Raw genomic sequence first — 71558 nt, forward strand, 5'->3', positions numbered from 1 at the left:
CACTGCGCCACCAGGGAAGCCCCTGGAGTATTCTTTGTAAGAAGATTTTTAATTATGAAATTAATTCCTTTCGAAAATCTAGAACTATGTAGATTTCCTAAATATTCTCATTTAGTTTTGGTAAGTTGTTCTTCAAGGAATTTGTCTAATTTGTTAAAATTTTTGGACAAAGTTTCATAACATTAGTATATTATCTTTACAAAAATCTACAGCATCTGTACTGAATTCCTTTTTCATTTCGTATATTGGTAATTTGTGTTCCTGCTTTTTTTTATTATGGTAAGATACACATAAAACTTATCTTAACCATTTATAAGTGTACAGTTCAGTGATATTAAATAGCTCACATTGCTGTGCAACAATCGCCAGCATTCATCCCCGTTAATTCTCATCATCCTGTGAAACTGAAACCCTACACCCATTCACATCGTCTCCCTATTTTCCGCTCTCGCAGGCCCTGGCACCCGCCACCCTACTTTCTCTAGGATTTTGACCACCTCCTACCTTTCCGGCTCCAGCCACCACCTGCCCCACCCCCATTAGGCCACCACGTAGCAGTGGCCAATAAATAACGTTATTGTTTTTCTTTAAAGCCCAAACTTCCTCTCCGAAGTTTATAACTAAAAAATCACTCTGCTTCCATTTGTCAACTGGAAAGAACGACACAAGGTTCACACTTCACAGTGTGGTTGGGAAGGTTAACTTAATTACTACAAGAAAAGCACAAGAAAGCGGGTCCTGCTCCGGAAATCAGCCGCTTCTGTCATTCATAGCGGGTTTCTGACCCCCAGACCAGGATGGCTCCCGCTCCCCCTCGCCTGCGCCGCCACCCCGCCCCCTCCCCGGGCTGCCCCCAGCGCCCGGGGACGCAAGCCCGAGCCCGCACGCTTGGAGCACAGCGCCCGGGCTCGCGCAACGGCCGAAGGCGGGATCCGCGAGGCGCGCCTGCGCTGGGCACTCGGTCCAGGACCGGGTCTTCGCCGGGATGCCCCCGAGCGCACTGCGCCTGCGCAGTCCAGGGCGTTGGCTCCCCTCTCCGGACAGCGGGGCGTGTACGGCGGCGCATGCGCGCGAAGCCGGTTCCAGGGCGGGGCTTTCTACGCGGGCAGCCTGCGTACATTGCGCCTGCGCGGGCTGAGGGCGGCGGCTCGGGCTCTTGGTGGGTGCTGGCTGCCCCTCCGTGTCGGAGGTGTGGACGCCAACCTCAGCGGAGAAGCGCGGCTGAGGTAGGTTTCCCGTGGGCAGCTCGGGCGGCTGGACCGCGCGTAGGGCAGGACATGCCAGGTGAGGGGTCCTCGCCCGAAGTGTGCGTCAGCGGACGGTCCGAGGCCGCCGCCCCCTATCGAGATTTCTCCGCGCCTTCCCGCCTCTGTGCTGACCTCGAGCTTGGGGCCCCGCCCCCGCCAGGGCCACGCCCTCCTTCCGAGCACGCCTACGGCGCCACACCCATCGCCCCGCTGCCCCGCTATCTCCCCAACCACGCCCACAGTGCCCCGCCCTTCCCCTAGCCCCGCCCAAGTGCCACGCCCACATCCAGTCGGCCTTTGGCTTCCGGGCCGATCTCCCACCCTCTCAGAGAGCAGGTCACATTCCGTTCCCTCACTACCCATTCTGCTCACGCGTCACGCCCTGCCCCTCCCTTCATCCTCTCTTCCCCTGTTTCTCTCCCCACCCCGTTGGCCACCTGCCCTTCAGGATCCTTGGCCCTCTCCCCCAACCCTGCCCCGCCCCTCAACCGAGCTCCGCCCCATCCAGGCCCCGCCCCATTATCCCGCTCCGCCCACCCTGGCCCCATCCGTCAACCCGGCCCCGCCCTCCCACCGGCCCAGCCCCATTCTGGCCCCAGTGCAGTGTTTCCAGCGAAAATGCAATGCATGTGTATTAGTATTTATAATTACAAACGTCACCCAAAGAAGTATTGGGTCTTGATTGATAAAGTGAAGCCCTCATTTTAAACAAAGAATTGCTGTATAATTGAAAAAAGCACACATCCATCTCAGAGCGTAGTATGGGTTACACTGTCACCGGAAAAATAAGATTGAGAATGAGAAGAAAAGCCTCTGAGAGATGCAGACCTTGGTTCCTGTTAGTGGAAACACTTTAAAGCCCCAGATAGGAAATTCTAATTGGAGTTAAAGTAGTCAGGGCCCCAAGGAAGGAATTGACATCAATTTATTGTTTTAATTCAACCCAGTGATCTAACAGAAACTAACAGTCTTTGGCCAATGAAAAAGTTAACACCTTGCAGGCTAGTGATGAAAATATACACTGTTTGGAGTTCATAAATTTTAAATGCTTTCAATTGATTTTGTAAGAATTGTGTTTATAAATTTCATTTCTGTTCATTCTTTACATTCTTTACATTTATTTCCATTTGGTAGAGGACCTTTTTCATGGACTTTAGAAGTTATGTGGACTTAATTATTATGCAACATAACAAGCATTTTCTCATTCTCTTTTTAAAATAGAAACGGAGGGGAAAATGAAACATTAAAGCAGCAGCTATGTGCAGATCCCAAAGGAATTATGGCAACACCAGGTGACTGCCCCAGAAGTGAGTTGCAGGTAATTTCAGTTCTGCTGTGTGAGAACTTGTATTTAAAGACCAGGACCATTACAGAGAGTGGAGCTCAGCCCAGAGTGATGGCATTTTCCTTGGACCTTAGAGGGTGGCCACTAACCAGGGGATGCTTAAATAAAGGAAATGCACAGTGTAAAGGTCACACATGACATTCTGAAATGGGCACTGTAAACACTTCCCAGGAATCTAGGGTCCCATTTTTGGCACCTGAGCTGGTGAAGAAAGCACATTTTTTTTTTCGTTGTTTAAAAACATCCCAGACATAATATGTTAGAGACAGGTTGGACATTAGAAAAGATTTATATATTCATACTGTTTATCTGCCTGGGACACACATATAATTTCATTCAAGTTAACAGTAAAAAAAAAAGTCACCTTAAATTTAAAGGAATGTCAATTATGTAAAATTAAGAACCAGAATACTCTAATAAATGATGTTTTTTAAAAAACATTTTCATGTCTGTGATGTCAATTTTAACATTTTTTTGCTCTTTACGTTCTAATTATTGTTCTAAATTCATTTGGGTTTTTATATATAGAAATTTTATTTATAGTTGGATCATTTCATTAATCTGTTTCTTAAAATTATGAAAATATGATTCTTAAAATATGATTAAAATTAATCATAAAAGTTTTAATTTCATGGATCTCTTAATTTTCTTTTGAGAAATTTAAAAACTACTGGAACATTTACAGAATAACATTGCAGACATCAAGTATCAATACATATTACACAGAAGTGGAAACTTGCTAACACTTTGTTATATTTACTTCAGAATATAAGTATATATATGAATAAAAAAACATAAATAAAGTTTGTTCCCCAACCCCAGTCCCATTCTTCTTCCTCTGTCTCAAGTGCAAACACTACTATGAATTGATATTTGTGCTTCTGCACCATCTTTTTTTTTTTTTTTTTTTTTTTTTTTTTTGCGCAGTACGCGGGCCTCTCACTGTTGTGGCCTCTCCCGTTGCGGAGCACAGGCTCCGGACGCGCAGGCTCAGCGGCCATGGCTCACGGGCCCAGCCGCTCCGCGGCTTGTGGGATCTTCCCGGACCAGGGCACGAACCCGTGTCCCCCGCATCGGCAGGCGGACTATCAACCACTGAGCCACCAGGGAAGCCCTGCACCATCTTTTATACTTTTATACCTTAAGTAGGCATCTTTGAGCAGCATATGATATTGTTTTTGTGTGCTTTTTAGAATTTACCTAAGTGGTGTCATAGTCTGTGTGTGCTCTGCAGCCTGCCTTTTCCACCTACGTTACTTTTGAGGGATTTGTCTTTAATGTATGGGTACAGCTGGTTTAGTCGTGAAGGATGGTCCCTGTAGTGTGTTCCTTATATGAAATGTATCACATTCACAGGTAGGTATGTAGGTCGGTTCAGTCTTACTGTTGTACGTTAGGTGTATACTACGTTTTATCTCTTTCCCTTTTGTTGGACACTTACATTGCTTCCAGTTTTTCTCATTTCAAACAGTGCTGCAGTGAACATCCTTCAATGTGTCTCTTTGTGCACATGTGCTCCAGGGTATTTACCCAATAATGGCATTGTAGGATGGAAGGGATTGCATATTTTCAGTTTTACTAGATAATGAGCAATTGTTCTCCCAGGTGGTTTACCAAGTTCACAGGTCTGCCAGGAGCCCAAAGTGCTTGCTAACACTTGAGAACATCAGGCTTTTTAATTTTGGTCAGTCTGTGGGTTAGAAATGGTATCTTGTCATTTTAGTTTTCCTGGTTATTTATGAGTCATGGTAGTATTTCAATAATATTTGTGTTCATCCTGGTGATAACATTCTTCATCACAGAAGAGATGCCTGATAGTCACAGTTTGCATTTTATCTTTTTAGGATTTTATCAATTTTATGTTTTCAAAGAAACCTTTGTTAATTTTCTCTTTGTCCATCTGTGTTCTAGTTCACTGATTTCTGCTTTTATTTCCTTTATTCTATTCTATTTGGGTTTAATTTTCTCTTTTCATAGCATCCTGAGATGGAAGCTTGGATCACTGATTTTAAACCTCTCTTTTCATATATATTTGTGTGTGTGTGTGTGTGTGTGTGTATATATATATATATATATATCTATCTTTAAAGCTGTAACTTTTCCTCTATTCACTGCTTTAGCTGCACCTCACACATTTAAATGCATTGTATTTTCATTATTGTTCACTTAAAATACTTTCTAATATATCACAATGGAAATTAGAAATTTTCCGGGCTATTCAGAAGTGTGTTGCTTAATTTCCAAACGTGGGAAATTTTATATTTTTGTTATTTAATTTTGGTTTGATTATGTTTGGTCAGAAAATATAACATTTCAATCTTTGGAAATTTATTCAGGCCTGCTTCATGGTCTCATCGTAAGGGTTATTTGGTGGATGTTCCATGTGTACTTGCAGAGGCTAAGTTATCCTGCAGTTGTTGGGTGTAGAGTTCAATGTCTTCACTGTCAAATGGGTTATTAGTATTGCTCAAATCTATATCCTGTTTGATGTTTTGTCCATTTGTTCTATCAATTACTGAGAGAGATGAGTTTCAAAAATCTCCACAGTGACTGTGGATTTGTCTGTTTTTTTTGTTATTTCCTTTTGGATCTATCTCTTTTTGCTTCATATATTTTGAATCTCTGTTATTTGGTGCATATGTTTAGGTTAGTTTTTGTTTTCTAGATTAGTTGACCCTTTTATTTTTATGAAGTCTCTTTTTACCTATTAATACTTCTTGCCTTGCATCTACTTTGTCTTAGTGTTTGCATGGCACACAGACACATATATACCTATATTTTCAGCCAAACTAACTCCATATATTTAAAGTGTTCCTCTTGTAAAGAGCTTATAGTTATGTCTTTTATTTTCCTGTCGGATAATATTTGCCATTTAATCAGAGTATTCAGTCCATTAACATGTAACATAAGTCTAACATGAGCCTAACATCTTACTGTTTATTTTCTGTTTGTCACAATTCTTCCTTTCTACCTTTCTCCATTCTTGCCTTCGTTTAGATTAATAAAACATTCTCTGTAATTCCATGTTATTTCCTCTGTTGACTTTTTAGCTGTACCTTTTTGGGCTGGCCAGAAAGTTCGCTTGCGTTTTTCTGAAGATGTTATGGAAAAACCTGAACAAGCTTCTTGGCCACTCCAATATTATTCTGATGGTTACCCGAGAAATTACGATATGCATCCTTAACCTAGTCTTTTTTTTTTTGACCACTTCACAAGAATCCTCTAAATTAGTTCCATTTACCAGCCGCTATTTTTGTGCTGTTGTTGTAACATATTTTACTTCTATATATGCTATAAACCCCACAATAAATTATTATTGTTTCTCTATACTATCAAAAGTCTTTTTTATAAAGTATAAGTAATAGTGTTTCCCCACATGTTTACCTTTTCTGGAGTCTTTACACCTATTCCTCTGGCAAAAATTAAAGACGGTTACTCCATGCACTGCTGCTGAAGTGTGAAGTGCCGCATCCTTTATGGAAAGAATCTGACAAATGTTTGAGTGAAAACTATGTTTATGTTTCAGCCCTGTCACTCTATCTCATAGAGATAAAATGTCATCATGTCAGGATAAATGTGCACAGACGTTGTGGCGGTAGAAGACTGGACATCCAGAGCAAGTCCATCAGTCGAAGATGACTTAAAGCTCAGGCAGAATCCCTGCTGCGGAATGTTATGTAGCCATATGTTATGTATGTACATGTGTACGTACGTAACATATATACGTATGTTATGTAGAGTTCTGCAGGTGGGGAGTTTGCCACAAGTTATTGTGTGAGTGAAAAAGAAAAAAATTTTTAAACTGTCTGGTATCTTACAAAAAGCCATGTCAGGGCTTCCCTGGTGGCACAGTGGTTGAGAGTCCGCCTGCCGATGCAGGGGACACGGGTTCGTGCCCCGGTCTGGGAAGATCCCACGTGCCGCGGAGCGGCTGGGCCCGTGAGCCATGGCCGCTGGACCTGGGTGTCCGGAGCCTGTGCTCCGCAACGGGAGAGGCCACAACAGTGAGAGGCCCGTGTACCGCAAAAAAAAAAATCGATGTCAAAAGAAAAAAGTTGCGCGCACGTGTGACACGAGCACGGGAGGTGTGGGGACCCTCCTCCCTCTCCGTGTACACCAGGCAACCATGAGGGTCGGGGGTGTGGGGGGCCGGTGACAGCGTGGGTGGAGCCGCACAGGACGAGGGTGAGCAGAAACGAATCGCGTTACTGTGATAGGAAAATGTGCAAAGGATACAAACAGGTGATTATTAAAAAAGACGACCAGTGTATAGGTAAAATCATGTTTGATCACTAATAATCAAAGGAAGGCAAATGGAGGTAACCAAGAGGTAATTTCTCGCCTTCAGACTGGCAGAGGCTGCAGTGATGAGCATCCTCTATTGGTCAGGAGCGGGGAACTCACGAGGCTGTGTCCTCGCGTGCAGGAGCTCGAGCGGCCGCCCCACGGAAGGCATCAGGTGGTGGTGTCAAAGCCGTAAAAGACCTTGACCCTCAGTGTCATATTCAGGAATTTGTCCTAAGAAAACTATCAGGGACAGACCGATTCATATTAAAGTTCACCTTGACATACTTTATACTAGTCAAAACTGAAAACCGTTTAAATGTTTATAGGCGATTTGATAAGTTACAATAATTCATGGAATAGAATACTATGAGATACTGAAAATGTGCTTAGAAGTGTATTTAATGATGGGGGAAAATGTTCAGAATTTAATAAGTGCAAAATATGTCATGAGGCAGAACTTTATGATCCCGGTAAATACCATATAAGGAGGTATTGCGTGTGCACGTGAAGAAAGCCTGAAGCGCTGTAATGGTTGCATGTTACCGTCATTGATCTCTGACCAGTGAGCAAAGCTCACACTTAGTTTTAATTTTCCTCTTTGTGCTCTTGTTCTTCCACACATTTTCTAAAATGAACATGAATGGTGGTTACGTTTAGGAAAATCTGTTTAAACGTATGTCCGGGCGGGGTTGCTGCAGTGAACTGGATCGCGAGCTGGGGCCCTGCCGCCTCTGGGGTGGCCTCCAGGGAGACCCGTTTGGACACAAAAGGAGGCGGGCCACGTGCAGCGAAGACCCGAGACCCAGGGCGCGCTCTCCGAGTCCTGAGCAGCAGTGCGCCCCGAGGGCTGCACCCTGCCGCCTGTCCGCCCTCAGCACGGCCGCCCAGCTCTGCCCTTGGGTCTGACACCCAGACAGGGCTGCTTTCTCCTGGGCCGGTCACCACCTTAAGAGCGTCGCTGCTGATGGGGTCAGTCACTAAGTGGTCACTCACGGTGCCTCCTGTTCTTTCTCTGACGTTCACTTACGGATGCGAGTCATTTTGTACTAGAGACTAAAGTCAAGGTGGAGGAAGGGTGAGATCCTTTCATTCTGCTGGTGGAGACGACCCCAAGTGTTTGTAGGATGAAAACGTGGTCATGTGAATCTTGATTTGAAACCATCCTAATAACCTGGAGCCAAGAGAGACAGACAGAGACAGAGAGGCAGAGGTGGAGAGAGACAGAAACAGAGATGGAGACAGAGATGGAGAGGGACAGAGATGGAGCTGGAGATGGAGACAGAGAGAGAGGCAGAGACAGAGACAGAGACGGAGAGGGACAGAGGCGGAGAAAGAGGCAGAAACAGAGGCAGAGACAGAGATACAGAGAGGCAGAGACAGACAGAGACGGAGACGGAGAGGGACAGAGACAGAGACAGAGATGGAGATGGAGACAGAGAGTCAGAGACAGCAGAGACAGACAGACGGAGAGGGACAGAGACAAACAGACGGAGACAGAGAGACAGATGGAGAGGACAGAGGCGGAGAGAGAGACAGAAACAGAGGTGGAGTGAGACAGATGGAGAGACAGGCAGAGAGAAGGGAGGAGAGGAAGGGCAGCCCCACAGTCACCTCCCTTTCTCCCTTGCTTTGAACAGGAGGGAGAGGACCCCGCCGTGCAGGGCGAGGAGGGGAACCTCCAGGGTGGTGTGCACCCCGAGGAGTTCGTGGCCATCGCAGACTATTCTGCCACCGATGAGACGCAGGTAGCCATGTGGGTTATGCTTTGTGGATTCAGCATGTTCAGGGGCAGGATTAGATGTAAAATTTGCAGAAGCCATGGCAGATTTAAATAAAGAAGTATTCAGATACTTCACTGCCACAGGAGACCTGTGGGTGACCCTCCCAGCCTAACAAATTCGGGTCCCAAGCCTGATGTGAAGGATTCCCGGGTGAGGAACTGGGGGTGGAGGTACCTGCTTCAGTTTCTGCTTTGAAACCCTTACTTAGAACCTATTCTAATTAATGAAAAATTGGGTGTAAATAAAAATATCTACTTGAATGTAGCATTGTTTACTTTGTAATAGGAATTTCTTAGCATAAGCCTCCAGTAACCGAATCAGCTACCACCTAGCTGAGTTACGGTGAAGAGGCTGTTAGAAATTTTGTTCTAAGAAATTTACACTGTTTGAAAATGTTTAATCTTTTTTTTAAAAAAAATATCAATTAAGGTGTGCTTTTGTTTCGTGTAGATATTCCACAAAAATCTTAAAATCCTGGTATCATTTTCATATCTTGTCAGTTGATGCATTTACCCATTGACTCCTTTTCGAAATTGCTGTGATTTGGGCCCCAGTGATGGGGGATTTATCACGGAAATACGAACTGCAGGTTTTTCTTTAATTTTCATTTCTCTGTATGTTTTTATAGCTCAGCTTTTCGAGAGGAGAAAAAATTCTCATCCTGAGACAAACCACCGCCGACTGGTGGTGGGGTGAGCGTGCCGGCTGCTGCGGATACATCCCTGCGAACCACCTGGGGAAGCACCTGGAGGACTGGGGCCCCGAGGACTCGTGGCAGGACGAGGAGTACTTCGGCAGCTACGGGACCCTGGTACTGCCTCCCTTGCCCGCCCAGCCAGCTGGCGCTAGCTTCTCGCTAGTTTCAGGTTCTAAGTTTAAGAATAATTTCTGGGCTTCTACTCATCATTCAGAGCAGGGCGCACAGATGTTTTCTTCACCTTAGCTGCACAGCCCTGCCGTCCACATGCTGAGGCAGCTGTACAGAATTTCAAGTGAGCAGGGCTGCGTTCCAATAAAACTTTATCCATAGACACTGAAATTTGACTTCCATATGATTTTCATGTGCCATATTCTTCTTTTGATTTTTAAAAACCGTTTAAAAATGTAAAAGCCATTCTTAGCTTGTAGGCCATATAAAAGCAGGTGGAGGGCTGGACTGGCCCACGGGCTGTAATGTGCAGACCACTGGTTTAGAGATATTGTTTGAGCAGTGGAGTTATGAACCTTTCTCAGTATTTAAAAAATAAAGTAATAACGTTTACATTAAAAATGAAATACAAAAAAATTATATAAATCAACAGTAATACCTATAAATAACTAGCTTATTAGTTTGTTTTTTTTCCAATGTGAATAAAGACCCAAAGTCCTGTGGTCCAGACAACCCTGTTTATATTTTAAACTAAATAAAACTAAATGCATGATGAACGTTGCAAATACAACGTTGAGTGAAAGAAGGAAGACATCAAAGAATACCTTATGTTTGATTCAGTTATATAAGTTATAAGGCAGCGTTAAAAGGCGTTGCCTATGAATGTATATATAAGTTATGGAGCTCTAGAGATCAGGGACCTGATTCCCCTGAGAATCTGGGTGGGGTTTACTGGTACGGGGGTGTTCTATGGCAAGGCCGGGTGAGATGCTCAGGGGTACTGGCAGGGTTCTGGTGTGGGTACAAGAGTGTTTGGAATGTAACTATGTTAAGTAAACTCTAAAGTACTTTTTTGTAGGTATGTCATATTTGACAATTAAAAATGTTAAAGGAGATGAAAAACCACTGATGTGTGTACATATTTAGAGGTTTCCATCTACTAAGAAAGACATAGTGATAATCTGAAGTCTGTCTCTTCACTCTGCTCCTTGAGATTTCTTTCAGCAACAGTGCTTATGCTTCTTCCAAATCTAAGCTGCATCTGTTTTATTCTTTTAAATTTATAGAAGAGGAATAGTTTCACACACACTGTTTTTCACCTTGCTCTTCTCACGCAGCTGTACTGTTTTGAACGTCTGTTCTTTACTACAGTTGTGGAGTATTGTGTTGATTTGAAAAGGATCATATTTAGTTTTCATCACAGCAAGCAATGCTGTAATGGATGTCCTCCTACATAAATCCTGCTAAACCTTTGCTGGAATTTCCACTGGGTAAATTTGAAGGGTGTATGTATGTGTTTTTTACTTGGGTGGATCTTGCCAAGTTGACGGCCAGAAAGATACCAACAGCATAGAAGGGGTATTTCACCACCACAAGTCTTCAGAGTGAAAAAAGATTTCCAGTCTTAAAGGTGAAATATGTATCTCGGTTTTGATTTCCATTTTTTAAAGTGAGATTGATCTTCTTTCATATCTTATTGGCCTTTTGTATTTCTTATTTTTTGATAAACTTTCATATAATTTGCCCATTTTTCGTTTGATTTCTGTCAATTTATATGTTAAATAGGCAGTTTAGCTTGTATTTATATCTATCACACTGACCATTTGCTGCTGTTTTTCCCCCATGGAACTTTTTATCTTTATATGGTCTAATTTGTCCTTTTCTTTGTAGCTTCTGCGTTTGTGTCCTATTTTCAAGGCCTTCACTCCGAGATTATAAATATCCATGCTTTCTTTTAGAACTTTTGTGATTGCATTTTTTTAACAATGAAATATTTAATCAATCCGGAATTTACTTGTAAAGAATAAGGTAAAATTCCGACTTAATTTCCCCACAAATATACAGCTGTTCCAGCTTTTGGTTAATCTTCCTTTTCTGCATAATGTGAAACGCTCATTTATCATATGTCAAATTGTTAGGGTCTGTTTTGGGAATCTCTGTTCTGTGTCATTTATCTGGTTATTTCTTCTGCAGGTCCAGATGCTTTTCAATGATTGGAAGAGCTAGGCCTCTAGCAGTTCTCCTAATTTTTAGCATTTTCATGGCCTCGTCTGTTTATTTTTTTGAAACTGTTGCCAGCAAATTTTGGCTCCCTGTGCACCGATGCCGAATAGAAATAAAGAGACAGAGATTTGGAGGATAAGAAATATTTTCTTTGCCAGGCAAAGGGAAGACCCAGCAGGCTAGCGCCTGAAGAACTGTGCCCCCCTGTTCTGGGGAATTACAGGGGGTCTGGTAGGTAGAACTCACAGTCCAGGAGAAGTGATAGGATCAAAGTGGTGTAGGTCTTGCATTCTTCTTCTTCTTGCAGTATTTTAAAACAGTCACTGCTGGCGTCAGGCAGCCTGGTAATTGGGTCCATTCATCTCTGGGTTATCGGCCTGCGACCTTCTTTCTGAAATGTAAACAGCTACGAGGAGTGATTTGCTACAAGTGAATGCATCGAGTAAATGCCAGGTGCAGGGTACGATTCATGTGGAATCAGAGTAATTAACTTTGTTTAGCTTTGTGAAGGACAAGTCTAGCTACCAGTGTTTGTTAGTAGTAACAGCTAAAGAATAACCAAGATGGCTTAACTCTTTCAGGCCTGTTTATGCTGTTTCCCCAGCCTGTTCATTGTTGCTTGTTGTTCTTGTTTATCAGAAAAGTCTCATTTCTATTTTTGCTGCAACGAAACTAGTTTTATTATCGTTTTGTTGTGCTCCTAACTCCACGCCATCCAGTTGTCTGGCATTCTAATGTGTTACATGGAAAACGTGCATTAATTTACGGAGAAGTGACATCTCTGTGATGACTTTTCTCATTTCTTAAGCCTTGTGTGATGTGTCAGAGTTTTAAGGTTTTGATCATACAGGGTTGTGTACCTTTCTAGGTAAATCTGTTCCTAGATATTTTTGTGTATTATTGTAAATGGCTGGGTGAAGTGTTCTATCAGTTGGATTAAGTTGGCTGAAAGTGTTGTTCACGTCTCTGTCTTTTTTGATTTTCTGCTTCTGTCAGTTGCTGAGAGAAGGGTGTCGAAGGCTCTGACTATAACTGGGAATTTGTCTGTTTCTTGTTGCAGTTTTACTGGCTTTTGCTGTGTGTACTTCGAAGCTCTGTTATTAGGTACAAGAATATTTAGAATTATTATGTCCTCTTGCTGAAGTGATCCCTGTCGTGTGATGACCTGATGCTCTTCGCTCTGAAGTGTATCGTGTCTGAGGCGAATGCAGCCATGCCGGCCTCCTCCCCTGGGGCCTCCGCATCCTGCTTCTGACTCCGCGTCAGGTGGCCCCGCAAGGCAGGACAGCTGGGTGTCAACTCCGTCCACCCCGGTGGCCTCCCTTTGTCCGTCTCCAAGGAGCCATGGGGCCCGCGAGGCCCGTGCAGGCCTCCTGTTAGTGCTGACCTGGTCTGGGGGACCGGGCCGCCTGTCCCCCTGTGCGTGGTGCCGCTTGAGCTGGGTCTCCATGGTGTGGGGCGTGGGAACGGGTGCTGGGGGTGCCGCCTCGCTGGCAGCCGGGGCTCCAGCAGCCTCTGTGGCCCCAGACTGTCTGGAGGAGCCTTGCTCTGCCTCCCTGGGGACCGGCCGATTCCCGTGGAGTGTGTCCTCAGGTTGGAAGTCCCGCCCGCAGTGCAGCTGGGGACTTGCGCTCAGGCCCGAGCGCCGGCGGGGTCGCTCCTCCCTCCAGCGCTGAGGCTCCTGCTGTCCCCAGGCAGCGAGGGGGGGTCACGTGAAGGGCCTTGGAGGGCCCCGCTCGGAGAGGACGCGGCGGGGGCGTGCGCCTCCCGCAGCCTCCCCCAGTCTTGGCCGTCCGCTCTGGGCGGATCGTGGCCACGTTGCGTCTGGACGGCAACGTGGCCGTTCCTCCGCCGCCGTCTCCGTGGTCCACACCTGCCCCTCCGCTCGCCTGGCTGTTGGGGCGGTGCAGCGCGCTGAGCGGGGAGGGTTCCGGAAGCTTCCCTGTCATTCCTTCACTGTCTACTCTGACTTGTGTCTGCTGCATATTTTGGACTTTTATTTTTTAAACGCTGTCACTCGTAGTTTAGGTGTGGGGTGGTGGGGCCGAGCGGGTAGGTCAGGCTCTAACCCTCAGCCTTAAGCCAGAGCTCCAGCTGCAGGCAGTGACCCTCCCTTCATGTGTATTTCCTCTAGAAACTTCACTTGGAGATGTTGGCAGACCAGCCACGAACGACTAAGTACCACAACGTTATCCTGCAGAATAAAGAATCCCTGAAAGATAAAGTGATTCTGGATGTCGGCTGTGGAACTGGGATCATCAGCCTCTTCTGTGCACATTATGCTCAGCCGAGAGCAGTGAGTAGGAGGCAGCAGCTCTTTCACAACTTCGAAGCCGGGTCTTGGTGAAGCGCCCGCCTCGTAGGTGAAACCGGCGGCGCGTTCTTGTAGGCTGAGCCCGCCAGAGGCCGCGACGTGGGTTTAATGAGTCGCAGACAGCACGGTGAATAGGACAGAATAGAAAATATCCCAGTGAGTTGCAGCTGGTGGGCTGTGTTTGTGAAACTTATTTCAGTCACGCAAGGAGACACGTGCGTCCACGTGTCTGGGCTGGGCTGCTTGTGTAGACCACCGTCCCGTGTCCTCCCCCGCCGAAAGTGACCCTTGGCAGGGACAGGGTGGACCACTCTCTGGGACTCCTGCTGGGCTCCTGTCCTCCTCCTGTTAAAGTCTGTCCGGGCCAAGGAGAGGTGCCGCCTCTCGACGGCCCCAGCACAGGTGGATGAGGTTCCTAGCTCACAGGTGCAACTGCAGGGCAGTGACCGTCTGAGTCCAGACCCTGCCAGGACCAGGAGGTAGCATGCAGGACCTCCTGAGAATCTGGATTTGTAATTAGCCGCTGCTACCCTAAAAGTCTGACTGTTCACTTGAGTGCCAAGAATCTCCTGTGTCGGTTACCGAGTGTGTCGCTGCGTGTGTTGGAACCTGGGGCTCTGGGGTGGGCGGCCCACGTGGGTGCAGAGGCTTCTGTCCACCTGCAGCCCTGTGTCTGCGTTTAGGCAGAAAGTGGAGTTACGAGTAGAGGCAGGTCCTCCCAGGGCTCCGTCAGGTGGAGGTGGCACAGCATGGCCGTCCGCCGTCCAGCACGCTGCCTGCCTTCTGTTGCTGGCTCTGACTCAGCTGAGGAGACTCAGGCTTGGGGGAATGGACGGCGGGCTGCGGTCTGGGGCTGGGACGGGCTGCGGTCTGGGGCTGGGGCGCGCACGGATGGTGCTTCTGTCACGTGCAGGTGTACGCGGTGGAGGCCAGTGAGATGGCCCAGCACACAGGGCAGCTGGTCATGCAGAACGGCTTCGCTGACATCATCACCGTGTTCCAGCAGAAGGTGGAGGACGTGCTGCTGCCGGAGAAGGTGGACGTGCTGGTGTCCGAGTGGATGGGGACCTGCCTGCTGGTAAGGGGCAGCGGGCACTGCTGGGGCGGCTGCTCTGGGCTCTGGAATCTTCATAAATCATGATTCATTTTGACCTTTTTCCTAAGGTGATGTGTAGTTGATTTCTTGAGTGAACATTGGCTCAATGTCTTGAATATTTAACTGATTAAAAAAATGCCTTTATGAGAAATCTAAATCAAAGTTAATGTGACTTTCTCGTGAGTGATTTACATAAACTCTGTTCTCTTTGGGAACCTGCGAATAGCCAGTGCTTGATGTGTGGCTTTTTAATGCCAGCAGAATCTTTTTCTGCAGCGCCTGATTTGCATCCGTGACCAGCTCGAGGCCCAGGCTCTCCCACATTCTCTCCCCAGTCTCACGTGGGTCGGGGTGGAGTGTTTTCTGGTTCTGCCCACCCACCCTGCTTACGAACTCTCTGTGCTCCGAGGGTAAGTGAGAGGTGGGTGGAAGCCGGGCCTGCGGGTCTCCTCAGACCCTCAGCCCACCCCTCTTTCTGGCTCAGCAGTCTGAAGTTTAGTCTCTGTCAAAACCCAGAAAAATGACATCTGGGGGAAGGGGAGGAGAGCACCACCAGGGTTTCCAGCAAGAAATCCATTCAAATAGTAAGTGAGTAACTTGTATGAATGACAAGAATGCCGGCCCTAACTTCTTACAGATCGCAAAGATGAGGAAAATGATAGTAAATGACATTGGGCCTTTAGCCTCGTTGAAATTGTGTTGTCTGGAGATAGAGTGTAAGTAGACTCAACATCCACTATAGAATTTTGTTAATAACAGCTGTGGATTCCCAAGATGATGCACGGGAAAAAGGGACTTGCTACACCTTTAATCCATGAAGTGGGCATTAGCCTTTGCCCCCAGAACGCTAGCGTTCTTTCGGTAAATGTTATTGAGCACCTTGGGGTGGTGGGGACACAGAGAGCCCGGCTGCGGTGATGTGTCCTTTGGCGCGGTGCGGGTCGGGGAAGCCTGGCTGCCTAGGGTCCCGCTCTGCCCCTGGGAGGGGTTATGTGGAGACAGAGAGGAGGGGTGGGGGGCAGGGAGGGGGAAGAGGGAGGAGGGGAGGGGTGAGGGGGTCGGAGAGGGGGCGGGGCGCAGAAACCTGGGTTTCGGTGTCCTTGCCCCTATATGCCTGAAGCCCAGTGGTGTGGGCTGGGGTAGGGACTGCATGTGTCCAGCGGACTCGGGCTCTGTGCCTCCCCTGATGTGCGTGTGTCAGGTAGCCAGCCAGCGGCGTCCAGGACTTGGAAGGAGTGGGGTAGGGGTCATGATGCGGAGGCCCCAGGACTGCAGGGCACAGTGAGGCCTGCGGAGCAGAGGGGGGACGGTGCAGGGACCCCTGGGACGTGCGGGGGAGGGGCCTTGCACGCACAGCAGAGGCCACTGGGGGCGGCTGAGGAAAGGGCTGGAGCGGGGCGGAGGGGTGGGCCAGCGGGGTTGGGGAGGCCTGTTCACCGGCAGGTGCCGGGTCCGCGGAGGGGGCGTGGCTGGGCCGGTAGGGGGCGTGGTCTCGGGGGGCAGCCGGGGCGGAGCACGTGCAACGAAGGGGTGGAGAAAGCCTGCGGCAGTCTGGTCCCCGCCTGTCCATTGCAGAAGGTATGGTCAGAGGGGCAGTGACGACTGTGGCGACAGGACAGTGAGGACAGCCTGGGGTACCGAGTGGCTCAGGGCGAAGTGCCTGACCACGTGGAACTGGAGGGCCTGGTGGTTTTGTGCAGACCGGGAGGGGCCGTGTGGCGGTCGTGGCCGTTGTGGGCCAAGTGGCAGACGTGGAGACGGGGCTGTGAGTCCGGCAGTATCACAAATCCATCAGCTGGACCATACCGTGTCCCGCACAGAACCCTCCGTCCCCTGTGGCTGCCCCTCTTCTGTGCTTTTTTGCCTCCCTGGCATCTCCCCTCCTGTCCACTGCCTGTTCTCAGACCTCAGGTCCCCAGTCTCCCTCCCATCTTCCTACTCTGCTGCTGACATGTAGAAAGTTGGGGAAAACCCCCAAATATACGTGTATTTAGTTTATAATAATAAGAGGTTTCTAATCAGTGAGGTACAGCTATATAATCATTCAAAGATGGGTCTGAAGCAATTGATTATTTTGGAGAAAATGATTAGATTCCTCCTCATACCATATGCTGAAATAAATTCCAGATGGGTTATAGAGTTAAGCTTTTTTTTTAAGGAAAGAAACATGAAACAATCACTAAAAATATATCTGATGTTGGAATGGGAATATCTTTCTAAGAACAAAGCACATAGAGAAACTATAAAATATTTGATTAATTTTATGAGACCAGCATTACACTAATACCAAAACCAAAGTTAGTACAAAAAATGAAAACTACAGACCAGTAGCACTCAGGAACATTGATGTAAAAATCCTTGAAAATCATAGCAAATTGAATTGAGCAATACATAAGATGAATACCACACTGCAATAGAGGAGAGATTATCTTCAGAATTCAAGGCTGGTTCAGTATATTAAAGTCATTCAATGTAATTGACTATTAATAATCTAAAGAAGAAAAATCACATGACTACCAATTAATGCACAAAAATTTGACAAAATTCAAAATACTTGAACAATTTCTGTTATGATTTCTTTTTTGACCCCTTGTTATCTAGAAGTGTGTTTAATTTCCAAGTATTTTGAATTTTACAGTTATCTTTCTGTTACTGATTTCTAGGTTACTTCCACTGTGGTCTGAGAGAAGACACTGTATGATTTCTATTCTTTTAAATTTGTTAAGGTTTGTTCTTGTCCCGGAATGTGGTCTCCCTTGGCGAATGTTCCGTGTGAGCTTGAAAAGAATGTGTATCCTGCTGTTGTTAGATGAAATAGTCTATAAATGTCAATTATATCCTGATGATTGATGGTGGTGGTCAGTTCAACTATGTCCTTACTGGTTCTCTGCCTGCTGGCTCTGTCCCTTTCTGGGAAAGGGTTGTCAAAGTCTCCAACTATGACAGTGGATTGATCTGTTGGTCTTTGCAGTTCTATCACTTTTCTGCTCATGCAGTTTGATGCTCTGTTGTTAGGTGCGTACACATTAAAGATTGCTATGTCTTCTTGGAGAGCTGTCCCTTTATCATTGTGTAATGCCCCTCACTATCCCTGATCACTTTCCTTACTTTGAAGTCTGCTCTGTCTGAAATTAACATAGCTACTTCTGCTTTCTTTTGATTAGTGTTTACATGGTAAATCTTTCTCCATCCATTTACTTTTTTGTTTGTTTCTTTTGAGCTGCGCCACACAGTATGTGGGATTTTAGTTCCCTAACCAGGGATGGAACCTGTGCCCCCTGCAGTGGAAGTGCAGAGTCCTAACCACTGGACCACATCCCCCATCCATTTACTTTTAATCTATAACTGTATATTTAAAGTGGGTTCTTATAGACCATGTATAATTGTTTCTTATTGTTTGATCCACTGTGACAGTCTCTCTTTTAATTGGTGTATTTAGACTATTGGTATTCAAAGTGATTATTGATATAGTTGGATTGATATCTACAGTATTTATTACCATTTTCTATTTGTTGCCCTTGTTCTTTGTTGTTTTCTTCTTCTCTTTTTCTGCTTTTTTGTTTCTGTTTGTGTGTGTGTGTGTGTGTGTGTTTGTGTGTGTGTTTTAAGCAGCTAAAGGTAGGGAGTTTAATCAGCATGAATTAAGGGTGAATTAATTCAGTGCTTACACATATGTTGGTTTAGAGCCTGACATGAACATGCTTTGATAAAAGTAAACTTAAGATACATATTTTCACAGGGTATATGTCCAGTAGTGGGATGGCTGGGTTGTATGGTAGTTCTATGTTTAGTTTTTTAAGGAACCTCCATACTGTTCTCCATAGTGGCTGTATCAATTTACATTCCCACTAACAGTGCAAGAGGGTTCCCTGTTCACTGCAGCACTATTTACAATAGCCGGGACATGGAAGTGACCTACATGTCCATCGACAGATGAATGGATAAAGAAGATGTGGTACATATATAGAATAGAATATTATTCAGCCATAGAAAGGAACCAAATTGGGTCATTTATAGATACGTGGATGGACCTACAGACTGTCATACAGAGTGAAGTAAGTCAGAAAGAGAAAAATAAACATCATATATTAATGCATATATGTGGAATCTAGAAAAATGGTACAGATGAACTTATTTGCAAAGCAGAAATAGAGACACAGACATAGAGAACAAACATATGGAGACCAAGGGGGGACGTGGGGGGTGGTATCAATTGGGAGATTGGGACTGACATATATATACTACTATGTATAAAATAGATAACTAATGAGAACCCGCTGTATAGCACAGGGAACTCTGCTCGGTGCTCTGTGGTGAGCTAAATGGGAAAGAAATCCCAAAAGGAGAGGATATGTGTGTACATATGGCTGGTTTGCTTTGCAGAAACCGTCACAACGTGGTGAAGCAACTATACCCCAATTAAAAAATATATATGTTTTCATAAATTGATGGGATATTCACTTAATAGCCCATTTCCAAGTTTTAAAAATTCTCAGTTTTTAAATTCCTCTCTCCTGAAGCTCACTTCTTTTATCTATTTTCACTTTTATTAAGGTATAACTGACAAAATTGTAAGGTATTTAAGTGTACAGAATGATGATTTGATATCTGTATACATTGTCAATGAATTGCCCCCATTGAGCTAATTAATACATCTGTCACCTCTCATATTTACCTTTATTTTTAAAGTGAGAATACTTAAGTTCTACTCTCTTAGCAAATTTCAGTTACATAGCACAGTGTTATCAACTGTGGCCACTATGGTATACAGCAGATCCTCAGACCTTGTTCACCTCGTTACTGAAAGCTTGTGCCCGATTACCAGACTCTCCCTATTTCCTTCACCCCCTCAGCCCCTGGCAACCACTTTCCTACTGTTTCTCTGAGTTCAGATTATTTTTAGATTCCACATATGAGTGATACCATGAAGTATTTGTCCAGCTTCTTTCACTTAGCAGAATGCCTTCTAGGTTCATCCATGTTGTTGCAAATGGCAAGATTTCTTTCTTTTTCATGGCTGAATAATACTCCATTGTGTGTGTGAATATATAAAATCACATTTTCCTCATCTATTCCTCTGTCAATGGATAGGTTCTTTCCATATCTTGGTTATTGTGATAATGCTGCAGTGAACATGGGAGTATAGGTATCTCTTTGAGACAATGGTTTCATTTCCTTTAGATATAAACCCAGATGTGGAATTGCTGGATCATATGGTAGTTCTATCTTTAATTTTTTGAGGAGCTCCACTGTGTCTGTCCCACTAACTGTGTACAGAGTTTCCCTTTTCTCCACATCCTCGCCAGCTTTTGTTACTGCTTATCTTTTTGATAATACATATCCTAACAGGTGTGAGGTGATATCTCATTGTGGTTTTGATTAGCATTTCCCTGATGATTAGTGATATTGAGCACTTTTTCATGTACTTATTGGCCAGTTATATGTCTTCTTTGGAAAAATATCTATTCAGGGTCTTTGCCCAGTTTAAATTGGGTTGTTTTTGTTATTATTTTTGCTATTGAGTTGTATGAGTTCTTTATATATTTTGCATATTAATCCCTTATTAGATAGGTGGTTTACAGACATTTTATCCAATTCTATAGTATATCTTTTCACTTTGTTGATGGTTTCCTTTGCTGTGTGGAAGCTTTTTAGTTCAATGTAGTCCTTCTTACTTATTTTTGCTTTTGTTGCCTTTGCTTTTGGTGTCTAATCCGTAAAATTATTGGCAAGACCAGTGTCTCAGGGAGCTTTCATTCTTATGCAAGTGGCTATCGAGTTTTCCCAGCACTGTTTTGAAGAGATTATCTTTTCCCCATTGTGTGTTCTTGGCTTATTTGTTGAAAATTAGTTGACCTCATATGTATGGGTTAATTTCTAGGCTCTCCATTCTGTTCCATTGATCTATGTGTCTGTTTTTATGCCAATTCCATACAGTTTTGATTACTCTAGTTTGAAATCAGGAAGTGTGATGCCTCTAGCTTTGTTCTTCATTATCAAGATTGCTGTGGTTATTTGGGGTCTTTTGTGGTTCCATACAAATTTTAGGATTGTTTTTTCTATTTCTGTGAAAAATGCCATTGAAATTTTGATAGTGATTGCATTGTATCTGTAGCTTTCTTCAGGTAGTATGAACATTTAAACAATACTGATTCTTCCTATCCGTGAACACGGGATATCTTTCCATTTGTTTGTGTCTCCTTCAATTTCTTTCATTAGTATCTTTTAGTTTTCAATGTACAGATCTTTCACCTCCTTGGTTAAATTTATTCCTAGGTTTTTTTTTTTTGATATAATTATAAATGGGATTGTTTTCTTAATTTCTCTTTCTGATAGTTCATTGTTGGTGTATAGAAATGCAACTGATTTTTGTTGATTTTGTATCCTGCAACTTTACTAATTTTGTTTATTAGTTCTAACAGTTTTTTGGTGGAGTCTTTAGGGTTTTCTATATATAGTGTCATGTCATCTTCAAATGGAGACATTTTTGCTTCTTCCTGTCCAATTTGGATGCCTTTTCTTTCTTTTTCTTTCCAAATAGCTGTGCTGGGACTTTTAGGACTGTGTTGAATAAAAGTGGTAAGAGGGGCATCCTTTTCTTGTTCCTGATCTTAGAGGAAAAGCTTTTAGCTTTTCACCATTGAGTATGATATTAGATGTGGGCTTGTCATATATGGCCTTTATTATGTTGTGGTATGTCCCACCTATACCCAGTTTTTTGAGAGGTTTTATAATGGTAGGTAGTTGAATTTTATCAAATGCTTTTTCTGCATATATTGAGATGATCATATGATTTTTATCCTTCATTTTGTTAATGTGGCATATTACATTTATGGATTTGCTAAGTTGAATCATCCCTGCATCCCAGGAATAAATCCCACTTGATTATGGTGTGTGATCCTTTTAATGTATTGTTTTTAATTTTTAATTTTATATTAGAGTATAGTTAATTCACAATGTTGTGTTAGTTTCAGGTGTACAGCAAAGTGACTTAGTTATACATACTCATATATCTATTCTTTTTCAAATTCTTTCCCATGTAGGTTATTACAGAGTATTGAGTAGAGTTCCCTGTGCTGTACAGTAGGTTCTTGTTGATTGTCTGTTTTACATTTAGTAGCGAGCATATGCCAATCCCAACCTCCCAATTCATACCCTCCCCCGACCTTTCCCCCTAATGTATTGTTGAATTGATTTGCTAATATTGTATTGAGGATTTTCCAACTATGTTCATTAGGGATATTGGCCTGTGATTTTCTTTTCTTGTAGTGTTCTTGTCTGGCTTAGGTATCAGGGTAATGCTGGCCTCTTGTAGAATGAGAAATGAGTTTGGAAGAGTTCCCTCCTCTTGTTTTTGGAAGAATTTGAGAAGGTTAGGTATGAATTCTTTAAATTTTTGGTGGAATTTGTCAGTGAAGCAGTTTGGTCCTGGACTTTTGTTTGTTGGGAGGTTTTTGATTACTGATTCAATCTCCTAATAGTAATTGGTCTGTTCAGATTTCTTGTATCTTCATGATTTATTCTTGGTAGGCTCTGTGTTTCTAGGGATTTATCAATTTCTTCTAGGTTATCCAATTTGTTGGCATATAATTATTCATACTGTCTCTTATGATCCGTTGTGTGATATCAGTTATAATAGCTCCTCTTTCATTTAAAATTTTATGTATTTCAGTCCTCTTCTTGGTAAGTCTAGCTAAAGATTTGTCTATTTTGTTTATCTTTTAAAAAAGGAAACTCGTTGATCTTTTCTGTTGTCTTGTTAGTATCTATCTCATTTATTTCCTTCCTTCTACTAAGTTTGGGCTAATTTGTTCTTCTTTTTCTAGTTCCTTGAGGTGCAAAGTTAGATTTGCTTATTTGAGATATTCGTTTTTTCTTAATGTAGGCAGTATTACCGTAAACTTCCCTCTTAGAACTGCTTTTGCTGCATCCCATAAGTTTTGGTGTGTTGTATTTCCATTTTTGTGTGTCTCAAGATAGTTTTTGATTTCCCTTTTGAATTCTTCTTTGACCCACTGGTTGTTTGGGAGCATGTTGTTTAATCTCCACATATTTGTGAATTTTCCAGTTTTCTTCTTGTGATTGATTTCTAGTTTCATACCATTGCTATGAGAAAAGATGTTTGATATGATTTCAGTCTTCTTAAATTTATTAAGACTTGTTTTGTGGTTTAACATATGACCTATCCTGGAGAATGTTCCTTGAGTTCTTGAGAAAATGTATATACTCTGCTGCTGTTGCCTGAAATGTTGTACAGGTCTGTTAATCCATCTGGTCTAATGTGTAGTTTAAGTCAAGTGTCGCCTTATGATTTTCTGCCTGGATGACTTATCCATTGTTGAAAATTGGCTATTAAAGTCCCCTACAGTTATTGGATTGCTGTCCATTTCTCTCTTCAGCTCTCTTAATATTTTTGATAATATTTAGGTGCTCTGTCTTTTGAGGTTTTAATTGAGCATGTTATATGACTCCATTTTCTCAGCATAGCAGTTATACTTGCTCTTTTTTGCTTTTTTAATTGGTTTCCGTACAGTTTTCAATGTGTATTTACAGCTGTTCCGAGTCTGTTTTCATCTAACACTCTTAGGCTTCATGGTTAGTGTGAGCACTTTAGGATAACAGGGTAATCCTGATTTCTCCCTCCTGTCCCTTGTATCATCATTTTCATTCATTTTATTATATATAAGTATAGATATACATACGTACATAAGCATACATGCTTAAATACTGTGTTGCTATTATTTTGGACAAGATGTTAAATTGATTAAGAATAGGAAAAATAAAAGTTTTAGTTTTATCTTCATTTATTTCTGTTTCAGTGATTTTCTTTCTTTATGCAGATCCGTATTTCTGATCTACAGGCAGACCTCAGAGATGTTGCAGGTTCAGTTCCAGACCACCGCAATAAAGCAAGTTGCACGAATTTTTTGGTTTCCCAGTGCATATAAAAGTTTTGTTTACACTATGCTGTAGTCTGTTAGGTGTGCAGTAGCATTATGTCTAAAACAACAATGTACATACCTTAATTAAAATATACTTTATTGCTAAAAAATGCTAACCATCATCTGAGCCTTCAGTGAGTTCTAATCTTTTTGCAATAGTAACATCAAAGATGTTAATCACAGATTACCATAACAAATACAATAATAATGAAAAAGTTTGAAATGTTGCGAGAATTACCAAAATGTGACACACAGACACAAAGTGAGCAAAGGCTGTTGGAAAATGGTGCCAACAGGGTTGCTCGATGCAAGGTTGCCACAGCCTTCAATTTGTAAAAAGTACGGTATCTGTGAGGCACAATAAAATGAGATCTGCCTGTATATCATTTTCCTTCTTTCTAAAGAACTTCTTTTAACATTTCTTGCAGGTCTACTGGCAACAAGTTCCCTCTATTTTGTTTGTCTGAGAAAGTCTTTATTTCTCCTTCACTTCTGAAGGATAATTTCACAGGGTGCAGAATTCTAGGTTGGTGGGGTTTTTTCTCTCAACACTTTAAATATTTCACGCCACTCTCTTCTTGCTTGCATGGTTTCTGAGAATTCAGATGAAATTTTATCTTTGTTCCCCAGTAGGTAGGTGTCTTTTCTCCCCAGCTTCTTTCAGGATTTTTTCTTTATCTTTTGAGTGTCTGTAGTTTGAAAATGACATGCCTAGTTTTACTTTTTTTTTTTTTTCCCCCACATTTATCTTGCTTGGTGTGCTCTGCACTCCTGGATCTGTGGGTTGGTGTTTGACATTAATTTGGGGAAATTCTGTCATTAGTTTTTCAACTACTTCTTCTGGTCCCACCTCTCATTCTTCTCCTGGTACTTCCGTTTTGTGTCTACTATACCTTTTGTTGTCCTACAGCCCTTGAATATGTTGTTGTATTTTTTAGCCTGTTTTCTGTGCTTTTCAGCTTTGGAGGTTTCTGTTGTCATTTCCTCAAGCTTGGAGGCTTGTTGCTCAGCTGTGTCCTAACTAATGAGCCCATTGAAGACATCCTTCGTTTCTGTTACATTGTTTTTCATCTTGAGCATTTGTTTTCGGTTCTTTTCAAGAATTTTCCTTTCTCTGCTTACATTGCCCATCTGTTCCTGCACGCTGTCTGCTTTATCCATTAGAGCCCTGAGCATATGAATCATAGTTGTTAAATTCCCAGCCTGATAATTACAGCATCCCTGCTGTGTCTGAGTCTGGTTCTAAGCCTTGCTGTGTGTCTTATACTGTTAGTATGTCTTGTGGTTTTCTCCTGATAGCCAGGCTTGATGACTGGATAAAGGTTCAGTGCAAACAGGCCTGTAGTGATGTGGTGGTGAGATGTGGGTCGGGGAGTGTTCTGTGGTCCTTCTGGGGTCTCAGTGTTCAGTGAGCCTGGGCCTCTGCACTGTGAACTTCACAGGTGCTTCTCAGTTTCTTTTCCTCTTTTAGGTGGGACAGGATGGCTGGAGGGGGCTCAAGTTGGATATTTCTCGTTCTCCAGCTGGTTAGGTTCTGTTAACTAGTTTCTCCTGAGTGCAGACCCTGTTAAGAAGAACAGAATACTCTGGTGTATTTCAAATGCTTCCTTTTGAACTTGTCAGAAGCACGAGGGGACTTTTCTCTGACGTTTACTGTGGGGACCCCTGTGACTGAGCCCATCTGGAGCTTTGACTCTCAGGCTTGTCCACAGTGGGCCCCAGCAACTTGTCAACCACAGTTCATGTTTCCTCCCCTGGCAAGTTGTGATTCTCTGTACGATCCTCCTCGACTTATGATGGGGCTGCATCCCGACACACCCATCATAAGTTGAAAATATCAAAGTCCAAAATGCAGGGACTTCCCTGGTGGCGCAGTGGTTAAGAATCCGCCTACCAATGCAGGGGACACGGGTTTGAGCCCTGGTCCGGGAAGATCCCACATGCCACAGAGCAGCTAAGCCTGTGAGCCACAACTACTGAGCCTGTGCTCTAGAGCCCACGTGCCACAACTACCGAATCCCGCACGCCTAGAGCCTGTGCTCCGCAACAAGAGAAGCCACCACAATGAGAAGCCTGTGCACCGCAACGAAGAGTATCCCCCGCTCGCTGCAACTAGAGAAAGCCCGCGTGCAGCAACGAAGACCCAACACAGTCAAAAATAAATAAATAAATTTATAAACAAAAAACTTCAAAATGCACATAACACACCTAAGTTCCTGAACATCACAGCTGAGCCTTGCCTGCCTTAAATGTGCTCAGAGCACTCACATGAGCCTACAGTTGGGCAAAATCATAACCAAAGCCCATTTGATAATAAAGCGTTGACTATCTCATGTAATTGACTCAGTACTGTACTGAAAGTGTCGTCCACCCTAGCAATCTCATGGCTGACAGGGCTGTGGCTTGTGTGGCTCATGCATTGCACTGTGTATCGCTAGCTGGGAAAAGATCAAAATTCAAAATCTGAGGCATAGCCTTTACTGAATTCCTATTGCACCGTTGTAAAGTTGAACCATCATAAGTAGGGGACCGTCTGTATTAGTCTCTCAATTTCTCCTATTTGGGGGCAGCAGTTTGCTCCGTGACCTCATTTCTCTTACGGATCTAGGAAGAGTTCTTGATGTTTCAGTTTGTTCAGCTTTTTACTTGTTAGGACAGAATGGCAACTTCCCCCTAAGAGCAGGAGTGATGCAGGGAGGGCCGCTCCACCACTTCTACTCCATATTGTACTGGGAAACCTAACCAGTGCAAAAGGGAGAGAAGAAGTGAAAGGCACACAGAACGAAGACAAAGAAATAAACCATCCCTTTCTCAGACAGCATGATTGTCTTTGTAGAAAATCCCAAGGAATCTCCAGAAACTTTCCTAGACTAGTAGGCAAGTTTAAGAAGATCACAAAGTCAACATACAAAAACCAGTCATATTTTTATATAAATACTAGCACTGTACAATACTATTTACAGTAGCTCCAAAATGATGAAATCTGACAAAACGTACAAGATCTGTATGCTGAAAACTACGTGATGCTGGTAGATACACATTGTTCATGGGCTGGAAGACAACCTTCTAAGGATGTCTCTTCTCCCCAGATTAATCTGTAGATTTAATACAATTCCAGTAACAATCTAAGCAGGAGTTTTTGTAGATAAGTTCATTGTAAAATTTATGTGGAATGTAAACAAACTAGAATAGCTGATACAATTTTTAAAAGAACAAAATTGGAAGAATTATAGTACCTGACTTTAAAACTTAGTATAAAGCTCTGGTAGTCAAGACTGTGAGACTGGTGAAACGATAGACACGTAAGTCGATGGAACAGAATAGACAGTATATTCCTACAAATACGGTCAACTGATTCTTAACAGAGGGGCAAAGTTAATTTAATGGAGAAAAGATAGTCTTTTCACCTAATTATATTGGTACAGTTGGCCATCCATGTGCAAAAAAAAAAAAGAACTTCATCTTTAAACCTCATACCTCATACTAAACAATGAACTCAAAATTGATTACAGATCTAATTGCTTAGAACATAAAACTATAAAACTCTCAGAAGAAATCACAGGAGAAAGTGTTCCTGGGTTAGTCAAAGGGTTTTTAGGTGTGACTCTAAAAGCATAATCTATTAAAGAAAAAGTTGATAAATTGGACTTCATCAAAAGTAAAAATGTCTGTCCTGTAAAAGACAGTGTTAAGAGAATGAAAAGACAGGCTAAGGTTAGGAGAAAATATTTGCAAATCACATATCCAGTGTGTATCCTGAATATACAAAGAATTCTCAAAATTCAACACTCCCGAGGGGCACCTAGGGGCGCTGGGCCGCTCTTGACTTCAGTGCAACGTGACCCCTGTGGCACTCCTGCTTTGATGTTCCACTTTTTTTTTCTTTGTTAAATAAACATCAACATTTTATTCAAAATTAGGCCAGGAAATTGACATAGTCAAATATAATCTAGGAACAGTTACTTTTTTTTTTTTAACATCTTTATTGGACTATAATTGCTTTAGAATGGTGTGTTGGATGCTGCTGTGTAACAAAGTGAATCAGCTATATGTGTACGTATATCCCCACATCCCCTCCCTCTTGTGTCTCCCTCCCACCCTCCCTATCCCACCCCTCTAGGTGGTCACAAAGCACCAAGCTGATCTCCCTGTGTCATGCAGCTGCTTCCTGCTAGCTATCTGTTTTACGTTTGGTAGTGTATATATGTCCATGCCACTCTCTCACTTCGTCCCAGCTTACCCTTCCCCCTCCCTGTGTCCTCAAGTCCATACCCTATCTCTGTGTCTTTATTCCTGTCCTGCTCCTAGGTTCATCAGAACCTTTTTTTCTTTTTTTAGATTCCATACATATATGTTAGCATACGGTATTTGTTTTTCTCTTTCTGACTGACTTCACTCTTTATGACAGACTCTAGGTGCATCCACCTCACTACAAATAACTCAGTTTCGTTTCTTTTTATGGCTGAGTAATATTCCATTGTATACATGTGTCACATCTTCTTTCTCCATTCATCTGTTGATGGACACTTAGGTTGCTTCCATGTCCTGGCTATTGTAAATAGTGCTGCAGTGAACATTGTGGTACATGACTCTTTGAATTATGGTTTTCTCAGGGTATATGCCCAGTAGTGGGATTGTTGGGTCATATGGTAGCTCTATTTTTAGTTTTTTAAGGAACCTCCATACTGTTCTCCATAGTGGCTGTATCAATTTACATTCCCACCAACAGTTCAAGAGGGTTCCCTTTTCTCCACACCCTCTCAAGCATTTATTTTTTGTAGATTTTTTGATGACTGGTGTGAGGTGATACCTCATTGTAGTTTTGATTTGCATTTCTCTAATGATTAGTGATGTTGAGCATCTTTTCATGTGTTTGTTGGCAGTCTGTATATCTTCTTTGGATAAATGTCTATTTAGTTCTTCTGCCCATTTTTGGACTGGGTTTTTGTTTTTTTGATATTGAGCTGCATGAGCTGCTTGTATATTTTAGAGATTAATCCTTTGTCAGTTGCTTCATTTGCAAATATTTTCTCCCATTCTGAGGGTTGTCTTTTGGTCTTATTTATGGTTTCCTTTGCTGTGCAAAAGCTTTGAAGTTTCATTAGGTCCCATTTGTTTTATTTTTGTTTTTATTTCCATTTCTCTAGGAGGTGGGTCAAAAAGGATCTTGCTCTGATTTATGTCACAGAGTGTTCTGCCTATGTTTTCCTCTAAGAGTTTTATACTGTCTAGCTTTGCATTTAGGTCTTTAATCCATTTTGAGTTTATTTCTGGGTATGGTGTTAGGAAGTGTTCTAATTTCATCCTTTTACATGTAGCTGTCTAGTTTTCCCAGCACCACTTTTGAAGAGGCTGTCTTTTCTCCATTGTATACTCTTGCCTCCTTTATCAAAGATAAGGTGACATGTGTGTGGCTTTATCTTTGGGCTTTCTATATCCTGTTCCATTGATCTATATTTCTGTTTTTATGCCAGTACCATACTGTCTTGATTACTGTAGCTTTGTAGTTTAGTCTGAAGTCCGGGAGCCTCATTCCTCCAGCTCTGTTTTTCTTTCTGAAGATTGTTTTGGCTATTTGGGGTCTTTTCTGTTTCCATACAAATTGTGCAATTTTTTGTTCTAGTTCTGTGAAAAATGCCTTTGGTAGTTTGATAGGGATTGCATTGAATCTGTAGATTGCTTTGGGTGGTACAGTCATTTTCACAATGTTGATTCTTCCAATCCAAGAACATGGTATATCTCTCCATCTGTTTGTATCATCTTTAATTTCTTTCATCAGTGTCTTATAGTTTTCTGCATACAGGTCGTTTGTCTCCTTAGGTAGGTTTATTCCTAGGTATTTTAATTTTTATGTTGCAATAGTAAATTGGAGTGTTTCTTTAATTTCTCTTTCAGATTTTTCATCATTAGTGTATAGGAATGCAGGAGATTTCTGTGCATTAATTTTGTATCCTGCTATTCTACGAAATTCATTAATTAGCTCTAGTAGTTTTCTGGTAGCATCTTTAGGATTCTCTATGTATAGTATCATGTAATCTGCAAACAGTGACAGTTCTTCTTTTCTGATTTGGATTCCTTTTATTTATTTTTCTTCTCTGATTGCTGTGGTTAAAACTTCCAAAACTATGTTGAATAATAGTGGTGAGAGTGGGCAACCTTGTCTTGTTCCTGATCTTAGAGGAAATGGTTTGAGTTTTTCACCATTGAGAATGATGTTGACTGTGGGTTTGTCATATATGGCCTTTATTATGTTAAGGTAGGTTCCCTGTATGCCTACTTTCTGGAGAGTTTTTATCATAAATGGGTGTTGAATTTTGTCAAAAGCTTTTTCTGCATCTATTGAGATTATCATATGGTTTTTCTCCTTCAATTGCTAATATTGTTTATCACATTGATTGATTTGCATATATTGAAGAATCCTTGCATTCCTGGGATAAACCCCACTTGATCATGGTGTATGATCCTTTTAATTGTGCTGTTGGATTCTGTTTGCTAGTATTTTGTTGAGGATTTTTGCATCTGTGTTCATCAGAGATATTGGCTGTAGTTTTCTTTTTTTGTGACATCGTTGTTTGGTTTTGGTATCAGGGTGATGGTGGCCTCGTAGAATGAGTTTGGGAGTGTTCCTCCCTCTGCTATATTTTGGAAGAGTTTGAGAAGGATGGGTGTTAGCTCTTCTCTAAATGTTTGATAGAATTCGCCTGTGAAGCCATCTGGTCCTGGGCTTTTGTTTGTTGGAAGATTTTTAATCACAGTTTCAATTTCAGTGCTTGTGTTTCGTCTGTTTATATTTTCTGTTTCTTCCTGGTTCAGTCGTGGAAGGTTGTGCTTTCCTAAGAATTTGTCCATTTCTTCCAGGTTGTCCATTTTATTGGCATAGAGTTGCTTGTAGTAATCTCTCATGATCCTTTGTATTTCTGCAGTGTCAGTTGTTACTTCTCCTTTTTCATTTCTATTTCTGTTGATTTGAGTCTTCTCCCTTTTTTCTTGGTGAGTCTGGCTAATGGTTTATCAATTCTGTTTATCTTTTCAAAGAACCAACTTTTAGTTTTATTGATCTTTGCTATCATTTCTTTCATTTCGTTTTCATTTATTTTTGATCTGATCTTTATTATTTCTTTCCTTCTGCTTTGGGAGTTTTTTGTTCTTCTTTCTCTAATTGCTTTAGGTGTAAAGTTAGGTTGTTTGAGATTTTTCTTGTTTCTTGAGGTAGGATTGTATTGCTATAAACTTCCCTCTTAGAACTGCTTTTGCTGCATCCCATAGTTTTTGGGTCATTGTGTTTTCATTGTCATTTGTTTCTCGGTATTTTTTTATTTCCTCTATGATCTTTTCAGTGATCTCTTGGTTATTTAGTAGTGTACTGTTTAGCCTCCATGTGTTCGTATTTTTTACAGATTTTTTCCTGTAATTGATATCTAGTCTCATAGGTTGTGGTCAGAAAAGATACCTGATACGATTTCAATTTTATTAAATTTACCAGGGCTTGATTTGTGACCCAGGATATGATGTATCCTGGAGAATGTTCTGTGAGCAATTGAGAAGAAAGTATTCTGTTTGTTTTTGGATGGAATATCATATAAATATCAATTAAGTCCATCTTGTTTAATGTGTCATTTAAAGCTTGTGTTTCCTTATTTATTTTCATTTTGGATGATCTGTCCATTGAGGAAAGTGGGGTGTTAAAGTCCCCTACTATTATTGTGTTATTGTCGATTTCCCCTTTTATGGGTGTTAGCATTTGCCTTATGTATTGAGGTGCTCCTGTGTTGGGTGCATAAATATTTACAATTGTTATATCTTCTTCTTGGATTGATCCCTTGATCATTATGTAGTGTCCTTCTTTGCCTCTTGTAATAGTCTATTTTAAAGTCTGTTTTGTCTGATATGAGAATTGCTACTCCAGCTTTCTTTTGATTTCCATTTGCATGGAATATCTTTTTCCATCACCTGACTTTCAGTCTGTATGTGTCCCTAGGTCTGAAGTGGGTCTCTGTAGACAGCATATGTACGGGTCTTGTTTTTGTATCCATTCAGCCAGTCTATGTCTTTTGATTGGAGCATTTAATCCATTCACGTGTAAGGTAATTATCGATATGTATGTTCCTATTACCATTTTCTTAATTGTTTTGGGTTGGTTTTTGTAGGTTTTTTCCTTCTCTTGTGTCTCCTGTCTGGAGAAGTTCCTTTAGCATTTGTTGTAAAGCTGGTTTGGTGGTGCTGAATTCTCTTAACTTTTGCTTATCTGTAAAGGTTTTAATTTCTCCATCGAATCTGAATGAGATCCTTGCTGGGTAGAGTAATCTTGGTTGTAGGTTTTTCCCTTTCATCACTTTAAGTATGTCCTGCCACTCCCTTCTGGCTTGCAGAGTTTCTGCTGAAAAATCATCTGTTAACCTTATGGGGATTCCCTTGTATGTTCTTTGTTGCTGTTCCCTCGATGCTTTTAATATTTTTTTCTTTGTGTTTAATTTTTGATAGTTTGATTAGTATGTGTCTCGGCATGTTTCTCTTTGGATTTATCCTGTGTGGTACTCTCTGTGCTTCCTGGACTTGATTGACTATTTCCTTTCCCATGTTAGCGAAGTTTTTGACTATAATCTCTTCAAATATTTTCTCAGACCCTTTCTTTTTCTCTTCTTCTTCTGGGACCCCTATAATTTGAATGTTGGTGCGTTTAATGTTGTCCCAGAAGTCTCTGAGACTGTCCTCAATTCTTTTCATTCTTTTTTCTTTATTCTGCTCCCTGGAGGTTATTTCCACCCTTTTATCTTCCAGGTCACTTATCCGTTCTTCTGCCTCAGTTATTCTGTTATTAATTCGTTCTAGGGTATTTTTAATTTCAGTAGTTGTGTTATTCATCACTGTTTGTTTGCCCTTTATTTCTTCTAGATCCTTGTTAAATGTTTCTTGTATTTTCTCCATTCTGTTTCTGAGATTTTGGATCATCTTTACTATCATTACTCTGAATTCTTTGTCCGGTAGGTTGCATATTTCATCTTCATTTATTTGGTCTTGTAGGTTTTTACTTTGCTCCTTTGTCTGTAACGTATTTTTTTGTCATTATATATATATTTTTTGATGGGTGGTGCTGTATTCCTGTCTTACTGGTTGTTTGGCCTGAGATGTCCAGCAGTGGAGTTGGCAGGCAGTTGGATAGAGCTGGGTCTTGGTGCTGAGATGAAGACCTCCTGGAGGTCTGGCTCCAATTGATAGTCCCTGGGGTCTGAGGTTCTCTGTTAGTCCAGTGGTTTGGACTCCAAGCTCCCACCATGGGAGCTCGGGCCTGACCTCCAGCCTGGGAACCAGGATCCTGCAAGCTTCATGGCACATTAAAAAAAAAAAAAAAAAAAAAAGGAAGAAATAAAGAAAAAATGGAGCAGTACAATATCAAAGAATGAAAAACAAAATAAAATTAGAAAGATAAAAAAATATATTAGGAAAAATAAAACTATAATTGAAACAACTGCAACAAGGTAAAATAAAACCACAGCAGAAAAAAGAAAAAAAAAGTGGGGGGGAGCAACAAGCCAGGAGGAGAGATCACTAACGAAGTATAAAGAATAAAATAAAATTAGAAAAATAAAAGGTTTATTAGGAAAAACAAAAATCTAAAAGAATCAATGACAGTGAATCAACAAGGTAAAATGGAACCCCAATCTAAAAGAGGACAAAAGAAAAAGAAAAAAAAAAAAAAGCCTTGGCTATGAGGGCGGAGTTCTGGTGAAGGTGGAATAGGCAGGGGTGGGGTTTAGGGTGGGGCGGGACCTAGGTGGGTGGGGGGTGACGTTTGAGCGTGGGGTGGGGCCTCTGCTTAGGGTGGAAGGGGGGAGGCAGCACGTGGAAAGGAGGGCGTCTGGAGTGTGGAGCTAAGGAGTTTGGAGGTAGGGCCCTGAGTGGGGGTGTGTGGGTGGGGTTTAGACCCAGCGCATTGGGGCAGATCTCAGAGGGGGTCTTTGAGTGTAGGGGTGTGGCTTGGGCTCTGCACAGCAGGAGGGAGGCTGGGAGGGCAGAGGATCAGGCTGGGCTTCTGGGGGCCCGAGTGGGCAGGGGAGACCTGGCCACGCTCCCTTTTGATCCTTTGCCCTCCCAACGGTCCACCAATTTCCCCTTTCGGGTGTGGGATCCCTTCCCCTCCCCCAGGCGCCCCTTAGGGGAGCCAATCCCGTCCCACCTCTGCTTCTCCTTCCCCCTCACTCCCCCCACTTCCTACCGGTCGTTGAGGGTTCCTCCCGTCCCCTTAGGTGTCCATGGGTCCCCACCGGTGCCTGGTAGGTGCCCTAGTTGTGTGGAGACGCAAATTCCGCGTCCTCCTAGTACGCCATCTTGACTCCGCCCCCGGTGTTCCACGTTTTTAAGAAGTGACTTCAGCCAACTTAAAGGGTGGTGAGAATCCTGAGGATACCCCAGACCAGGTTGATACTGCTGGAGAGTTAACACCCTGAAACACTTGAGGGCTTTAGGAACGTGGGGACAGCTGACTGCTGAGTGAGTGGGGTGGGCGAGAGGCTGATTTCCCGACCATTAGCCATGCCCAGTTCCGAGCTCCACGCGGCTCGATGGCGCTTAAACCCAGGCTGTGACTGGACTCGGTGACCACTGCCGTGTGGGCGCAAGAGAAGCCCTCCCGTGGGCCGGGCAGCTCAGCCCGTTCAGTGCCTCTGGAGGTGACAGACGTGAAGACCCCAGAATCTGAGCAGCGAGGGGGCTGCACAGACATGGTGTCTCCTGTGCGTCTCCCTGCAGTTTGAGTTCATGATCGAGTCCATCCTCTATGCCCGGGACGCGTGGCTGAAGGAGGACGGGGTCATCTGGCCGACCACGGCCGCGCTGCACCTGGTGCCCTGCAGCGCCGACAGGGACTACCGCAGCAAGGTGCTCTTCTGGGACAACGCCTACGAGTTCGACCTCAGTGCCCTCAAGTGAGTGTCACCGGGCGCTCCCGGGCTGCGGGAGCATGCGGGGCGGGCTGCAGGTCTCAGAGCTGCCACCGTGCTGAGCTGTTTGCTCACGTGACTAAGAAGTTTGCACGTTGCCTTACAGGGCTTTAAACCAACAGATGTGATGGGAAATTGAAGTGTCCCATTTATAAGACCCCAAATATAATGGGAAAAATAAAGTCATGTTTATAAATGCGTGGGCTGTTAAAACAAATGGATGTTCCCACTAAGAGCCGTAACTTTTTAACAGGAGTCAGAAAATGTGTTAGTGAAGGCATCGCTGGCATTTGGCAAAGAAAGTGGTGCTCCACAAAAGTTCATTTCCTCGTGTGTAACATACATCAGGCTTGTGGTAGAGCTTCAGGTTTTAACATAAAACAGTCTTCTCTCAAGGTCTTCATGGTTGTCACATCGCCTCCTCTGAGAAGGATAGTGACACGTGTCGGCTGCGTCCCCTCTGAGGTGCCATGGGACGTGGGCAGGAGAGACCCAGCAGCAGCCCTGGAATTAGGGAAGGGCCCCTTTGTCAGAGGCAGAAAGAAGCTTCTGTTCAATGAGCCTGGACACCTGCTAAGTGTCCAGCTGGGGGAGTTGGCAGCAAGATGGGGGCCTCTGGGCCTTTTTGTTTTTTGTTTAAAAACTCAAAAAAAGAAAATGTATCAACATAAAGGTATGGAATCTTCCCTAGTCAATGTACTCTCAACCCAGATCCCAAAGGGGATGGAGAGGAAGGGTCTCCAACAGAGTCGTTCCGTGGTTCATGTAGGACTAATGTGTGGGAAGGGCTGGGAAGGTTTGAAAAGAGCAGGGGGTGGGGGTGGGGTGTGGTTTCTCATGCTGCCCGAATTAACGCTCCGTAATGAAAGCGACAAGGAAAGACGGAGGAAGCTCTGAACACGGTCTGTGGTGTCCGGAAAAGGCGCACCGTGAACTGGAGGGTGGGGGGATAATGTGCTGGGGCCGCACGTTATCCGGGACACTGGTTGGCCCCTTGGAGGAGATGTCTGTTCTCCTCTCACACCATTCGTTAACATTTAATTTCCCGTGGATTCCGTGTTCTCTGGGTGTGTGCTGAGACCCTGCGAGTAGGGCACTGAGGGTCCCCGGAGGGCTGGCCGTCTCAGCCCTGCCTCTCGCCCGGTGAGTTAGAATTCCTGCTGACGCAGAGGAGGCGTGATAGCCTGAGATGTGGGTAAATGATATTGAGCAAAATTGCTTTGACTTTTCCCCAGATCTTTAGCAATTAAGGAGTTTTTTTCGAAGCCCAAGTATAACCACATTTTGAAACCAGAAGACTGTCTCTCTGAGCCATGCACCATATTACAGCTGGACATGAGAACCGTGCAGATCGCCGACCTCGAGGTGAGAAGAGGTGACCCTTCCTTCCTGTTCAAATAAACAAGTTAAACTTGTTGCTATTGATTTTCCCACAGTCTTTTTTTTTTCCTATTCTGATTTTGTTTTTTTGTATTTTTAGGTTATTTTCTTCATAGTTACCCTCTTTAACGTCTTCAGTTACTTTTAGATTTATGTGTAATATTCTCAGCATCTTCAGATTCAAATAAATTATATGTTTCATCATGGAATTTGAATTAAATTTTTTTTCTAAGGTTTTTTAACTCCCGTTGATGATAAAATTCTTAAAATTCTTTTACTTACCCTCTGTGGCCACGAGGTGGCGTGTGTGGGCTCCGGACGACCCCATTATAAGGGCTGCTCTGAGGTGGAGGAAGCCCCTTCTGGAGCTTAGATGGGCAAAACCTCGTGCAAACTGAACTTTTGAGGCTTTAGTTAGTTTGGGGATTGTAGAGACTCAGTCTGGAGCTTTATATTTGTACAAAGAATTGAGAAGAGCAAGTATTCCACCTGAATCTGGGGACAGAAAATTAGGCAAATGAGACCCAAATTGCTCAAAACCTTTTCTGATTATCTGCAGCCTTTGAGTTCAGGATGCAGGTTTTAACATTTACTTTCCCTAGGAGGAGATATGGTTTTTGATGTGTTCAGCTAACTAGCAAGTTACAGATTTGTGGCATAACTACTGCAATAGACGGCGTGGCTGCCTGGGGCAGTGCTGTGGGATCCGGGATGGAGCCCCGTGGAGGCGGGAGCTGCTTCCCGGTCCCCAGCGCCCTTTTCTGACTCATTTGCTTGAACACAGATGATGAAAGGTGAGCTTCACTTTGACATCAAGAAGGCAGGCACCCTCCACGGATTCACAGCCTGGTTCAGTGTCCAGTTCCAGAACCTGGAGGAGGATGAGCCACAGCTGGTGCTGAGCACGGGCCCGCTGCACCCGTGAGTGTGCCCCTCCTTCTCCTGGGGCAGCACACAAAGCCTGGCAGAGCCACGAGTTTCAAGATCTAGTAATATCGGGAGTGGGCCCAAATCTCTCCAGACGCGGTTGAGCCCTGGCCCAGGGGCGGGAGGGCTGGCGATGAGTCCGGGTTGCCTCCCCCCGGCATCGGGCTTCCTCGGGGCCGGGGTCAGGGGTCCCTGACACCCTGGATGGTCAGGCTTCTCTCCATGGCCCCAAACGCTGCTGCAGCTCTTCACCATCTGACACAGAAACAGCCCACAGGTTTCCAGGGGCTTTTACTCCGACTTCTGGGGAAGGCAGATGTTTCCCGAGATGTATCTTCTGAGCAGTAAGGTTTCGGGGCTGCACGCTTGCTCCTGTACGTGGGGAAGCGCACCTTGTCTGTCGTGCTGCCGGACACAGTGGCCCCTCGGTGGGGAGGTGCCACCTTCATTCGGGGACTTCCGCTGCCCCTTTCAGGGATGGCCCCAATGCTCCCCTGCACCGTGTGATCGGCAGAAGTGAGCAAGGCCCAGGGAGGGGTGCAGACGCCCGAGTCAGATGCCCCGCGGTCTTGGGGCCCAGGGGTCTTCAGCGTCCTTTGTGGAAGTCGAGCAGGAGAGCGAGCTGCCTGGCCAGAGCCTCCTTCCAGGGCCCGCAGGAGAGGGGCCTCAGAGGCCCCCACGAACCGTGTGTGCCCGGCGTTTCCCACCTGAGCGTCTGCGTGGGGTCATCCACACACAGGTGGCATGGGGGCGGGATGGGGGGCAGGGCGTGGGCCAGGGAGGGAGACCCCCACCACGGTGGCTGAGGGGGTGGCCCAGCGTCAGGGAAGATGTGACACGAGGGGGAGACGCAGCAGAACCTCACTGTGGGGTGTGACCTGGGTCCATTCAGGTGCTTGGACGTGAGAGCCACAGGACTTACAGAATCTGGGGTGTCACTGCTCCCCCAAATGCTGCACTTGTTTGCTCACACTCAGCTGAACCTTCACAGGAATTATGACTTTTTTTGGACACGATTTCAGCAGCGTGTATCTCGCTTTAACTGCAGAAACTAGAACCGTGGGCGTCAGCAATTCAGAGAAGGTGGCTTTGGGTGGGCACTGCCGTGCCAGCTCGTGGAGGCTGGGTTGACCCCACGAGGGGCTGGGGACAGGCGGCCCCTGGGGACCTGGGTCTGGCCACGTGCCCCTGCGGCCCGGCCTCCTTGGCACGAGGGAGTCTGTGCAGTGTCCAGGAGGCCCCCCGGGTTGTGGGTCCACGCGGGTCCCATGAAGCCGTCTGATCACAGGGTGGGGGCATGGCAGTCCCGATGGGCTCCCTGAGGGGTGACACCACACCCCTGTCTTGCAGCACCACCCACTGGAAGCAGGTGCTGTTCATGATGGACGAGCCCGTGTCCGTCCTCGCGGGAGACGTGGTCACAGGCTCAGTGGTGTTGCAGAGAAACCCCGTGTGGAGACGGCACATGTCTGTCACTCTGAGCTGGTCCGTCACTTCTAGACAAGACCCCGGGTCTCAGAAAGTAAGATATTTAGCTGTGGAGTCACGGGCTGTGGTGCCGGTCCGGGCAGCTGGTGGGTCTGTGGCGGTTGCAGTGGCAGATGCCTATTCCCACCCGGTGGACCCCGTGGCCAGAGCTGGGGCCGAGGGCCGGGCCGTGGTGCAGCCTCGCTCCCCCCGCGTGCCTTGCCGTGGGCAGTGTGGACGTGCGGTGGAGTCGTGTTGTGGCCGTGGCAGCAGTTAGAGGGCTGAAGTGAGCATGCGGCCAGGTGGGGCCTTGGGGCTCACGGCTCACAGAGCCCACGGGAAATCCTCCTCTTCAGACTTAGGGTTAATGCAGGAGAGGGAAGAAAATAATCAAATGGTTTCCCTTTATTTTGTAGTACCTGTTTTGCGCTTTGCTTTATGCTGATTTACGTTAAAAAAGTTTAAATGTTTGTTGTTGAAAGTCTGCACCTGAATACCAGACTCTTGTCCACTATTAAATTATTATTAGGAAATACTGTGTGTTAATCAAACTGAAATGATTTATCATCTGACTGGTTTGTTTTCTTTGTCTTTCTCAGGTTGGAGAGAAAGTCTTTCCCATCTGGAGATGACAGGTGCAGCTCTGTGCAGGATGCAGCGTTGTGGAGGGACAGACGTGACTCAGTGGCGTCAGCCCTGGATGGGAACACGTGTCCTGTGGAAGCCGTGGACTTGCACCAGGCTGGGGTGGTAACACCCTCACCCGAGGGCGCGGGGCCGCGGGCCCTCCCCAGATGTGCCCGTGCTCCTCGGGGTCCACGCTCGCCATTGTCACTGTCCTGCCTGTCCTTAGAACTGGGCTGTGTTTCCAGGTGTCCACCTGTGGGTAGTTGATGGCCCAGTGTCCCTCAGCCAGGTCTAGTTCTAAGCTCATGGGACACTCTCGTCAACCCTGTGCTCCTGTGAAGGTGGCTGTTCGTGCGTCGTGTGTGCGTGTCCTTCCCGCCCTCGGCTCACCCACTCAGTTCGCGGGATGTGGGGTCACACAGAGCCTCGTGGGAGCCTGAGGTGCGATGCATGCGATGGGGCTCTGCATGGGGTAGTCCACTTGTAGAGACGTCTTCCAGATAAATTATGTGTCGGCACATAGTACATGCTCAATAAATATTTTTTAATAAATGAATGTTGGTGTATATCCTGGTTCTGTGCACATACATTATTTTGCAAAAGCATGGATCATACTGTGTGCATTGCTCTGTAACATTTCTCATCTAATATTATGAAGAAACTTTCATGCCAGTAGGTACATGTCTGCATTTTTTGGTGTGTGTGGTTTTGATTTTTAGTTAACTTTTTATTGAAATATAGATTATATACACCAAACCGCGTAAGTCATGAGTATACAGATGGATGAAGTTTCACAAAGTGGGCACACGTGTAACCAGTGTTCAGGCCCAGACCCTCCAACACGCTGGAGGCCCCAAGTGCCCCTCCCACTCAGAACCACCCCCAAGGCTGATACCTGGCTTCTATGACCAGAGAAGACTTGAGCCTGGTTTCAAACATTGTGTGAATGGGCTTGTACACTGTGAATTTGCTGTAGACTGAAGGTTTGTGACCTCTCAAAATTTATGTGTTGAAAACTAATCCCTAATATGGTGGTGTTAGGAGACGGGGCCTTTGGGAGGTAATGAGGTCATGAGGGTGGAGACCCAAGGATGGGATTAGTGTCCTTATAAAAGAGGCCCCAGAGAGCACCCTGGTCCCCTTCCTCCATGTGAGGACACAGCAGGAAGACTGAACCAGGAAGGGGGCCTCACCAGACACTGAATCTGCTGGTGTTTGACCTTGGACTTCTCAGCCTCCAGAGCTCTGAGACAGATGTTTCTGTTGTTTATAAGACACCCAGCCTATGATACTCTGTTACAGCAGCTCAAACACAGGCCTCAGCATGTGAATTTTGGAGGGACACAGACCATAGCATTCTGCCCCCGGGTCCCCCAAATTCATGTCCTCACCTGCAAATACATTCATTTCCATCCCAACAGCCCTAAAGTCTTGACTCAATCCAGCACCAGCTCCGAAGTCCAAAGTCTCCTCTAAATCTTATCGAAACCCGATATATGTGAGACTTGAGGTAGGATTCATCCAGAGGTGACTCATGGAACCACATGAGTTTGTGCTTCTAAAACATAGTGACAGAACAGGCACAAGACAGACACTCCCACTCTGAAAGGGGAACTTGGAAGGAATAAAAGGGTGGTGAGTCCCAGGCATGTCCAAAACCTAGCAAGGCAAGTTCCATCAGTATTTAGGTCTGGACAGTAATCCTCTTTGGTTTGATGCTCTTCCCTCCAAGCCCACTGGGTGGCAGTGACCCTTCCACTTGGGCCACCCAAGGAGCTCTCCGTGAGGGCCCCACTCTTGAGGCCCTGGGCTGGGTCATCCTGGTGCCCTGAAACCGAAGAGGCACCGCCCCCGGCCCTGCCCTGTGAGGAGGAAGCAGCCTCACCTCCTGGGCCCGTGGGGTCAGTCTTCCCTTTCCTTGAAGGATAATCGTGTTCGCAGTTGAACAGCCCTGTGCTGTCGAATCCAATGCTCGGTGCCTTTTTTTGCTCCTCCTGCTTTAATATTTGTTCTTTGTCTTTGATTTCAGCAGTTTTATTACATTGTCATGGAGCTTCTTGAATCTGTGGGTTGATATTGTTTGTTAGTCTTAGAAAATTCTGGGTCATTCTTGCTGTACATGTTGTTTCTGCTCTACTTTCTCTCTTCTGTGTATTAGGTTCCTTTACACATTTGTTGCAAACTACTCACTGTGCCCCACGTGACTCACAGGCATCCTGGCGACTTTCTACTGACCTGCTGTCCAGCTCACTCACCCATCCTGTCTTTCACTGTGTTGGATCTTGATCTCCTGGGCCCTTCCCTGGTGTCAGCCATGGGGGGAGTGTGGGTCCTTCTCCAGCATCCGGGAGAGCCAAGTAGATGGTCCAGACGGGCCGTCACCCTAGGGGGACATCCAGACCTGAGCGAGCAGGCAGGACTCCTCTTGGGGCCGCTGAGTAGGAGGCACCTTTGGATATTCTCTCATATTTTATCAGAGAATAAAAAATGAGAGAATATTCTCCACTTGTTTTATTGAACCAATATAAATGTACCAAAAGTATACAACAACATTGTGGAAAAAATAATTATAGGTGAATACCAGCAAGTTAAAATCAGTGATATGTAAAAATAAAATATCATCAACAGGTATATATGAATTCCAGGACTAGAAGACTGAATCAACATTTAAATATAAACTACTCAAATGCAGTGGGGAAGTAAATTGCCCACATGAGTAGGAAAGGAGTAAAAATCATGTAATTTTTAAAAATGTAAAAATGATAAAATTCGAAACACATTCATAATAAAAATTATTAGCAAAGTAGGAATAGAAGAGAGATTTCTTAATCTGATAAAATTCAGAGGAATCCTGCAGCAGACATAGTTTTCACAGGGGTTAATTAAACTTTAACTATATTTTTCTATTACCTTTTGAATAGAGCCCAGAGGCAGAATAAAAAAAAAAACACACATACTTTTCAATACTGTGTCTTTTCTTTCAAAACACTTTTATGGCAATGTATCCTTCTATTGAGAGGAAGGCTGGGTGGTGACCATGCCATCACTATTAATTCCCTTTTATTAGAGAGCATTCTCATCTTGGCAAGGGAGGAGTTGAGGCAGGAAATTCTACTGGCATTTTTCAGCATCACCAAAGGACACATGGCTGGGTAGCAAGAGGACAGAAATCCAATGATGTTCTCTAGCAATATGTTACTTTCAGATTTTAAGAACAAGTAAGTGGTAAGGCAGCCAACAAAAGAAGACAAAGCAGCTTACGAGCAGAGTGGTGTTGGTGGCTTTGGTTTCAGGAGATGGCCTGGGAGAAAGGTTGTTGCCATGAAGATTCTGAATTGTCTTGTGGTGATTGTAGAGGAGCATCACCATGCAGCCACTGGTCCAGACCGTGAGGTTGATGCAGAGGAAAACCCGGATGAGCATGGCACTCTGAAATACTGCTGACTCCCTGTAATCCCCTCGCTTTGTTTTACAGTAAACCGGAGAATAGCCGGGTTGAGCAGCTGAGGCATTGGTGACGGTCTCATTGTTTGTGATGATCCAGATGCAGACGAGCATGTTGATGACCCAGAAAAAGAGGCATGAAGGCAAAACGCATGTGGAGGTTTGGGGTTTGAGCCACACCCACTTAGAGTTTCCGGGGCTAATTTTGATGGCCTGAAAAGTGTTCAAGATAGAAATTGTGCAGAGAGAAATGCCTTGAGTCATGCTAGGAATGTACAACAATGATTTACAGCCAATATCACCCATTATAGGCCAGATTCCAAAAGATGACATTGCATCTTGAATGCCCCTGAACATAATGGTCATGATATTAGCTAGGGTTATGTGCATGAGAATCGTATCTGTGGGCTTCTTCTGGTGTGGATGAATTTTTTAAATGCACATGTATGGTATTAATACGAACAGGTTTCCCAGATTCCAAGTGCCAACTTGAGAGATGAAGAAAATTTGCAAAATGGTAACAGTTGAATATCTAATTCTTAGAAATTTTATACAACAGTCTAAAGAGGACCACACCTCTGTTATACAAATAAAAATTGGCAATAGTTGAGCCCCAGGAAGAAAATATCAATGTAATGATTCTGTCTCATAGGAAGAGATTTCTCAGCTACTCAGAATTCCAACCATGAGTCGTGTTTCAGGAGTCTGAAAGCAAGGACTTGATAAGGTCTCTACAGTAAAGAATCCAGGGCTAAGAGGAGGTGAGCTTCCTGTTTTATCCCTATGAATTTAGGCTTTCTCTTGGGAAATTCTAGGCCTTTCCCAAAGGTCAAATTTGCAATTGGCAATTGACAATTTTTCTCCTAAACATTAGAGTTAATTTCAACTATACTCTTGTATTTTTAAGTAGTCTGGCTAAAATATCCCTGAGAGCCATTACCTATTGATTTTTTAGGACAATTTTTGTGTTTTTTAAAAATTTACTTCAGTATCTGATTTATTAGATTCATGGAATATTAAGGATAGAATTGATGGTTGCTATTGTGATAAAGTTACTTGATGAGCTTATTTATGTAGATTGTTTTGAATTTGTGTATCTAAAATCTTTCTCATCAACAATATTCTTCTCATTCAATAAAATAGTGAGTTCTCTCTTATTGGCACTTATCTTTCATTTGGCTGTGCAGCATCACCCAAGTGTTTCTATTCCAATCGAATGTTTTTCAGAGCAAAGCTACTTAAAGAACTTTTCTAACATACAAGGACCTAGCCTACTTCTTTAGCTATAATACTTCCTTTAACACCCTTTCCCATTTTCTTCACTATAATTTTTACCATCTAGGAATATAATCTTATATTAATGAAGGATCTAGTATGTAAGACATTCGATATCACAGATCTCATTTTCCTCACTTGGTTATATAAACTTTGCATTGTTATCTTTATTTTGCAGGTAATGCAACTGAATTTCAAGAAACAAACACCTGTGTCTACATTAACTGTGTGTGTGGTTGCTGGTATTGTTACTTGAACCCAGATTCATCTAATTTCAAATCTTCACTGATGAGCTGGGAGATAAATACATTGTCCTAATCAATATTCAATGTTCAATCAATGTTCAATGCTTGCTTCACAATATCTTTGTGATGTTTGATTGCTGTTTTTAATGAAAAACTCTGTTATCACTGCTTCGATTGCATGACATTTTCCTATAGCTGTTTAAAAAAATTTCCAAAGACTTTTGCTAGCATTGTATGCATACAGTTCCATTTCTGCCCTAACATTTAATTATGTAGGGCTCCAACCTCACTTTTACTTTACTGTGATGCATTCTTCCCTCCACCCTCCTATTAGTCTATGACCCAAACACTACTTGTAGTTGATCTATAACCCAGACCACTCTCTTGAGTTCCAGAATAACAGACAGTGGCCACAAAGGTCTTCCCAATCTCTCCTGCCTATGTTCTTCCTCTCCTAATATTCTTTTCTTGATCAGTAAAATTGATTGAGTTGCAGAAAATTCTATTATTGGACAGTAACCAGGTCAACACATGGACGGTAGAGGTATCATGTGCACCTAAAACTCTGAGGGATCCATTCCACTCAGATTAAAGGAGCTGTGGTCCCAAGAGGATGAGTAACATATTATTGTTTTTTTTCTGTATCTTCTTACCACTTGTCCCAGATGCACATGCAGTCACAGGAAAGGTGCAGAAGGGCAGGTAAATCAAGTCCTAGCATTCTGACTGGAGTGCCAAAGAAGAGAGCTCTAGGGACCCAGAAAGTACTGAGGGCATCCAGAAAGGGAGGATCTCAGAAAAGGAATGTTACAAGCTTGTTGCTGAACTCCTGGCTTGCCCTCAAGCTGTGCGTGCATGAATGTGACCTTAGGAGTGTACCACAGACTCTGAGAATAACTACAGGATAGACCTCTACCTAGGTGTCAGAGTGGCCACTGGGTGACACACATGTGACAAATCCAAAGAGTCAAGCCTTTGAAAACATAACTGACATCGAAAGCAGAATCCACTGAAGTCTGGCCAGAACTGTGGCCTGGACATAACTTGGTCAGTTGCCGGTGAAAACAAACATTTTCTCATATTCCATTGTACTTCAGCAAGATCCAGAGGTCATAACATAATATTAAAATGTCCTGGTTACGTTACATATTCACTTAGCAGGTAATTACTCAGAAGAATCAGGAAAACTTCAATTCACATGGGAAAAAAATACATAAGTCAACACTTAGTTAGCCCAGATTTTGGAATTATCTAATAAAAAACTTGAAAGAAACCACCATAAATATTTTATAACGCAAAATGACAAAGACTCTTGAAATGGATAGAACGACGGAAGGTCTCAGCAAAAGAAGTAGAAAATATAAAGAAGAACCAAACTGAAAATCTGGAACTGAAAAAACACAATGGCCAAATTTTAGAAATAACTTCACAATATAAGCTCAATAATAGGAAGGAGAGGAAAATTTACAGAGTACACTATAAATGAAAAAGGGTCTCAAACATTTAATCTAAACTTCTTCCATGAGAAACCAGAAAAAGAAAAGAAAAATAAATCTAAAGCAAGCAGATGGAAAGAAATAATAACTGTAAGAGCAGAAGTAAATGAAAATAGGAAAACAATAGAGAAAATCAATGAAACTAAAATCTGATCCCTTGAATAAATCAATAAGATTGATAAACCTCCAGCAAGGATGACAAAAATAAAGAACATGCAAATCATCTATGTCAGGACAAGATGGGGGATATTGAGAAAGAAACTCCAGCTGTGAAAAAGATAATAGGGAAATACTATAAACATTTTTACACTCATATATTTAAAACTTAGAAGAAACAGTCATGGTGAATTCCTCAAAAAACACAAATACCAAAACTCAACAAATGAGCATTTATAATTAAGTAGCTCCCAACAAAGAAATCTCTGGGCTCAGCTGGTTTCACAGAAAAAGTCTTCCAAACATATAAAAAGAATGAACATGAATTTTACAATCTCTTCCATTACGGAGAAGAAGGAATGCTTAAAACCATATTTTATGAGGCTAATATAACTCTGTTACCCAAACCAAACAAAGACGTTGCAAGAAAAGAAAACTGAGACCAATATCTTTTACCAATTTAGATACAAAACTCCTGAACTAAATATTAGCAAACTAAGTCCAACAATATAAAAAAGAATTATATACAGATTAAGTGGAATTTATGCAATGTAGCAAGGCTAGTAAGCATTTGAAAATAAATTGGTATAATTTATCTTCACTGTAAACCATCAGTTCAAAGAGACAAAGAATAAAAGTCGTAACAAAGAAGTGAGGCAGAAAAACAATTTTATAAAGTGTAATACCTGCTCATGGTAAAACCTCTCAGGAAGTTAGGAAAAGAGAATTGCTTCACTTTAACAGCATCTACAAAAGACCTACAGGTAACATCATACTTAATGGCAAAAGAGGAATACTTTCTCCCTTAGGTCAGTAACAAGGAGAAACAACAGAGAAAGTTAATGCAACAAAAATTTTGTTCAATGAAAAGATTAACAAGGATGTTCATTTCCAGTACTCTATTCAACATTATACTAGATGAATTAAACCAGTCACAAAAAGACAAATTCTGTATGTTTCCATTTATACGAGCTACTTAAAGTATTCAAAATCATGGAGACAGAAAGTAGAATGGCTGTTTCCAGGGGCTGAGAGGAAGGAAGAGTGGGGAGTTCTAGTTTACAGGTATACCTGGTGTTATTGTGCTTTGCTTTATTTCGCTTCACACAGATATTGTGCTTTTTGTTTAGTTTTACAAATGGAAAGTTTGTGACAACTCTGTCAAGCAAGTCTATCAGTGCCATTTTCCCAACAGCATTTACTCATCTTGTGTCACATTTTGTAATGCTCACAACACTTCAAACTTTTTTTTACTGTTATGATATTTGTTATGGTAATCTGTGGTCAGTGGATTTTTTTTTTTTTTTTGGTGGTACGCGGGCCTCTCACTGTTGTGGCCTCTCCCGTTGCGGAGCACAGGCTCCAGACGCGCAGGCTCAGCGGCCATGGCTCACGGGTCCAGCCGCTCCGCGGCACGCGGGATGCTCCCGGACCGGGCACGAACCCATGTCCCCTCCATTGACAGGCGGACTCTCAACCACTGCGCCACCAGGGAAGCCCGGTCAGTGGTTTTTGATGTTACTACTATGACTCACTGAAGGTTCAGATGGTGGTTAGCATTTTGTTAGCAATAAAGCATTTTATAATTAAGGTATGTACTTTTTTAAAGACATATTTCTACAATACACTAAACTACAGTATAAACATTACTTTTATATGCTCTAGAAAACCAAACGCTTTGTGTGACTCTTTACTGAGGTGGTCTGGAGTCAGTCCTGTAATATCTCCAAGGTATGCCTGTAATGGGTATAGAGTTTGTGTCACAAGATAAAAGAGCTCCATCCATCAGGAGATGGATGGTAGTGATAGTAGCACAGCATGATTGAACGTATTCAGTGCCACTGAACTGTACACTAAAAATGAGTAAGGTGGTAAATTTTGTATTATGTATATTTTAGCAATATAGAAAAATAAAAAAATACTTAGAGAAGAATGAAAATGAGAACAATACACCAAAACTTGTGCAAAACAGTGAAACAGTGCTCAGAGAGAAATTTATAAGGGTAAATGTGAATATTAAAAAAAAGAAAGCTCTCAGTCCAGTGAATAACTTTATACCCTAAGGGTCTAGAAAAAGAAGAGCCAACTTAACCCTAGGAAGCAGAAGGATTGAGCTCTTGAGACATGCAACAACTTGAATGGATCCAGAGAATAATGTTGTGATAAGAGCAAATCCCAAAAGATTGTATGCTGTAAAATTATATGATCATATTTAGATAGTGTTCTTGAAAAAACAAAATTATAGTGAATAAAGAGGTAGTAGCATGAGGGAAATCTTTGTGTGGATGGAACAGTTTTATATCTTCGCTTTCTTCTTCTTCTTCTTTTTTTTTTCTTTTTGGCCACACCACGACTTGTGGGATCTTAGTTTCCCAACCAGGGATCAAACCCGGGTCCACATCAGTGAAAGCCCAAGTCTTAACTACTGGACCTCCAGGGAATCCCCAACAGTTTTGCATTTTGATGGAGATGATGGTTACATGAATCTACACATGTGATAAAATGATGTGACTGTACATAAACATTACATCAATGTCAAAAATTTTTATATTGTACTATAATTATGAAAGATGCAGCCATTGGGGAAACTGGGTGAAGGGTTAATGGGACTTCTCTGTACTACTTTTACAACTTCCTGTGAATCTACAATTATTTCAAAATAAAAGGTTTAAATTTTAAAATGTAAATTTTTCATGTGTTTAAAACTGCATAAGTTATATCACTGAGTAGGTACTGGGAATTCAAATAAAAACTAGGATTTGGTCATTGACCAAGAAAGAGCAATATGCTTGTTTTGTATGGAAATGATAGAAACTTGAAATTCAGCTCTGAATAGTCACCACCCCAGCCTCAGGGATGCTACATGGTGGCCAATGTAACACTGAATATTGGCATACTGTTTGTCAGCTGAGAGAATTAAACTTATGATTACTTTCCAGGCATTGTTCTGGAACCCTGAGAAATAATTACCAAGCTTAGTTCAACTCAGGAACAATCTATCATTTCAGAAGGTAATTGCACACTTGAAACTGTTGAGCCTAGGGAGGGCAGTTTAGGCTTCCCTGGGCATGCCAGATTGAGTCCCTGTACACAAGGCCATTTCCATTTTGGATAACAAACTAGTTAGTGCCCAGTGGGAGATAAATCACACAGCTCCTTCCCAATAACTCTTGCATCCGGTCATTGCTTTTCAGCACAGCGTATGAGATTACCCTCCTGCACCAGGGCAGCGGAGACTGGCTTTGGTCAGGATGCTGGTGTGACTGGGGTCTCAGGGCTGTGAAGGATATGCTAAGCCTTTTCTAGAATCTCTCCTACTCACTCTATTCTCTTCTTTCTAAATCTGAACTCATGCTCATATCTCTTGCATTCCCCCCTCTATTTCAATTTCTTCTTTGTATTAATTTTTTATGGTACGATTACATTGTGGTTTTACTATAGCAACTTTAAAAATTTCTTCTGTTTATCTTTTTTTCTATTCTACTAGTAATTCCCCTTTAACTAAATTCTTCTTTCCTGTTTAAACTTATTTCTTGGTTTCCCTGGTCATTTCCATTTCTCTTCTTTAATATTTGTTCATTTTCAAAAAAAACAAAAATCTCTTCCATGTAATTAAGATAATCAAATATACTTGATTATAGATCAAAATATATCATGTACTGATTGCATAACCTTTTTGTCCTTTTTCTTTTATTATTTCTTCTTGGCCCTTTACACCTTAAGAGTGTGTCTTAACCCCTGTTTTATTTCTATTCCTTGCTTCTTTTCTTGGTTGTGTTTTCTCTTCAACTTTCATGCACTCATTTTTTTAGAGTCTTTTGTTTCTTTTAAGTATGTATCCAATCATTTTTCCTATGATTAATATTTCAAGTAATTTTCTTCATTCTTCCATTTATCTACTTCTGCAACGTACATCACCCTTTTCTCTTTCTGCTACTAATTACAGTATTTCTGCTATTTCCATGATTTTCCACCGTCTTCTATTTTCAGAGGAGTATTTGTTGTCCTTTTGTTTTTCTTTCCCTTGTTTTCCTTTGGTTTATACTTAACTCTAATATCTTTTAGTCTAAACACATCTGCACACCCTAATGCATCTGCACACCAGAATTTGCAGTTATGTTTGTGGCAAATATCTTCCTCCTCCATAGGGCTGGTTATTACACTTGCTTTATAGTCTTAACTTTAATATGGTCAAGTCTTTTAATATTTTTATCTTTACTTGTTTTTTTAAACATTTGAGGGAAATGTATCTGGCCTAAACTCTTTAAGATATTCTCTATATTAATTCCAAAGTATTTAATAGATTTGTTTTTATAATTCGATGTTCAATGCATATGAAAATGATGGCATTATATCAGAAATATCTGAGATCATTTGTAGAAAAGAACATCATATTTGTGAAAGACTCTTCCCACTTCTCTACTTCCTCCATCACATATCAGAACTAGAAAAATGTGTAGGGTGATTTCCAGGAATTCTAATGTGTTTTGTAGGGGCCTCCTGGACCAAAATGATTGTATTTAATGATTTAGCTTTATAATGATTTCTTTTGATACCTCCTGGAAAAATTGTTTACACATTTTTCTTCTGTTAAAAATTGCTTTGACTATTCTTGACATTATGCATATCATAGACATTCTACAGTTGGGAAAATCATTTTTCAGAATTAGATTTGGATTCTGTAATATCCATATTATCATTTCTAAAAAATTGTCATCATTAACATATTAAAGCTTTGAGCCTTTGAATGTAGTGTATCTTTACATTTATTTAGTGTTTTAATATTAAGAAATTGATATACTTTTACTGCTCTCATGTCTTTTGTATTTAAAGTTATTTGATACTTTTATGCTATTTAGAGAGTATCTCAACCTTAAAATTTATCTTGTAATAGAGTTTGTTTCTGATATAAACAAATGCAAGTGATTATTGTATAGTGATATTTTTATCCACTTACCTTGTAAAGCTCTCTTATTTCTACTTTTTAAACCCTAGGTTATTTGGAGTTTATGTACACAAAATAATAACATCTAATGGGAAAATTGTGTTTCTTCCTTTCCCAAACTTATGCTAGTCATTTCCTTGCCCTGTTTTGTGGATCATCTCCTCTGGTACAAAGATGATGAAAAGAGTTATCCTGTTTTCTTCCCATTCACAAAGAGTGAGTTCACAGGGTTTAACCATTATACAAGATGATTATGGACCAAGGGTTTTAATTACTTTTACTAGGTTAAGCATGTACCATTTTATCCTTACTTTTCTACAAGTTATTTTAATTTTGAATCCATTTTGGATTTTATCATGGAATTTTGAGGCAAATACTGGGATGGTCATACTTTATTTTGACCTGTGAATATAGTTATTTCATTGACTAATTTCTTTTTAATATTAAGGTTAGGGTTAGGGTTAGGGTTTAGGGTTAGGGTTAGGGTTAAGGTTTAGGGTTAGGGTTAGTGTTCGGCTTCGGGTTTAGGCATTAGGGTTAGGTTTATGCATAACTGGCCCTCTTCGCCTTCCTCTCTCCCCATCTCTCTGAGACCTCCATGAAGGACAGGACTAGACCACAGTCACAAATGGCTCAGAGAGTTGACCTGGACCATTGTTTTTCTGACCCCTAGTCCTGGGCATAGTTTTGTGTACTGTCTGTGTATCTTCTTTGGCCAGGTGTCCATTCAGATGTTTCCCTATTTTAACTGGGTTGTTTGTGTTAGAGTTATTTGTATGTTTTGACACAAAACCTTTATTAGATATGTGTTCACAAATATTTTTCTCCTAGTTTGTGACTTGTCTTTTGATTTTCTGAGTAAGGTCATTCATAGAGTACGAATCTTTAATTTGATTACGTCCATGTTATTGCTTGTTTTCATTTTTAGATTGCCTTTTTGTGTTGTGTGTTAAAACTCCAAAGCTCATGATTTACATGGGCAAACCCAAGCTAATGTCAATTTTCTTCTATAATTTTGAATAGTTTTGTATTTAAAATTTGTCTGTGGGGACTCTCCTGGTGGTGCAGTGGTTAAAAGTCTGCCTGCCAAGGCAGGGGACATGGGCTCGAGCCCTGGTCCGGGAAGATCCTACATCCCGCAGAGCAACTAAGCCTGCGCTGCGCAACTACTGAAGCCTGCGCGCCTAGAGCCGGCGCTCCCCAGCAAGAGAAGCCACCACAATGATAAGCCCGTGCACAGCAACGAAGAGTAGCTCCGCTCTATGCAACTAGAGAAAGCCCCCATGAAGCAACAAAGACCCAACGTAGCCAAAAATAAATTATAAAATAAAATAAAAATAGACTCTGAATAACTTTGAGTGAATTTGGTATAAGTTGTAAAGTTTGCATCTACATTCATTTCATTCCAAATGTTTTCCAATTAATTGTTCCTTAAGTAATTTTAGAAAACTTTTGGGATAGAGACTCCATTTCAGTTTGAATTTCCAATTTAATGGATTCAGCAGTTCTGTCAGTAGGGGGCGCTGTCTCCAGTGACCTGTGAGGGAGGCGCGGCCTGCACTTCCTTCACTGACCACAGGGTGGCGCCGAGCTCGCCTCTCTGACCCACAGCGCATGCGCGTTCCCTGTGAACTGGATTCTGAGCGCAGCTGAGAGGAGTGGAGCCTCCTCAGGCGCGGGGGCGGGGGCTTCGGGTGGGACGCCCGGCTCAGCGTCTCTGCTGACAGGAGCTCCGTCTCCTTAGGACTCGCTGGGGTTTCGGCTTCAGGACAAAGTGGGGCTGCGTCCACGCTGACTAGGGAACAGGTTACCTGAGGACCCAGGTGATGCCTGAGGGAAAGGTGAGGAGACAGCGAGGAAAAGTGGGGAGAAGCTTCTGTGAGCGACTGACGGCCGAGGGGGTCCGTCTTCATGTGACCGAGGAAGGGCTCGGTGTGCAAAGCTGGGCTTTTGGTCAGGTTTGTGTGCAGGGTAGCCAGCATGAGTTATGGGGTGTCCAGTTTTCCCAGCTCCATTTATTGTGGGGAGTGTCGTGCTCCGTGGTGTGTCCTTGGTCCCTTTGTCATGAATTAACTGACCCCGCCCGTGTGGGCTGAATTCTGGGCTCTCCGTCCTGTTCCTCTGGTCCCTGCGCCTGTTTTGAGCCAGTTCCGCGCTGTTTTGGGGACTGTGGCTTCGTGATGTAGTGTGAAGTCAGGGAGGGAGATGCCTCCAGCCCGTTCTCCTTTCTCAGGGTCGCCTTGGCTTTTCGGGGTCCTTTGTGGCTCCACACAGATATTAGGAGGATTTGCTCTATTTGGGGGGAAAATACCGTGGAATTTTGGGAGGGATTGCATTCGCTGTGTCCATTGCTTTGGGTAGAATGGGTATTTTAACAATATTAATTGTTCCGTTCCCTGAGAGCAGGATGTCTTTCCATTTATTGGTGTGTTTTTCAATTTCTCCATCAATGTCTTAAACTTTTCAGTGTGCAGGTCTTTCACATCCTTGGTTAACTTTATTCCCAGGTATTTTGTTCTTTTTGATGCAGTTGTAAATAGGGTTGCCTTCTTTCTCTTTCTGATGGTTCATTATTAGTGTTTAGAAATGCAACTTGATTTCTGTGTATTGATTTTGCAACTTTACTGAATTCATTTATTAGTTCTAATAGCTTTTATGTGGAATGAAGTGGAAAATTGGAATTCAAAAATCCCACTGTTTCTACCGTATCCAGGTCGTCCACAACACGGAGGACAGTGGCTCCTAATATAACCTTCCCCCAGTGCCTCTAAATGACGTGTGGACTTTGGGTGAACTGGATCTGGGTAAAGCTTGGCTGCTCTATGGAAGTTTGATGTTTTCTCTGCTTTTCTGGCGTGCTATTGACATACATGATGTTTTGAAAAGTAATTTACTTTCCAGTAATTTCAAAAATACAACTTTATATACATAAAACAAGTCTTGTACCTTGATTAAATATACTCCTAAATATTGATGTTGACATTATTTAAAAGGGAATTGTTTTCATAAATTCTTTTTCAGATTATTTTTTGCTAGTGTATACATATAAGACAGATTTTCATGAATTGATATTTTGTTCTATAACTTTGCTTAATTAGTTGATTAGCTCAAATAATTTCTTTGCTGATTATAGGTAGTTTTATATATAAGATGATGTGACCTATGTTCTGTAAAGAGACACAGTTTTAATTTTTCCATTCACCCACGGATGCCTTTCATTTTTTCCTCAAGACTCTGGGTAGAACTTCCAGTCACTACTGAGTAACGGTGATGGAGGCCAGCGTCCTGGCCTTGCTCCTGATTTCAGGAGTAAACCTTTCGGTCTTCAGCATTGAGCATGATGTTTGCTGTGGCTTTTTGTACCACTCTTTTCCATATTGAACAAATTTCCTTTTAGTCCTGCTTTCTTGAGTGTTTGTCATGAAATAACACTGGATTTTCACTGTAGTTTTTCTGCATTAATTGATATGATTATGTGTTTTTACTTCACACCATTATTGTGCTTTAATACATTGCTTACTTTTAATGTTGAGCAACCTGAAACCTCTGGTGTAGAGATACTTGCTCATGGCATTATCCACTTAAAGTTCTGTTGGTTTCATGTTGCTATTATTTTGTGATAGATTTTTACATTCGTATTTATAAGTTATATTGGGGTAGTTTTCTTTTTTCTTTCTTTCTTTATTTTTTATTTTATATTTTTTTTGTGGTACGCAGGCCTCTCACTGTTGTGGCCTCTCCCGTTGTGGAGCACAGGCTCCGGATGCGCAGGCTCAGCGGCCATGGCTCATGAGCCTAGCTGCTCCGCGGCATGTGGGATCTTCCCGGACCGGGGCACAAACCCGTGTCCCCTGCATCAGCAGGTGGACTCTCAACCACTGCGCCACCAGGGAAGCCCCTCAGTGTTCTTTTTACTCATGAGCACAGGGTATCTTTCCATTTATTTTTGTCTGTTCAGTTTCCTTTATCAGTGTCTTCCAGTTATCAGTGTGCAGGTCCTTCACGTCCTTGGTTAAATTTACTCCTAGTTATCTTTTTGGATGCAATTGTAAGTGGGATTTTTTTTTTTTTTTTTTTTTTTTTTGCGGTACACGGGCCTCTCACTGTTGTGGCCTCTCCCGTTGCGGAGCACAGGCTCCGGACGCGCAGGCTCAGCGGCCATGGCTCACGGGCCCAGCTGCTCTGTGACATGCAGGATCTTCCTGGACCGGGGCACAAACCCGTGTCCCCTGCATCGGCAGGCGGACTCTCAACCACTGTGCCACCAGGGAAGCCCAGGATTTTTTTTTTAAATTCTTTTTCTGATGGTTCATTATCAGTGTATAGAATCACAAATGATTTTTGCGCATTGATTTTTCTTTCTTTTTTTTTTTGTATCCTGCAGCTTTACTGAATTCATTTTTTAGTTGTAACAGTTATTTGGTGGTTGAATGTGGAAAACTAGAATTCAGAAATCTCACTGTTTCATCTACATCCATGTCATCCACAGCACCCAAGACATAGTGACTCTCAATATAATCTTTCCATGGTGCCTCTTATAGTATGTGGACTCTTACAAGGGTGATTAGCATCCCCACTGTGGGTGAACTGGATCTGGGTAGGGCTTGGCCTCTATAACAGAGTTTGATGTCTGTATTTCTGGCATGGTGTGACATGGTTGTTTTGCTAAGTGCTTTATTTTCTAGTAAATTTCAAGTGTATAAAAAACTTTAAATAGCAGTATAAAGTTTTCCACCTTCACAAAATACTCCAGTTTGTTTTACCCTGTGAGACTGGGAGGGCCACTCTCCCAGGGAACCAGCACATAACCCCAAAATGAGGAATAATTATGGTTTCCACATTATAATCCTATCCACAGACCCGCTTCAACTTTCACCAGCTGCCCCAGCTTTGTGGAAATGTATTTTTCTATTCGAATCCAGCTTTCTCTTCTTGGAACCATCACTGGGGCTTTTCCTCTCTTTAACAACCTTGCTGGATTGAAAGTGTACAAGATGAGCATGATCTGGGTGGGTTTTCTGTATGGCTTCTTTCACTTGGGATGTTTTCACTGTTTATCCGCATCGTAGCATTGATCATTATTTCATTCATTTTTTCCATTGGGATTAAAAACACATAACATTTACCATTTAAACCATTTTTAAAAAGCTTTTTAAAAAATATTTTTTTTCTATTTTTTGGCTGTGTCAGGTCTTTGTTGCTGCACGCAGGCTTTCTCTAGTTGTGGCGAGCAGGGGCTACTCTTCGTTGCCGCGTGCAGGCTTCTCATTGCGGTGGCTTCTCTCGTTACGGAGCACGGGCTCTAGGCGCACTGGTTTCAGTAGTTGTGGCACGAGGGCTCAGTAGCTGTGGCTCACGAGCTTAGTTGCTCTGCAGCATGCAGGATCTTCCAGGACCAGCGCTTGAACCCGTGTCCCCTGCAATTGGCAGGTGGATTCTTAACCACTGTGCCATGAGGAAAGCCCCATTTAAACCATTTGTAAGTATACAGTTCTATGGCCTTAAGTACATTCACATTGTTGTAAAAATAACCTCACCATCCATCTCCAGAGCTTTGTTTTCCCCATGTGAAACCGTAGCCATTAAACACTAACTCCCCTCAACCCCTGGCAACCTTACTCTACTTTGTCTTTGGATTTGACTTATCTGCATACCTCATACTAGTGGAATCATAGAACGTTTGTCCTTTGTGTGTCTGGCTGGTTTCACTTAGCATAATGACTTCAAGGTTCATCCACATTGTAGCATGTGTGAGAATTACCTTAGTTTCAAAGGTTGAATCATATTCCATTGCGTATATACTACGCTGTACTTATCCATTCATCTGTTGAAGGGTGTGTTGTGTTGCTTCCACCTTTTGGCTATTGTTAATAGTGTTGCTGTGAATATGGGGTACAGATACCTGTTCCAGTCCTTGCTTTCTGATATTCTGGGTGTACACCCTGGAGTGGAATCAAGGGATCATACATTTTCCATGTTTCTGAGGAGCCACCATACAGTTCTCCACAGTGGCTGTATAATTTTACTTTATTCCTTTATATGACAGAATAATGCAGCTTATGGATCTACCTTATTTTGCTTATCCGTTTACCTGCTGATGGACATTTAAATCTTTCCTACCCTGGGCTATTGTGAACAGTGCTGCTATGAATAACTGGTGTACAAGTTTTTGTTTGAACGCCTGTTTTCCATTTTTTTGGTATATATCTAGGAGTGGAGTTGTTGAACCACATGGTAATTATATTTTATATTTTTGAGTAAATGCTAAAGGTTTGTACACATAGACTGCCCCATTGTACATATCCACAAGTAACTTTAAGGGTTCCAATTTCTCTGCATTGTTGCCAACATTTGTTATTTTTATTTACATATTTTAAATTTTATTTAAAAATTTATTTTTATTCTAGTGTGTGTGAAGGGGCATCACGCTGTGGCTTTAATTGGCATTTTCATTATGACTCCTGATGTTTGACATCTTTTCATGTCCTTGTTGAACATTTGTATGTCTTGCCTGGAGAGCAGTCCATGCAAGTTATTTGTCTGTTTCAAAAAATTGTATTGTTTGTCTTTTGTTGATGAGTTGGAAAAGTCCCGGGTATATTCTAGGTAAAGAGTCTTATCAGATATATAATGTGCCAATATTGTCTTCCATTCTATGGGCTCTCGTTTTACTTTCTGGATAGCCTCTTTTTTTTTTTTTTTTTTTTTTTTTTTTTATGCGTTACGCGGGCCTCTCACTGTTGTGGCCTCTCCCGTTGCGGAGGACAGGCTCCGGACGCGCAGGCTCAGCGGCCATGGCTCACGGGCCCAGCCGCTCCGCGGCATGTGGGATCTTCCCAGACCGGGGCACGAACCCGTGCCCCCTGCATCGGCAGGCGGACTCTCAACCACTGCGCCACCAGGGAAGCCCCTGGATAGCCTCTTTTGATGCACAAAGGATTGTAATTTTGAGGAAATCCAATGTATCTATTTTTTTCTTTCATTTCTTATGCTTTACTGTCAAATCTAAGAAACCATTGCTAAATTCGTGGTCAGGAAAATTTAATTCCTTGGTTTATTTGAGAGTTCATAGGGTCCTTTCTCGGTACCCACTAGGCCAGGCTTTAGGCCTGGGGCTGAGTCAGTGTGAGGGTTCAGCGGTCACGGTTTAGGGTTATGGGTCATTGTTGGAGAGTCATGGTAGAGGCTTGTGGTTAAAGGGTCAGGGATTAGAGTTTAGGGGTCAGTGGCAAGGGTCTAGGGGTCTGGGGCTAGGGTTGTTAGGGGGTTACGGTTGGAGGTTAGGGTTCTTAGGGTAAAGGTTAGAGTTAGGTTTAAGCACAATTGGCCCTCATTGCCCTCCCCTCTCCTTCTCTCTGAAGCCTCCAGGATGGATAGGACTTGCCCAGGGTCAAACAGGAGTCAGGGAGCTGAGGTTAACAACTGTTTTTCTGGCCTCCCTTCCCCCAGTCCTGGGCTCTGAGAGAAGAATGAAATGTCTGTTCTTGTCTCGTACTGTTTCTTATCCACCTCAACCTCTGTCAAGGATTGGGGAGGGTGTCAGAAGTCATGCATGGTTTCCTTCTACCCTCCTACCTGGGAAGGGTGATGCTGACCCTACTCTGCCTGGGCAGCCCCAGGTTCCAGCACAGCCCAGACTGGAGGGCACTCAGTGGACATGTGTGGATTTATACTGGACTGGGTGCAGTGACCTGCCAGCCCCCAGATGCTGCCTTCTTGAGGGCTGCTGGGGCCCTCCTGGCACTGGAGGCATCCTTTGTCCCATCTGAGTGGGCATGAATAGATGATCAAGTCCCAGGCAGGACAGCCCTCGACCTCTGACTATCCAGGCAGGCATCTGTGGTCCTCTAGCTCAGTCCAGCCTGGGCATTGTCAGGCCCTCATGTACAGTTACGGAGCTGACCATGATGCCGGGCAATTCAAGAGCTACCTGGGCAGTGTAGACATTCCTTTGAGAAGTTTCAACTACCAACATGCATGTGGCTGAGAAAAAGGCCTCCCCCTCACAGCCTCATAGGCTGCCAAGAGAGATAATAATCCTCTAGGCATTGGAGTGTGGCCCTGACACAACACCCATGCAGCAGACCATGGCCCTGCAATCCTCTGTCCTTTCAGTCGTTAGAAACTTTTGAAATGCATATTCATTAAGAATCAAAGAGCAACTGGACCTCCCAGTGTGAGGTTTACACTGCCACTGCCATTGTCTTGGAGAGCCATATGCATCCATGTGGCCTCTGGAAAGTCTGCCGATTATGGGTTCCATGGCATGGAATAATTCTTGAGCCTCCCGTTACTTCATTGCACAAGAGTTTCCTTACCACCCTAGCATTTGGTTTCTTCCTCTTAGTAAAGGAGAGAGAAGAAACTGGAAAAGGAGCAGTATTGTTTTTCAGGGATGGGCAATTAATATGGCCAGGGAGATGGCATAACTCAGGGCTCCCACCTCTCAGGGGCAGGAATGAGGTCTGTGTGTCTTCTGACGGCACATGGGCTGTTCTGGGCCAGCCTCTGAGATGTGAGGACCTGATGCCCAAGGAAAGAGACTTGAGTTTACCACCACCAATGATCCTGACTTTTCAGCAAGCGAAAGAACTTGCAGTCTTGGGAGGGACAGTAAGAGCACTGGATGAGTTGCTGCAGCCCCTGACCCTAAGTGAAACACTTTCTTTCTTTTGTGTCAGATTCTGTGCTGTGCAGTGAGCTGTCATTGACATAGAATCTGTTGCTTTCTCCCAGCCAGCATCTGTTCTCAGGCCCAAGTGCCTCAGTTTTCCTTTGGGAATTACATCTCACCTGCTTCCAGTCCAAAGAGTTGCAGAAGGATGACCCCATGTTCCACCCAGCTTGAAGATGGGTTTACAACCTACATCTAGCCAGTCCCATTTTCCATCTTCTGGTGATGGGTCAAGGATGAGAATGCAACCCAAGCCAGATCAAAGGCATTTAAAACCATGACTTTCTTGGAATCCAAGAAAAGGAGAAACTCTTTCTCAGAAAATGAATGGTGAGTGGTTGTCAGCCTAGAACTGCTGTTGGCCCAAGGGCAGTGAGAGAGCCTGTGCCTGTGAATGGGGTCCCCCAAAGGCACTGAGCGGGACAAAAGTTTGCAGAGAAGCAAGGTCACACTGAGACAGTGTGAGCCACTGGAACTGCCAGGTCCAAACCCATTCTTCAACTTGCCACTTGCAAGTGTTAATGTATTTCTACCCTTACAATAAATACTAATTTATTTTACTTCCGTAAGTGTGTCCAGTCACTGGGAAAAGAAAAAGTCCTGGTTGATACATCTGAGTCAATAATCCCTGACCCTTCCTCAGGTGTCCTCACTGGGTAGGCGTGGCTGGGGTAGGTGAAGACACTGGGTGGGGTCATATATTAGGGGAGCTGCCAAACAGCTTTGTCCCTGCTCCTTCCCTGTCCTGGGAGAGGGAAAGCCTGGAACAGTGATAGGATAGCCAGTAGGGGAAGAGGTTCTTCAGTGGTTAATTGGCCTTTTTGTGTTTCCCTTAATTTAGGGTCCATTTTGGTAATGTGTTTTTACAAAGAAATCCCCCTTTTCCTCTAGATTTCCAGTTTGTTACAGTAGGTTTCTCTTATTTGACGTTTAATTTTTCCTGTCTAATTTTCTACAGCATCATGACAAATAATGAACAAATACTGATACTTTACTATTAACTGAAGTCCCTATTCATGTTTCCTTTGTTATACCTTTCCTTGTTACAGGATCTGAGAGGACATGCGGTCATCATGTCTGTTTAGACTCTTCTGGGCTCTGACAGTTGCTCAGACTCTCCTTGTTTCCATGACCTTGACAGCGTGGAGGAGGGCTGCTCAGGTATTGTATAGACTGCCGGGCGCTGGGATTTGCTTGGTGGTTTTGTCGTGGATAGACTTGGCTTTGAAAAAGCAGACCACAGAGGTGAAGTGCTTCCACTTCACTATATATCAAGAGGACAGGCTCTTAAGGGAACTTCTCCCTTATATTCTTAAATTTGGTCACCTAGCTGAAATAGTGTTTGTCAGGTTTTCCCACAGTGAAGTTATTTTTTTCCCATGTCCATCCTGTGTGTCTTATTTAGGAGGAAATCATAATGCAGAAGCCACACTTGAGGAGAGAGGGGTTAGCTTCACATCGTTGATGGACAGCTGAGTGGCTATATACATTGTTTAGAAGCTTTCTGCATAGGAGATTTCTATTTAACACCATTCATCAAAAACTATGTAATTTATTTTTACCAGTTGGGACACGTGAATATTTATTGTAAAGTTTTGGTTATAATGCAGCACTACATTATTAGACTGCTTAGTTAATTCTTGCTTTAGCTGTTGAGAGCTTTTTCCATTTGCTCTTGTTTTCATTTTACATAATTTTTCTTTTGTGGGTTTTTAAAATTTTTGGTACTTCTTTACTTTCTGTTTTTTTTTTCTTCTCTTTTTTTTTTTGCAGTACGCGGGCCTCTCACTATTGTGGCCTCTCCCATTGCGGAGCACAGGCTTCGGATGCGCAGGCTCAGCGGCCATGGCTCACGGGCCCAGCTGCTCTATGGCACGTGGGATCTTCCCGAACCAGGGTACGAACCCGTGTCCCCTGCATCGGCAGGCGGACTCTCAACCACTGCGCCACCAGGGAAGCCCAACTTTCTAATATTCTAAGATTATCCTGCTTCATATATTTACTGTCTCAGTCCTAGCATCAGCCCTTTCTTCAAAGAGCCCTTGTTCCTTTTATTAGAGAATGGTATTAAAAACTTACATGTGGGAGCTAAATATGCTCAGCTGACAGTACATAGAAATAAATACATGCATGTATCCCAGCCTGTGCATGTACACATAATTATAAAGATTTCCATGTGGAACTATGTGTAGGCTAAAGAGAGTTTATACTGCTATCTCCAACCGGATCTGTTATGACATGGATATTGTAACCTTCTCTCTTTGTTTGACTGTAACATCCAACTCCAGTGGTAAGAAACCTGGCTTCCACCATTTGTCATTATTAAATTCAGTGCTTGTTCCATTTGACGACTGATATAGTAGTTTCAGTACTGTTAGCTGCTACCCCTCATGGGAAAGAACATAGAGTCCACTGTGTATGTATGGCACATTTTATCTTTGGCCACAGATTCTGTACATTTCAAAAGTTAACTTAGGTCAGCCCGTTTGTCCCACTACCAACAGTGAGTTTTTTCATACATTTCTGAATCAGTTAGATTCTTTGTTACCTTCTGTATTCCAGTCTTTGACACTCCCATATCCTAGGTAGCTAAGTTTGAATAGATTGTAAATTACTTGTTGGGTTGTAAAAATCTGTGGGTGTAGCCAAATGCATAGTGACAGGTATTCACCACTAAAGTATCATATGGACTATTTCAACCACATATTCTGTAAACTGTTTACCGTGTCAGTTTTGCCTTTTCTAGAATGTCATATAAAGGAGGTCATACACTGTGTAGCACTTCACACTGGATTCTTTCACTTAGCAATGTAAGTGTTAGATGCATCTATTTTTTTTTTTTGCACGGGTTGATGGTCGTCCTTTCCTTTATATCTCTGAATAGTATTGCACTCCATGTATATGAGAGGAAAAATAATTTTCCCTCTACACTTCTATGTTCTTTATTGAGATCCCCCTTGTAATGAAAAAGAGATGAACTGGAGAAAAAAATCAGAAGTTTAATATATACCATGCGTACCTCCTGTATACTTGAAAGATATCCAGGAAAACTGAGTCACTCCCTGAAATGGCCCAAGCCGTTACCTTAAATGCTATCTTCAGAACAAAAGAAAGATGTTAGGGAATGGAGGCAGCCATTTAAGGGATGTTATTAGTCAAAGCCCAGTAAACAAGGGTATGGTTGTTACACAGATTTACATCCAGGTCTATTTCATTGAAAAGCTTTTTTTAAATTTTTTAAACATTTATTTATTTGGCTGCCCTGGGTCTTAGTTGCGGCCTGTGGAATCTTTAGTTGCGGCATGTGGGCTCTTAATTGCAGCATGCAGGATCTAGTTCCCTGACCAGGGATTGAACCCTGGTCCCCTGCATTGGGAGCATGGAGTCTTAACCACTGGACCAGAAGGGAAGTCCCAACAAACTTTTCTTGATATTTAGTCATCATTCAATTCCTGGTCCAGAGAGAGACATAGCCGTACAAATGGAGATATCCTTAATAAATGTAAATTTACCTCCTAAAAGAGCATTTTCTACTTGGTTTTGAAAGATACTCCTGGTTCTGGTGTTTCTTAAATTAATCAGTCCAAAATAATCCTTTTGTCAAATGGGCATATTTTGGGGTGGTGTATTCTGCTCCCCTTGACATGTATGTGCCCTAATTTGCTTACGAATCCATCTACAGAAGGACATCCTGATATCTTTAAGTTTTTAGCCATTATGAATAGAGCTGCTGTGCATTACTTGATGCTAGTTTTGGTTTGAACACAGTGTTTCAAAGCAGTTGTCTAAATACAAGAGGTACACTTCTTGGATCATAAGGTGAGACTTTTTAGATTTGGAAAAAACTGCCAAACTGTCTTCCAGAGTTGTTTGTGCATGCATTCCACCAGCATCTTGAGTATATTCTTGTATGCTTATTTACTGCTTGTTTATCTTCTTGGGCCAGGTGTGTGTTTCAACCTTTACCAAATTTTAATGGTGTTGTTGGCATAATTTGAGTACAAATCCTTTATCAGATATGTGTTTTGGAAATAGTTTCTTGCAGTTTGTGGATTGTTTTCCGGTTTTCTGAATAAGGTCACCAGACCCAAAGTCATGTAGATTATCTTTTTTGTTCCTAGGATTTTTATAGTTTGGTAATTTAAATTTGTCTATGGGCATTTTGAGTGAATTTTGGTTTAAGTCGTAAAGTTTGTGTCTACATTCATTTCATTACATATGGTTTGCAATTAATTGCTCTTTAACCCTCTCTTGGGAAGATACAGTGAGATACTTGGCTCCATTTCAGTTTGGATTTCCAAACTTAGTTTATACAGCAGAACTGCCTTCCAGATGAGGCCTCTGGGTTTGTGAGTGCGGCACTCCCGGCAATTTTCTCACAACCCACAGGGGGCGCCGAACCCACCTGTCTGACCCTGGGGGCACAGGTGCACCCTGCCCACATACTTTGCTCTGTGACAAGCAGATAGGAGCTTTGTCTCCTGTCAGGGCTTAGGTTTCTGGACCATGAGGCATTGTCCACCCTGACAGGAGCTGGGTTTTCTCAGGAACCACTGGTGAGGAGACTGCAGAAGAGGAAAACATGAGCAAGTGTGGAGAATCCTCCTGTGCAGCTGACTGCTGGGCGGGTGGGGTGCATCTTCAGGGCTCTCAGCAGAGCAAGGGTTCAATGTGGAATACTGTGCGCTTTTAGTTAGTTTTATGTGCAGTGTAGATGGTGACCAGTGTCGTTCTTTGGAGACTGGTGTCTAGTATTCCTGGCAGTGTTTGTTGATGGCTTTAGGTAGAATAAACATTTTTTTTTAACATCCTTATTGGAGTATAATTGCTTTACAGTGGTGTGTTAGTTTCTGCTTTATAGCAAAGTGAATCAGATATATATATACTTGTGTTCCCATATCTCTTCCCTGTTGCATCTCCCTCCCTCCCAGCCTCCCTATCCCACCCCTCTAGGTGGTCACAAAGTACTGAGCTGATCTCCCTGTGCTATGCGGCTGCTTCCCACTAGCTATCTGTTGTACGTGTGGTAGTGTATATATGTCCATGTCACTCTCTCACTTTGTCACAGTTTACCCTTCCCCCTCCCCATATCCTCAAGTCCATTCTCTAGTAGGTCTGTGTCTTTATTCCTCTCTTACCCCTAGATTCTTCATGACATTTTCTTTTTCTTAAGTTCCATATGTATATATGTCAACATATGGTATCTGTCTTTCTCCTTCTGACTTACTTTACTCTGTATAAGAGACTCTAGGTCCATCCACCTCATTACAAATCACTCAATTCCATTTCTTTTTATGGCTGAGTAATATTCCATTGTATCCATGTGCCACATCATCTTTATGCATACATCCGATAATGGACACTTAGATTCTTTCCATCTCCTGGCTATTGTAAATAGAGCTGCAATGAACATTTTGGTACATGACTCTTTTTGAATTATGGTTTTCTCAGGGTACATGCCCAGCAGTGGGATTGCTGGGTCGTATGGTAGTTCTATTTGTAGTTTTTTAAGGAACCTCCCTACTGTTCTCCATAGTGGCTGTACCAATTCCCATTCCCACCAGCAGTGCAAGAGTGTTCCCTTCTCTCCACACCCTCTCCAGCATTTATTGTTTCTAGAGTTTTTGGTGAGGGCCATTCTGACTGGTGTGAGATGGTATCTCATTCAAGTTTTGATTTGCATTTCTCTAATGATTAATGACATTGAGCATTCTTTTGTGTGTTTGTTGGCAATCTGTATATCTTCTTTGGAGAAATGTCTATTTAGGTCTTCTGCCCATTTTTGGATTGGGTTGTTTGTTTTTTTGTTTGTTTGTTTGTTATTGAGCTGCATGAGCTGCTTGTAAATTTTGGAGATGAATCCTTTGTCAGTTACTTCATTTGCAAATATTGTCTCCCATTCTGAGGGTTGTCTTTTCGTCTTGTTTATGTTTTCCTTTGCTGTGCAAAAGCTTTGCAGTTTCACTAGATCCCATTTGTTTATTTTTGTTTTTATTTCCATTTCTCTAGGAGGTGGGTCAAAAAGGATCTTGCTGTGATTTATGTCATAGATTGTTCTGCCTATGTTTTCCTCTAAGAGTTTGACAGTTTCTGGCCTTAAATACGTCTTTAATCCATTTTGAGCTTATTTTTGCGTATGGTATTAGGGAGTGATGTAATCTCATACTTTTGCATGTACCTGTCCAGTTTTCCCAGCACCACCTATTGAAGAGGCTGTCCTTTCTCCACTGTACATTCCTGCCTCCTTTATCAAAGATAAGGTGACCACATGTGCGGGGGATTATCTCTGGGCTTTCTGTCCTCTTCCATTGATGTATATTTCTGTTTTTGTGCCAGTACCATACTGTCTTGATTACTGTAGCTTTGTAGTATAGTCTGAAGTCAGGGAGCCTGATTCGTCCAGCTCTGTTTTTCGTTCTCAAGATTGCTTTGGCTATTCGGGGTCTTTTGTGTTTCCATACAAATTGTGAAATTTTTTGTTCTAGTTCTGTGAAAAATGCCAGTGGTAGTTTGATAGGGATTGCATTGAATATGTAGCTTGATTTGGGTAGTAGAATCATTTTCACAATGTTGATTCTTCCAATCCAAGAACATGGTATACCTCTCCATCTCTTTGTATCATCCTTAATTTCTTTCATCAGTGTCTTATAATTTTCTGCATACAGGTCTTTTGTCTCGTTAGGTAGGTTTATTCCTAGATGTTTTATTCTTTTTGTTGCAGTGGTAAATGGGAATGTTTTCTTGATTTCACTTTCAGATGCTTTCATCATTAGTGTATAGGAATGGCAGAAATTTCTGTGCATTAATTTTGTATCCTGCTACCTTACCAAATTCATTGATTAGCTCTTGTAGTTTTCTGGTAGTATCTTTAGGATTCTCTATGTATAGTATCATGTCATCTGCAAACAGTGATAGCCTTACTTATTCTTTTCCGATTTGGATTCCTTTTATTTCCTTTTCTTCTCTGATTGCTGTGGATAAAACTTCCCAAACTATGTTGAATAGGAGTGGTGAGAGTGGGCAACCTTGTCTTGTTCCTGATCTTAGTGGAAATGCTTTCAGTTTTTCACCATTGAGGACAATGTTGGCTGTGAGTTTGTCATATATGGCCTTTATTAAGTTGAGGAAAGTTCCCTCTATGGCTACTTTCTGGAGGGTTTGTATCATAAATGGGTGTTGAATTTTGTCGAAAGCTTTCTCTGCATCTACTGAGATGACCATGTGGTTTTTCTCCTTCAGTTTGTTACTGTGGTGTATCACGTTGATTGATTCGCGTACATTGAAGAATCCTTGCGTTCCTGGAATGAACCCCACTTGATCATGGTGTATGATGATCCTTTTAATGTGCTGTTGGATTCTGTTTCCTAGTATGTTGTTGAGGATTTTTGCATCTATGTTCATCAGTGATATTGGCCTGTAGTTTTCTTTCTTTGTGGCATCCTTCTCTGGTTTTGGTATCAGGGGGATGGTGGCCTCGTAGAATGAGTTTGGGAGTGTTCCTCCCTCTGCTATATTTTGGAAGAGTTTGAGAAGGATAGGTGTTAGCTCTTTTCTAAATGTTTGATAGAATTCGCCTGTGAAGCCATCTGGTTCCGGGCATTTGTTTGTTGGAAGATTTTTAATCACAGTTTCAATTTCGGTGCTTGTGATTGGTCTGTTCATATTTTCTATTTCTTCCTGATTCAGTCTTGGCAGGTTGTGCATTTCTACGAATTTGTCCATTTCTTCCAGGTTGTCTGTTTTATTGGCCTAGAGTTGCTTGTAGTAATCTCTCATGATCTTTTGTATTTCTGCAGTGTCAGTTGTTACTTCTCCTTTTTCATTTCTAATTCTATTGATTTGAGTCTTCTCCCTTTTTTTCTTGATGAGTCTGGCTAATGGGTTATCAATTTTGTTTATCTTCTCAAGGAACCAGCTTTTAGTTTGATTGACCTTTGCTATCGTTTCCTTCATTTCTTTTTCATTTATTTGTGATCTGATCTTTATGATTTCTTTCCTTCTGCTAACTTACGGGTTTTTTGTTCTTCTTTCTCTAATTTCTTTAGGTTCAAGATTAGGTTGTGTTTTCGAGATGTTTCCTGTTTCTTAAGGTAGGATTGTATTGCTCTAAACTTCCCTCTTAGAACTGGTTTTGCTGCATCCCATAGGTTTTGGGTCGTCGTGTCTCCATTGTCATTTGTTTCCAGGTAATTTTTTGATTTTGTCTGTGATTTCTTCAGCGATCATTTCGTTATTAAGTAGTGTATGGTTTAGGCTCCATGTGTTTGTATGTTTTACAGAACTTTTCCTGCAATTGATGTCTAGTCTCATAGCGTTGTGGTCGGAAAAGATACTTGATACAATTTAAATTTACTTAAATTTACCGAGGCTTGATTTGTGACCCAAGATATGATCTATCCTGGAAAATGTTCCATGAGCATTTGAGAAAAATATGTATTCTGTTGTTTTTGGATGGAATGTCCTATAAATATCAATTAAGTCCCTCTTGTTTAATGTATCATCATTTAAAGCTTGTGTTTCCTTATTTATTTTCATTTTGGATGACGTGTCCATTGGTGAAAGTGGGGTGTTAAAGTCACCTACCCTGAATGCGTTACTGTCCATAACCCCTTTTATGGCTGTCAGTATTTGCCTTATGTATTGAGGTGCTCCTATGTTGGGTACATAAATATTTACAATTGTTATATCTTCCTCCTGGATTGATCTGTTGATTGTTATGTAGTTTCCTTCTCTGTCTCTTCTAATTCTAGTCTTTATTTTAAAGTCTATTTTGTCTGATATGAGAATTGCTGCTCCAGCTTTCTTTTGGTTTCCATTTGCATGGCATATCTTTTTCCATCCCCTCACTTTCAGTCTGTATGTGTCTCTAGGTCTGAAGTGGGTCTATTGTAGACAGCATATATATATATGGGTCTTCTTTTTGTATCCATTCAGCCAGTCTGTGTCTTTTGGTGGGAGCATTTAATCCATTTTCATTTAAGGTAAATATCAATATGTATGTTCCTATTCTTATCTTGTTAATTGTTTTGGGTGTGTTATTATAGGTCTTTTCCTCCTCTTGTGTTCCTTGCTTAGAGAAGATCCTTTAGCATTTGTTGTAATGCTGGTTTGGTGGTGCTGAACTCTCTCAGCTTTTGCTTGTCTCTAAAGCTTTTAATTTCTCCATCAAATCTGAATGAGATCCTTGCTGGGTAGAGTAATCTTAGTTGTAGTTTTTTCTCCTTCATCACTTTAAATATGTCCTGCCAGTCCCTTCTGGCTTGCAGAGTTTCTTCTGAAAGATCAGCTATTAACCTTATGGGGATTCCCTGTGTGTCATTTGTTGTTTTTCCCTTGCTGCTTTTAATATGTGCAGCCTGCTATGCTATAGAGGTAAAGGGAAACTCAACTTGAGTACTTGCCTCGAGGTAAGGCCCTGAGTAGACATGCACAAAGGGAGGAATGCAGCTGTTTCCATGAGGTCTTCATCGGGGTTCTGCCGTATTTTAAAGGAAGTACCCTTTTCAGGACTCCTAGGCCTCTCCGGTGTGCATCAGTTCCCGGCAGGATCACTGAGTACCTCCAGACCACTGTGGGCTTGCTGAGCAACATCGCGGCCAGTACGTTGGTCCCTCGGAGGCTCTCTGCATGCTGAGAGATGGGCGACACACTGCAAGTTACTTCAGGAGAGCTAAATTTCCAGAGCCCTCGAACAGCCTCAGGACCACATTTCTGGCCAGTAGGACGTGCCATGGAAGTCTTCGTCATGGCCCTGGTCTGAGCTGCCATGGGAAAACATTCTGCTTACAATTCCTCGAGGACCTCGTACGTGAAGTCACTCTGCTGGAGGAGAGATTCAGCATCCTATCGTGCTGTGTCTCTAACGGGACACTCAGCGTGAGCAAGTGCCTCAAGGTAAGGCCCTGAATTCCCATGCAGAAGCGGAAGAATGCAGAGGTTTCCATGAGGCCGTAGCCGCTGCTTTGCCGTATTTTAATGAGAGTACACTTTTCAGGACACCAAGGAGCCTCGTGAGGGCACCCTATCCCCTGCAAGAACACTGAATACCGGCATGCTCCCCTGGGCCTGCTAAGCAACATCCAGGCCTGTAGCCCTTTCGAGTCACTCTGTGTGTGCCGAGTGAAGGGAACACACTGCACTCTTTCTTGGGAGAGCTTGATATCCCCAGCACTCCCACAGGTTCATGAATACTGCTCTAGCAAGTTCCAACATGCCATGGGAGTCGGAATTACTGCCCTAGTCTGAGCGGAACTGAGAAGAGCACTCGGCTTCGCATTTCATCTATGACCTCCTACGTGAAGTCACCCTGCCTCTAGGGGAAAGTCAGCTTGCATCCTGACTGCCACTAAAGCCCGGTTGCTCATGTAACACTGCCGGCTTTTTAAGAGCCACAGGCCTGGAGGCCTAGCTAGGGCGTACCTTGGTTGAGGCAGTTCGCTAGTTGCAGAACACACTGCTTCGAGAAGTTGATTGAGGGAAGGAACCACTGTGTAATCTGTGTCTCTTTTGAGTTGTGAGAAACCACAGGGATGGATGCTGCATGTGCCCATGGAAATGGGGACCTGATGGAACTAGCCTTGGTTTCCCAGTTTGAAAGCTCCATTCGTGCTGCCTTGAATCTACCTGAAATTGACTGCTCTTGACAGGCCTCTAGCCATTGTAGGCATGCTCTGGGAAGAAAACGAGATTTCTGTTCCTAAACTGGTTGCTTCCATGGCCGTGGTGGAGCTCATACTGCCATGCTCTAGAGCTGACGGGAAACTCAAGGTGACTATTTGCCTGGAGGTAAGGCCCTGAGAAGCCTTGCAGAAAGGGAGGCATGCGGCTGTTTCCACGAGTTCTTACTCGCTGTTCTGCTTTATTTTAAAGGAAGTACGCTTTTCAGGACTCCTAGGCCCCTCCGATGTGCATCATTTTCCCTCCAGGGTCACTGAGTACCGCCAGACCCCTGTGGGCCTCCTGAGCAACATCGAGGCCGATAGGTTCCTCAGAGGCCCTCTGTGTATGCCAAGTGATGGGCAACACACGGCACGTTACTTCAGGAGAGCTACGTTTCCAGAGCCCTCGTACAGCATCAGCGCCACATTTCTAGCCAGTCCAACGTGCCCTAGAAGTCTTCGTCATGGCCCTCGTCTGAGCTGCCATGAGAAAACACTCTGCTTAAAGTTCTTCGAAGACCTCGTACCTGAAGTCACTCTACTCAAGGAGAAAGTCAGCATCCTACCATGCTGTGTCGCTCACGGGACACTCAGCGTGAGCACTTGCCTCAAGGTAAGGCCCCGAATTGCCGTGCAGAAGTGGAGCTGTGCAGCAGTTTCCATGAGGCCATAGTCGCTGCTCTGCATTATTTTAAAGGCAGTACACTTTGAAGGACCCCTGAGAGCCTCGCGTGTGCACCGTATTCCCTGCAAGAACACTGAGTACCCACAGGTTCCCCCGGGCCTGCTAAGCAACATCCAGGCCCATATCCCTTCGGAGTCTCCCTTTATATCCCAAGTGTACGGCAACACACTGCACTCTTTTTTGCGAGAGCTTGACTTCCCCAGCACTCACACATGTTCACAAGCTCCGTTTTAGCACATGCAACATGCCGTGGAAGTCGGACTCATGGCCCTAGTCTCAGCTGCACTGAGAAAATCCCTCGGGTTCGCATTCCATCTAGGACCTCCTGCCTGAAGTCACGCTGCCTCCAGGAGAAAGTCAGCTTGCGTTTCGACTGCCACTAAAGCCCAGTTCTTTGTGTAACACTGCAGGCTTTTGAAGAGCCACAGGCCCAGAGGCCTAGCTAGGGTGTAGCTTGGTTGAGGCAGTTCGCTAGATGCAGAACACTGTCCTTCGAAGCGTTGATTTAGGGAAGGAACCACTGTGTAACCTGTGTCTCTTTTGACTTGTTAGAAACCACAGGGATGTATGCTGTGTGTTCCCATGGAAGTGGGGCCTGATGGAACTAGTGTTACCTTCCCATTTTGAAAGCTCCATGCATGCTGCCTTGAAGCTACCTGACGTTCTCTGCTGTTGACAGGCCTCTAGCCACTGTAGGCCTGGCTCTGGGAAGAAAATGAGTTTCCTCTGTCTAAACCAGGTGCTCCTAAGGCTGGGGT

At 43.0% G+C, this 71558-nt stretch overlaps 1 protein-coding gene across 4 annotated transcripts; it reads left to right on the forward strand.

Moving 5' to 3' along the window:
* Positions 1 to 1133: 1133 nt before the first annotated feature.
* On the forward strand, positions 1134 to 39778 carry PRMT2 (protein arginine methyltransferase 2). 4 transcript variants are annotated; one of them, XM_065875776.1, is made up of 11 exons: positions 1134 to 1226; positions 2469 to 2565; positions 8517 to 8624; positions 9289 to 9471; positions 13667 to 13828; positions 14760 to 14924; positions 34631 to 34806; positions 36057 to 36186; positions 36986 to 37122; positions 38479 to 38650; positions 39195 to 39778. In XM_065875776.1, the coding sequence occupies exons 2-11, from the start codon at positions 2527 to 2529 to the stop codon at positions 39225 to 39227; spliced, it is 1305 nt and encodes a 434-aa protein (XP_065731848.1). In that variant the 5' UTR covers positions 1134 to 1226; positions 2469 to 2526; the 3' UTR covers positions 39228 to 39778. The 4 variants fall into 4 exon arrangements, with proteins under 4 accessions (XP_065731848.1, XP_065731845.1, XP_065731847.1 ...); XM_065875773.1 differs by lacking the exon at positions 1134 to 1226 and having other exon boundaries at positions 2527 to 2565; positions 8520 to 8624; positions 39195 to 39227; XM_065875775.1 differs by lacking the exons at positions 1134 to 1226; positions 34631 to 34806; positions 36057 to 36186 and having other exon boundaries at positions 2527 to 2565; positions 8520 to 8624; positions 39195 to 39227.
* The last annotated feature ends 31780 nt before the right edge of the window (positions 39779 to 71558 follow it).

The sequence above is a fragment of the Phocoena phocoena genome, chromosome 4, assembly GCF_963924675.1.
Source record: "Phocoena phocoena chromosome 4, mPhoPho1.1, whole genome shotgun sequence".
NCBI lineage: Eukaryota > Metazoa > Chordata > Mammalia > Artiodactyla > Phocoenidae > Phocoena > Phocoena phocoena.

Bases quoted from the DNA above. Each gene is read 5' to 3' on its own strand.
- PRMT2 (XM_065875776.1), top strand. From the start codon at position 2,527: ATGGCAACACCAGGTGACTGCCCCAGAAGTGAGTTGCAG. The intron at 13,829-14,759 runs GTGAGTAGGAGG...TGTCACGTGCAG, and splicing joins ATTATGCTCAGCCGAGAGCA to GTGTACGCGGTGGAGGCCAG. The intron at 37,123-38,478 runs GTGAGTGTGCCC...CCTGTCTTGCAG, and splicing joins AGCACGGGCCCGCTGCACCC to CACCACCCACTGGAAGCAGG.